The sequence below is a fragment of the Arvicanthis niloticus genome, chromosome 19 (assembly GCF_011762505.2).
Source record: "Arvicanthis niloticus isolate mArvNil1 chromosome 19, mArvNil1.pat.X, whole genome shotgun sequence".
In the NCBI taxonomy this organism is placed as follows: Eukaryota; Metazoa; Chordata; class Mammalia; order Rodentia; family Muridae; genus Arvicanthis; species Arvicanthis niloticus.
Window position 1 is genome coordinate 77,114 of NC_047676.1, and position 53,985 is coordinate 131,098.

General features: G+C 36.2%; 3 pseudogenes; 2 read left to right on the forward strand and 1 right to left on the reverse strand.

Annotated features, from left to right (window-relative positions):
- Positions 1-2,780: 2,780 nt before the first annotated feature.
- On the forward strand, positions 2,781-12,451 carry LOC117723923 (vomeronasal type-2 receptor 116-like; annotated as a pseudogene).
- LOC117723872 (large ribosomal subunit protein eL8 pseudogene) lies at positions 6,082-7,018 on the reverse strand (annotated as a pseudogene).
- Positions 12,452-24,272: 11,821 nt separating the features above from the next.
- Positions 24,273-33,897, forward strand: LOC117723688 (vomeronasal type-2 receptor 116-like; annotated as a pseudogene).
- The last annotated feature ends 20,088 nt before the right edge of the window (positions 33,898-53,985 follow it).

A 53,985-nucleotide genomic window follows, 5' to 3' on the forward strand; every position in this document is an offset into this window, starting at 1 on the left:
TGTTATATAAATGTACTGTGACATTCATTGCATTTCAGGATAATAAAAAATAAAAATGTACCTGACATTTTTAAGTAACACTGGTTATCAGAGGAGTATTTATAGCCATATCTTTTAATGTCCCACATAGCAATCTATGGGTCATTATACATATGATGTATACATGAACTACACACACACACACACACACACACACACAAATACACAACACTATATATATGTTGCCACAGGTTCTCTCCTGCATATGTAGTGTGACATGTACTGCTGGATTCAGGAAAATTCATCAGAAAGAAACAGCAAACTGCTGCTTTGATTGTATCCAGTGCTCAGAAATTGAGGTTTCCAATGAAACAGGTACATGCTTGCATGCAGAAAAAAATTGCTGAATTCAAAACATTCTCATTCCAAACTAGAAATATGATATGGCTTAGATAGAAATGAAAGACCTAAACTCTTGTGTTTCAGAACTTAATGAGTTAAATAATATCAACTTCTTTTGGACTCAGCAAATAATCTGCAATATATTCTATAAACAACACATTTCTTTCACACTATGATGCTTACTTATTTTATATTAAGATCAGATGCTCAGGATAATGGCTAATGTTAAATGAAATATATTTTAAGAGCTTAGATGGCTTAAAGGTAATAAGGAATGAAATAGGTGCTCAAAATCAAATTATGTTTTGATATATCCTATGAATAATACAAATACACAATTATTGCCTACATAATTATGATATCTTATAAGGGTTTATTGTTGTTTATTAGCAGATATGGAACAGTGTGTGAGGTGTCCAGATGATAAGTATGCCAACTTACAGCAAACCCACTGCCTCCAAAGACCTGTGTCCTTTCTGGCATATGAAGATCCATTGGGGATTGCTCTAGCCTTCATGGCCTTGTCCTTCTTGGCCATCACAATTCTAGTACTAGTCATTTTTGTGAAGCACAAGGATACTCCTATTGTGAAGGCCAATAACTGCATTCTCAGCTACATACTGCTCATCTCTCTCATCTTCTGTTTTCTTTGTTCATTGCTCTTCATTGGACATCCCAACCAGGCCACCTGCATTCTGCAGCAAACCACATTTGAAATATTTTTTACAGTGGCTATTTCTACTGTGTTGGCCAAAACAATATCTGTGGTCATGGCTTTCAAGCTCACTACCCCTGGTAGAAGGATGAGAGGGATTATGATAACAGCTGCACCTAAGTTGGTCATACCCATATGTACCCTAATCTAACTTGTTCTTTGTGGAATCTGGTTGGTAACATCTCCTCCCTTTATTGACAGAGATATACAATCTGAACATGGGAAGACTGTCATTATTTGTAACAAAGGCTCTGTTATTGCTTTCCACTTTGTCCTGGGATACTTGGGTTCCTTGGCTCTGGGGAGCTTCATTGTGTCTTTCTTGGCTAGGAACCTTCCTGACAGATTCAATGAAGCCAAGTATAAAATATTACAACAAGACACTCAATTTACACAATCTATAGGTCTGCAAAAGTACTAAAAATATTTGAACTTACAAATTCATAATTCAACCAAAGTATGAAACAAATTCTTATTTATAATAACTAAGATAGCACAATAAACTCCATAGCAAGATTTTACTATAAGCCAGTGACATACTAACCATTACAAAAATGGAGTTAAAAAACTCCACTTAACTCAATGTGGATATTATGGGCAAAAATATAAGGTAGTTCAAAAAACCACATCAATTCAATGCTTCATCTGTGTCACTAATTGTAATCTAAATAAGTTACATAAATGAGCATAGAGACATACTTCTGTGTTGTTGCAATGTAATCTAAGACAGGACTTTATCAAAACAAATACCAACTAGACAAGAATTTTTAAAAAAGGTATATACTAACATTAGCAATAAAATTTTCTCTTATAAATGACACCTAATTTCTTTCATTCCTTTGAGTAAAATGTATGAAATTGTTCTTAAATTTCTTAATGAGGTGTGAACAAACATCTCCCAAAGAAATGTTTCATCAAATGACACTGACTACCTGGGACTGATTATCAAGCAAGACATCAGCATTATAACTCAGTGAATGTCTTTGCAGATACTGATATTGGACAGAATGGGTGGTGAATCTCTATATTTCAAGTTATCATTGGTTTCAGCATGATGACATATTCTAGAGACGACAGGAATTACAGGAGTTTGAGGAGATTTTGTAAACATGACTAGCATACAATAGTATATGAACAAAAGAGTGAATATTCAACTCCTGCCTCAAAGTTGCATGTGAGAGTGCCCTTTCCTATACTAGACAATGGAAGATATAAGGTCCCATGATTAAGCTGAAAGTCTAAATGATATGGAACACTTATGACCTTCTCAACTTTTGTTTTACTATTAAAGTTCTGATTAAATCCATTGTGTTCATGCATGTGGCTGTTGACACATGGTCTGGTCACAGCTGTCCAGGAGAAGATACTCCCTGGAAATATTTATGATTTGGATATGAATGAAATCATGGCACCTGAGGATGGAGAACATGATCTCTCCACAACATATTTTCAGAAATGTCTTGATCAAAACATTTTAGACATCAGATGTAGAGCTTGAGGCAAGAATTTTTCCAATGTATCCAGGGAGCATGACATAGTATGAATGGAAAGGAATTGTTGAATATAATTAAGTAGATCTCCAAACAACAGTAGCCTTAAAAACAGACGCATACATGTAAATGTGTGTGATGATTGTCTGTATAATAAACGAATTAAACGACAGCTTTCTTAGATCGTAGCAGACATGAAGAAGCTGCATAGTTTCACTATTTTCTTTTTGCTTCTGAAGTTTTCTCTCATCTTGTGCTGTTTAACTGAACTCAGTTGCTTTTGGAGGCTAAAGAATAGTGAAGATAATGATGGAGATTTGAGAAGTGACTGTGGTTTTTTGCTTATGGCACTGGAGGAAGCTATTGAAGACAATTATTATAATCAAGCTATTGTTTTTAGGTAAGTTATTAACTTTGTTTCCTGCTTCAATGTCATGAATTAGAAATATTTAACTGTTTACACAAACTGTATGGTTCTGTCCTGTTCTTCACACTGTTACTTTGGGAACTACTGAAAATTAATTATTACATCAATGACTATTTTGATACTGTGAAATGTGTCACAGTTTAGTTTAGCTTTACTATGTTGGCCTCCAGTTCACAATGCAGGACAATGAGAGAGACTGGATTCTGTTAAGTGTTTGTGGATATCTTATGTTGAAAGATGTCTCTTCATCTACTTTGAATTCACAATTCTCACCTTTGGGAAGAGCTCACTATGAAGAGACTACAACACTGCCTATATTCTATTGTCTGCCAATGATTCTTGTATATGCATGCATCTAAATGCCTTCATAAAAAGGTTATCAAATTTTGGTACCCAAAAGTTGAGCATACATTCAGACATTGAAATATTTGTGTATGTTTGGGTATACTAGACCTGATTATTTAAATAACATTATATATATATTGTGATATAATGTAATATAACATTGCATATATACTTTTCCTTTTAAAATAGTCTTTATATGAGTCTCTCCTACCATTCTGGAGTTGATACTGAATGTGAATAAAGATTGCCAGGCTTCATATTCTGTTGTCAGAATAATCTTTTGGTCCAATTTTGCAAATACCCAGTCACATATTAGGCTTATTATCACTGTCAGTTAAATGGTCAATAGATCTATTAATTATCAAATAAATATAACAGAGAAAATCTAGGAAAATAAATGTATTTCTTGTGGAAAAGAACTTGTTCTTAATGTGGCTACATAGTTCTGAGATCACAAGTGTGAGATGTTATCATTTGTGCTTGCTGATCATAAGGGAAGGAGTGTTGAAATCACTCACATTTTAGCTAATCAGTATGCCTGGGACTACTTTTGTGTGTGTGTGTGTGTGTGTGTGTGTGTGTGTGTGTGTGACAGAGGTTTCCTGTGCTTTTCTGTCTTTGACTCTTCATCCCATCTCTTATTCAATTTTCATACCTTTGGGATTTAAAGAATATGTTTCCCAATTGTTAACCACAGCACACTGTGTGCACTTTGATAGTGATGGTGGCTCACGTTATTATACTTCTCTGCTAGGTCAGTAGGAATTTCATTTCTGATGTATTCTGTATCATCTTACACCTCAGTAGAAAAATAGTGGATATTCTCATTGGTGACACTTTTATAAGCCATAATTATGTTTAAAATTATAAATGTGTGAACTGGGCCAATGCACTTTTCAGGTTTTGAAAGAAAAACTTAGCTTCAAACACTCCAATTGAATAATGCAAATTTCATCAAAAGAGGATGTTTGTGGATTTTACTTCTGATGAGAGGTAATTGCTAATAGTAGTAGATAATTTGCCAACTCTCCTGGGCCAGGTGAACACATTTCGTATGGAGAGAAGATTTCTATGTTCAGATATCACTTAAAGGTTCTCAAAGAATTAAGAAGACTGAGGTGTTAAGAGAAATCTGATACATTTTTTATGAAATTGACATAGTAACAACACTCTAAAAGGTAACATTAAGTTGACATGTAAAAGATCATAAAGGTTAATATTTTGTTTATATGGTATATTGTATATGGTATATATATATTGAAATGGATATATCAATTTAAATAAAAATATATATTAAAATAATTATTGTTTATTGAATGTTAACAGTTGAACATATTAACATCATGTTCTACAAACATCATGAAAATATTATTGATAATTTTTCTCACTGTGCATGAAACTAGCATTTTTTAATGTTTAACTACAAAGAGTTTTTGCTATTTTGAAATCTGTAAAGTATTCTTACTGATAAAATAATTTCTTTCCTACAAACACTGATAATCATTTTAAGTTAATTAATTGTTAGATAATGTACACACATATATAATTTGTTTTGAATACTCTCATACTATATTATATATTATTCAGTTCCTTTGAATATCATTTTTAATGATTCCTTTTTAATATTTTATGTTCCTTTACTAAATTTCCAAAGAATATTTTGTATGTTTTGAATCAATTTAGTACTCAAAGTTAGATATAGGATTTTCAGTTATGGATATTATTAAATATGCATTAATGACATTTTTAGGTTATGAAAGGATATGAAAATAAAAGTTGAGCAAATTTTTGATGTATTACTTGATTCTCAAAATACTCAATATTAATATGTTTGATGTATAAATTGCATTTAAATAATAAAAAATTTTAAGGAGAATGTGTTATATATTTCATATGTGGTTTAAGCCATGCTTTTTTACTTATTTATATGTGGAATTACAACTACAAAGTTATTTTATAGCAATCTTACTTAAAGGACAGGAATCTAGTTCAAGGATGACAGAGATAATATAATCTTTATAGATTTTCATGAATACAAAATTTATCATATCATGGTGCCATACATCTACGAATTCTTAAATTGCATGGAGCTCTAAAGATCTCTTATTTATGAGGCTTATTCAAGACATTTAGACAGAAATTTAGCATGTCTCATATTACAAACTTTACTGCAATTTAAATTTTATGTTTTAAACATCTCTCTTAATCACCATTATGTCTTGTTCTAGAATACCAGCAAGAAAATACGAGTTTTTTCTGGTAATGTTTTTTGCTACTGAGGAGATCAACAACAATCCTTATCTTTTACCAAACATGTCTGTGCTGGTCTCCATCGTTGTTGGCCTATGTGAAGATACATTGGGACTTCTGGATGACATCTATTCACAAAAAAACAGTAGTTTGAATTTTATTAATTATATCTGTGGAATAAAGCCAACGTGTGATGTAGACATTATAGGACCATCATGGAAAACATCCTTAAAGCTAGCACTTTATTCTAGAACACCAAAGGTAAGAAGGTATAACACTGAGTTAACAACTTTTAAATTTCATTTGCATGTGCCTACAACAAAATTGGAGAGCATGCATTTATGTGTGTGCTGCTACACACATATTGTGTGTATATATAATATATATATATATATATATATAATAAAGAATTAAATAATCATATCTGAGCAAATAGAGAAAACTGTTTTCTAGGACATTCAGACTTGTCAGACTTAGTCGAGAGTCTAATTGGAATCATACATGACATTTATTGCATAATATTATTATGTTTAACAGGAGTTCTGAAGGTGAATATTTAAGTCCAAGTATCTTAATCATATTTCTCATGTTAATATTTATTTTTGGAGAGGGGATAATTTTGTAATTATATTTATGTACAGAAAACTCAAGTGTACATTTTCAACCCAGTTTAGTGGAGAGTTCTTAACCTTTGCCTTTTCCAGCTTGGCAATGCAAGCCACAGACTTAGGACCCAGGATGTTGCCTCCCCAGTGACAGCGGATCTCGTCATATCTGTCATTGTAATTGGTCCTAATAGCTTCCACCAACTTAGCTAGAGAACCCTTGTCTTCAGAGTTAACCTGTGTGAAGGCAACAGTAGTGCATGTCTACCTGTGGACCAGGCGCCCCAGCCTGGCCTTTCCCTTGATGCACTAAGGCACCCCCATCTTTCGACACAGGGCAGGCAGGAAAACCACCAGCTCAATGGGGTCTACATCATGGGCAATCACCACCAGCTGAACCTTCTTGTTCTCCACAAAGGTGGTGACTGTATTGACTCCTGCTCGGAGGACAGGTGGTCTCTTAGTTGGGATGTCCCCTTTGCCAGCAGCTTTCTTTTCAGCACGGGCCAGTAGCCTTTGCTTCTTCTCTTGCTTTCTGGGCAAGCTTAAGCAGCTGAGTAGCTGTTTGCCTGTCCAGGGCCTGGGTGAACTGGTTAATGACAGGAGGTAATTTGAGCCACTTATAGAGGATGGCTCTTAGCCTCTGCAGCCTGATGTATCGGGGCCATTTAACGAAGATTGTTAACTCTCTTTTGGGCTGGATGTCCTGCCCAATGCCAAAGTTCTTAGGCCTTTTCTCTAACAATGGATTGACCACCTTTTTGGCCTCCTGTTTCTTGACAACGTCCTTCTTTCCTTTGGGCATCTTGTTCGGCTGGAGGAAAGAGCCTCATGTGGATATTTCATTCTTTCTTCTGCATCCTTTAGGTTTTCTTCGGACCTTTTAATCCTAACCTAAGTGACCATGACCAGTTGCCCTATGTCCATCAGGTAGCCACCAAAGACACATTTGTCCCATGGCATGGTCTCCTTGATGCTTCATTTTAGATGGACTTGGATTGGACTGGTCATCTCAGATGATGACCAGGGTATTCAGTTTCTCTCAGACATGAGAGAAGAAATGCAAAGGAATGGGATCTGTTTAGCTTTTGTGAATGTGATCCCAGAAAACATGCAGGTATACATGACAAATGCTAAGATATATGATGATCAAATTACAACATCAACAGCAAGGGTTGTTATCATTTATGGTGAAATGAACTCTACTTTAGAAATCAGCTTTAGAAGATGGGGATATTTATGTGCTCAGAGAATATGGATCACAACCTCACAATGGGATGTCATCACAAATAAAAAAGATTTCACCCTTGATTTCTTCCATGGGACTGTTACTTTTGGATACCACAAAGGTGAGACTGCTAAACTTAGGAATTTTATGCAAACAATGAACACTGACAAATACCCAGTAACCATTTCTAACTTTGTCCTGGGGTGGAATTATTTTAATTGTTCATTCTCTAAGAACAGTAATAAAATAGATCCTTTTATATTCATCAACACATTGGAATGGACAATACTGCACAAATATGATATGGTCCTGAGTGATGAAGGTTACAATTTGTATAATGCAATTTATGCTGTTGCCCACACCTACCATGAACTCATTCTTCAACAAGTAGAGTCTCAGAAAATGGCAGAACCCAAGGGAGTATTCACTGACTGTCTGCAGGTAAAGTTTCTTACATTTCATTATGTTTAGATAACTCAGTGTGATCTTTTAAATGGACCCTGAGAAACAACTGTACATTTGTTAGAGATTATTCTCTCTGTCGAAAGATTTCTACACTGCAAAACTCCCTAATGAATCTTAAATGGATAAGTATCGTACACAAGAATAAGATTTAAATGGAGACAATACATTTTTATGAATATCAGGGAGTTTTGTGAAAACATATCTCAACATTTCACTAAATGAATTTAAAATATAAAATAGGAGCCAAGAGTTTTATCATAAAAGCCTTAAGTGATGAGGCTAGAATATTTTTCTGAAGAATAATTTCTCAAGAAAAGGTACATGAACTGGGCAATGGTGGCACACACCTTTAATCCCAGCACTTGGGAGGCAGAGGCAGGCAGATTTCTGAGTCTACAGAGTGAGATCCAGGACAACCAGGACTATACAGAGAAACCCTGTCTCGAAAAACCAAAGAGAGAGAGAGAGAGAGAGAGAGAGAGAGAGAGAGAGAGAGAGAGAGAGAGAGAGAGAGAGAGAATTGGTACATGAGCTGGGATTAATAGTTATTCATTTAAATTACAAATGTATATATGAAAGACCCAGAATCATTCTTAATTTTCACAACTTGCAGACATTCACACTTCCCCTTCATTCAGACATACAGGGCTTTCATTTTTTACAAAGAATTTTTGACAAACATGCACACCACACACACACACACACACAGAAACACACATACAAACACATACACCATGCTACTTGATATCTGGTAATAATTTTTCTAACACATATTATCATCGAACATTAGTATTAAGTATATTAATTTTAATTATCTATAAGGTATATTTTAGTTTACTACCCAGGATTATGCTATACTTTATTATACTTTTTTCTGAAAGTCTTTAAAAAATTAGAGGAAATTCTTCATTTGGCATTTTCTTTATGGGTATGCACATGTAAGCATCTAATGATTCATCTCATTTAGGTGGCTTCCTTGTTGAAAACCAGGGTATTTACTAACCCTGTTGGAGAACTGGTGAACATGAACCACAGAGAAAAGCAGTGTCAAGAGTATGACATTTTCATCATTTGGAATTTTCCACAAGGCTTTGGATTAAAAGTGAAAATAGGAAGCTATTTTTCTTGTTTCCCACAGAGTCAACAACTTCACATATCTGAAGACTTGGAGTGGGCCACAGGAGGAACATCAGTGGGTACAACACAATTTTTACATTTTTCAGGATATCTAAATTTTAAAATATGAGGCACTGAAGTAATAGGTCTGTGGTTAAGACCAATTGCTACTTTTGGCAAAAAACCATCCTCAGTTCCAATCACCAAAATTTGATAACACTCAACTTCATGTAAATCTGGTCATAGGTATCAAAGGCCTCTGGATTCCTTGTTCAGTTGCACCCACATGCCTATTCAACCATACAATACAGGAATATATTTACTAAATGTATAGTTTTATATATATACATATATATATATATTATATTTTAATTTTAATTTTAATATATATGTGTCTATATATAATTAAAATTTTGTAACTATATATAAATCACGGAATTTTCTGATTCTGTGTGAACATATTAATACTTTAATTAAGTGCAGCACATACTTATTAACAGAAAATTTTCTCCAGATTTAAGGTTTTTTTAAATTTATATATTTTATTGGTTATTTTATTTATTTACATTTTAAATATCATCAGCATTTCTGGTTTCCCCTCTTCTGTGGAGGAGTCCCTTATCTGGCATGAGTAGGAGAGGAGGCCCTTGTTCCTGTGGAGGCTTGGTGCCCCAGCATAGGATAAGGCCAGGGTAATGAGGCAGGAGTGGGAGGGTGGGTAGGGTGACTCCCTCATAGAAGTAGGGGGTCGATGGGATAGGGGGTTCAAGGGTTTTTTTATACTTAGGGAAACTTTATTAATTTTATGAGAGTATTATATAACATATTATGTACATACTCATCAAACAACTCGTCCTTGATTTACCATAAAACTCAGTGTTCTTATTTTTTTTATTTATAAATCATTATAGAGAAACTGGTGCTAAATAAACATTCCTTTTGGATCAATCAGTTTAGGTAGGAAAAATTTTAAACTGCTATAAACTGAATGTTGAATATATAGTATTGCATGATATATAAATGTATTGGGACATTCAGTGCATTGCAGGATAATACAAAATAAAAATGTCCCTGAAATTTTTAAGTAATATTGGTTATCAAAGGAATATTTATAGCCATATGTTTAATATCCCATATAGCAATCTATGGGTCATTACACATATGATGTATACATGAACTACACACACACACATGCACACACACACACTATATGTATATATATATATATATATACATATACATATACATATGTGTATATATACACACATACACACACATACACACACATACACACACATACACACACATACACACACACACATACACACACACACACACACACACACACACACACATATATATATATATATATATATATATATATATATATATATACACACATATATATTGCCTCAGGTTCCCTCCTCCATGTGTAGTGTGACATGCACTGCTGGATTCAGAAAAATTCATCAGAAAGAAACAACAGACTGCTGCTTTGATTGTGTCCAGTGCCCAGAAAATGAGGTTTCCAATGAAACAGGTACATACTTGCATGCAAAAGAGAAATTGCTGAATTTGAATACCTTGTCATCCCAGACTAGAAATATGATATGGCCTAGATGGAAACTGAAGACCTAAACTCTCCTGTTTAGAACTTAATCAGTTAAATAATATCAACTTCTTTTGGACTCAGCAAATAATCTCCAATATATTCTACAAATAACACATTTCTTTCACAATATGATGGTTATTAATTTTATATTAAGACCATATGCTCAGGGTAACAGTTATTCTTTAATGACATATATTTTAAGAGCTTAGATGGCTTTAAGGATTAAGCATTTTTTGTCAAAGAATTAAAACAAGAGTGAAGATTTCAAGAATGCAGCAAGAGAGGGGATAGTGCTAATCATCAATCACAGCCTAGCCAAGGAAAGAGGGATGAATGTAATTATCCATAATCTTCACGCCATACATCTTTGAATGTGTAGTTGGGAAAAAGGAGATCTTACCACAATGATAGGGACATGCATTTGTCTATGAGGCATACAGTTTCAAGAATGAAAATATTACTTTATGCAAACAGTATTTGAATGAAATATTGTGTGCTCTGGTGCCTATGTGTAGATATAGACAAAGAGCACAACTCTCAAAGCAAACAAAGTACATAATGTATTTCATCAACTGGCATCAATAACTATGTCTGCATACTACTCTTATCTGTGAGTAGTGAATTTACAGTTTGAGGAATTTCATAATCTGAGATGATGCATATTATTCATCATCATATTTTTCCTTGTTTTGTTTCATAAATAATGTTTCTTTTCTGTTCGATTCCCTATGATGGTGTTTTGTTCCATCACAAAGCATATGTTAATAGAGAGCAATCTTAAGTCAGTGGTCCTATGGCAGTAAAGAATGAAATAGATGTTCAAACCAAATTATATGTTGATATATCCTATGAATAATGCAAATAAACAATTATTGCTTACATAATTATGAAATTTTATAAGGGTTTATCGTTGTTCACTAGCAGATATGGAACAGTGTGTGAGGTGTCCAGATGATAAGTATGCCAACTTACAGCAAACCCACTGCCTCCAAAGAGCTGTGTCCTTTCTGGCATATGAAGATCCAGTGGGGATGGCTCTAGCCTTCATGGCCCTGTCCTTCTCAGCCATCACAATTCTAGTACTAGTCATTTTTGTGAAGTACAAGGATACTCCTATTGTGAAGGCCAATAACTGCATTCTCAGCTACATTCTGCTCATTTCCCTCATCTTCTGTTTTCTTTGTTCATTACTCTTCATTGGACAGCCCTACCAGGCTACCTGCATCCTGCAGCAGACCATGTTTGGAGTGTTTTTCACAGTGGCTATTTCTACCGTGTTGGCTAAAACAATAACTGTGATCCTGGCTTTCAAGCTTACTACCCCTGGTAGAAGGATGAGAGGGATTATGATAACAGCTGCACCTAAGTTGGTCATACCCATTTGTACCCTTATCCAACTTGTTCTCTGTGGATTCTGGTTGGTAACATCTCCTCCCTTTATTGACAGAGATATACAATCTGAACATGGGAAGACTGTCATTATTTGTAACAAAGGCTCTGTTATTGCTTTCCACTTTGTCCTGGGATACTTGGGTTCCTTGGCTCTGGGGAGCTTCATTGTGTCTTTCTTGGCTAGGAACCTTCCTGACAGATTCAATGAAGCCAAGTTCCTAACTTTCAGCATGCTGGTGTTCTGTAGTGTGTGGATCACCTTCTTCCCTGTCTACCACAGCACCAGGGGAAAGTTCATGTTAGTTGTGGAGGTCTTCTCCATCTTGGCTTCTAGTGCTGGGTTGCTAGGGTGTATTTTTGTCCCAAAATGTTATGTTATTTTAGTGAGACGAGATTCAAATTCTCTTCAGAAGTACAAAGATTGAAATTTCATTAGTTTTAAAATGTTAGATGGTACTCAATTTATCTTTCTGCTTTGTCTTAACAAAGGTACTACTAAGTCATACAAAAATTTTAAGTAATATACTACAACAGCAGAATACTACAGCTTAATGAAATACCCATGACTAAGGGTTGGTGGAAAATGTTTTCATTCTTGAGTACACAAACCTCATCTTTGAGTATAGGTAATCTCAACTGAGGCATAACTGCCATCATTTTGATGTGTGTATGTGTATAAGCAATGCTCTTAATTAATGATTAATAAAAGGTGACCCAGTTTTTTGTGAACAGTGTCACCTCCAGGCATGTTGTTCTGGGAATTATAAGAAAGGATTTGAGACAACATGGACATGACAGCAGTAATGAGCATAATTGCATGGACTCTAATTGGGCTCCTGCATCCATGTTCTTGTCTTGGTGTCATTCAATTAACTGTGACAAAGGTACACAGGGAAATCAATACTTTTTTCATATGTTCCTTTTGACCATGATGTTTTGTTACAGCAATAGAAACTATGACATTAACAAAATGGTAAATTGTCTCATTAATGATTTAGAATATTACAGATTACAGATTACTGATGCAATCAAAAAACCAATTGGAAAAGAGAAACAAGAGTGAGTGTTAGTAGACTGTGGAGCATAATGGCAGCATTGCATATTGTTGATGGCAATCACAGAGGAGCAGGTTTTTGAGTAGCTTTACTATCAAGTGTTAAGAATATCAGGTAACATATTAAGAAGAGTACAGTACATGAAAAGAAATATGGTGTTTAGACTGTGTCTGCTATATAAGACTCTTGTACTTTTATGAAAACATACCATTTAAACATGAAATGAACGTGTTCCATTCAGTGGGAAATATCAGTAGTGAAAATAATATCATACACAATACCTTTATCACAATAAGGTCAGTGAGTTCTGTGAACATATAATTCACACTAGATGAAATGTCTCATTATGAACTTTTCAGAATAAGAGTTACTAAATATTTCTTTCCAATTTTTTGGTTATTATATTTATTTAGATTTCAAATGTTATCACGTTTTTTGGTTTCCCCTCTGGAAATTCCCTATGCAATCCTCCCTTCTGCTTCTATGAGAGTGCTTTCTCACCTGTCCACCCACTCCCACTGCCTCCCTACCCTCGAATTCCCCTACACTGAAGCATCAAGCCTTCACAGGACCAAGGGCCACTCTTCCCATTGATGTCTAACAAGGCCATCCTCTGCTACATATACAGCTGGAGTCATGGGATATTATATGTGTACTCTTTGGTTGGTGGTTTAGTTCCTCAGAGTTCTGCTGGTCTGGTTGGTTGATATTGTTGTTCTTCCTATGGGATGCAAACCCCTTCAACTCCTTCAGTCTTTTCTTTAACTCTTCCATTGGAGATCCCATGCCCAGTCCAATAATAAAAACTTGTCAGAATTTGAAGCTGTCCAAGAAAGAGAAAGAAATCAGTTCCAGTTGGTTTTTATCCCCTCTTGTCTTTTCCGTTGGAAGCACAAAGAGTACTTTCTGGCACCATGCATGTTACTCAGTATAGGTACAACTTCCATTTGGACACCAGACTGATATTTTCAGATTTAATGACTTAAGTAAGTGTTGTCCACAGGAAAAAATGCCTTAAATCCAGGATGTATACAACAAAGACAACACTCAAATCTAGAGATCTGTGTGGAAAAGTGCATGGAAATATTATAAGAACTGCACAGGTTCAATAATATAATACATAGAAAGGAATGTGAACTCAAAGTCCCACTTCTACACAAGATATTATTGGCAATTTAGAGTTGTTGCAAAAGATTTAATGTTTTCTATAACATAGTGTCACTGATTGTAGCAGCACCCTCCAGGGAAAGACCATGACTTATAATTTAGGTGCCCAACATGAAAGAAAATTTAAAATTGTTTTCTTGGTGTGTGTGTGTGTGTGTGTGTGTGTGTGTGTGTGTGTGTATGTGTGTTGTCAGACTTCTTGGTAATTTTATTTTATTTTGAGCATTGTATTGTCATAATGTCTTTCTCTTAGTTTTGTTTGACATTTTACACTTTGCTTAAAGAGAGAGAGAAACATGAAATTTGTTGCACAGTTAATTGAGAGGATTGGTGGAAGTTTGCCAAACAGAAAATATGATCAAATGTACATTATTTGAAAAATATTTAATTACAAATAAAATTACAATTGCCTATATAAATGTTTAAATGTGTGTATATTAACATAAAATTATTCAAAGAATTTGTATAACTTGGGTTAATAAGAATAACCCAAGATACACAGACAATCTAATATGAATTTTAGTATTATGTATGAGAAACCATGTTTATAGCCATTGTTCAGTGTAATTAAAAATACTATGACAACTATGTTATGGCCAATCATCTTAGTTGCCTACCAGAAGTTAAAGCTATGCATTATTACTGACTGCACCCTACACGTCTGTACAGGACATGGTAGTATTGAGCTGAAACTGACCAGGAAAATTCTTTCCTGAGGGCAATCATTCAGCATAACTGAGGGAGTTATGAAAGATTCCAAGAGAGAAAAGCAAATCTAATTTCTACCCAGATGTAAAACTGGAGAACCACCACAAAGCCTAGAATGAATACATATATTCTACTATGGAACTGTGGCAAGTACAACTAGGCATAACCAACACCTGTGTAATTGTCCTTAATGCACTCAACAGAAACAAAAATGTTTGTGACTATAAACCTAAATGGTACCATTATCTGTTGAGGTCTTGGAGCCTAAAAGGAAAATCCAATAATGCTATTTCTCTAAACCAGACTAATTTTTAATGTCTACCCTTATAGCCATAAATAAGCATGCTCCTGTTTACTCATGCTACAGCTTATTTTTAATAGACTTTGTACCATTGCACAAAACCTTAATTTGTTAACATGTAAAAACAAGTAACTGTGGGGTTTCCAACCCCAAGTGATATATTCACAACATGACCACCCACGGATCAGGGAATATCATGTAAAGGGACTGGAACATGGTTACACCTGGAGGAATAGGGTGCCTGTTAAGAGACAATTTCTTGTCTGTAATAGTGGAGCTGCACCTATGATAACTTTAAAACAGAGTCACCTAAGTAAGACATACAAAATGGCATCTTGCCTCAGACTACTAATTGATCTGGTTACTGTCATATACCACCATATCTGACTTGACAAGTATGTTTTCATTAAAAAGAAAAAAAATTAAGAAAACACTTCAATCCTATTGTTTTGTGTTTCAGATGCAGTACTTGATTTGCACCAAATTTGGCAAATGTTCTAGTTTGATTTTTTGCTGTGCTAAAACACTGACCAAAGCAACTTGGGGAATAATATGGTTCATTGTGCTTCCTAGTTATAGTCTGGGATGGAAAAAACCTAGGCAGAAACTGAAGAAGACCATGGAGGAATAAAAATCACTGGTTTTCTCAGCCTGCTTTTCTATCTGGCCAGGCTTGTATAGTTAGGGATACCACTGTCCACACTGGGTTGGGTCCCGCCACATTGATCAATAATCAAGAAGATGCCCTAAAGTCATGTTCAAATTCCTTCCTCCCAAGTGACTCTAATTTGCTCAAGATGACAAAACTAACCACCACAATGATTTACATATCTTTATCAAACTGAATTGTGAGATACATGATATGAAATTCACAAATGATAAGCAAAGGGGTAAAAAATAAATTAAATGAAATGGAAAAAAAAGAACATTGGTAAGAAAGATATCTGAGGAAGAAGCATGTGGATAGATCTCAACACACGATCAACAGATTTGAAAATACTAGTGTCCCATGTAAATGCTCTTCACAGGGCGACCTTGGCTGTGGATGTGCTCATTAATCAAGAGAATAGGATGACCTGTTTTGTGTATTGTCATCCTGTTTCAGAAACCATCCCTGTCATTGCCCACTTGCCCATAAAAAAGTGTTCATAATGGAAAACATGGAGGTTATACAAGGCTTCCCTGCCAACAGTTGCTGCTGAGTGTCAAATCTATCTATCAACAGGAATGACCAACACTGAGCCACAGATGTGTCATCATTCCCCAGGGTTACCTGATAACAACCTGGTTGCCAGTTGACTATATTGGACCACTTCCTCTCTAAAATCATAATGCTTTCTTACTGGAGCAGATACTATTTTGGCTGTGGAGTTTATGTTTTCTGTGTGTAATGCTTCTCTCAAAACCACAATATTACAGAATGCCTTACATGCAATTGGAGAATGCTTTAATCACCACCATGCTATACAACACAATACTGCTTCTGAACAAGAAACTTACTTCAATGTCAGGGAAGTAAAACCCTGGGCCCACAAAGTATCTTACATATTTTATGTCTGGAGTGCAGGAGATCCTTTAAGATATCTCTTGGTGCTACCAAGTCTTTCATTAAAGTAAACTGTAAAATGCAATAACCTAATCTAGACAGAATGATAACGGGCACAGGTACATCAGAAATATATGTATGGATCACTGTTCTAGGAAAGGGTTCATAACTTGCTGAGGTGCTAGTAGAGGAGGATGAAGGAACTACAAATGAGTACTCAGGAGAGGTAGTTATAAATACCAGATAGGGCAGCATGGCCATTTGCACAAAACAGGATTCCAACATGAATTTTATTTTTATTTTGTTAAGAATGCATTTATGTGGATATTTTTGTTTTGTATTCTCAATTTCTTTTTCAAAAGATGTAACACCAATATAGAAAACATGTATGATAATAATAATGAAGTTCAACATAACAGGGCAGAAGAATGTTCTTTAACAAGAACCACCAACTCTTCTTAATAAATAATGTGTTTTCAGTAATTGATCGTGCCTCCTTCTTAGTAGTGGGATACTATATGAATTGAACATGAGTAGTTCTTATGAATAATGAGAAATTATCTGTGAGTTCATTTGATCATCAGTCCTTTTGTATTTATGATAGTATTTCCATGATGTCACCCAACACCTCTGTTTCTTGTATTAATTGGCATGCTTTCCCACACAGATCCATGAGTCTTGAGTGGTATTGTTGCTCTATACAAACTGGTAGTAAGGAGATACTCCTCAAGACAACCCTGACTTATTTCATCAGATATAGAGGAGTTAAGTTGGTCCCCAACAAGAAGCTTAACTTATCATGCCTAGAATTCAAGTTGCTATAAATTTCACCACATGCTACTAGAGGAAAAGGTAAAGGGGATAAAGACCAAGTGGGACCCACATCAGAATAATTCCTCCAATATTACATGTACACTTAAAACCAAGAATGTACCCTCTTATAAAATTTTCCCTCATCCAATGCTCAGGGAAAATTGAAGAAGATCTTGAGACTGAAAGATGGCTGTGAAGATATATCTCCTAGGAATGGCATAGGTAGACCATGATGTCTTATTAATACTACCCTCAATATATGATCTAAAGAGGGAACACAACAGTGAGAATAGCAAACATGATGGAAGAAAGTTTCCAAACTTTTATCCTACACAGGCATTTTCAGGAACCTGTAAATCAGGGAATGAAAGAGATTTTCTTTCTTTCTTTCTTTTTTTTTTTTTGATGTGTATATTGCTTACATTTTATATTTTTTATTTTTTTATTAGATATTTTATTTACACTTCAGATGCCATCCCCTTTCCCCATTCCCCCCTTAGAAAACCCCTATCACATGCCCCCTTTTTCTTTTTGCACATATACATTTTTTTAAAATGTTAATCATAGGCTTTATAAGTTTGGTATTGCTCAATCAGATGTGTAACCCACTACCCAACCTAGATATATCAACTATCTTTGACTGGTGGAGATACATGAACATCTGCCTCCCTGTCTCTCCCCCTCTTTCTCTCTTTCGTCACCCAGCTTTTCCTCTCCTTCTTCTCCTCCTCTTCTTACTCCTTCTCTTCCTCTCAGTACTCCTCCCACCTTAGCTCCTCCTACATATCACCCTTCCTGTTAAAATGAAAATTTTCTCTCAAAATACAATTAGAGCATAATTATGCCAATTTGTACCAGTGAGGTACAAGATAGTCCTCATACCCAGTCCAACATTTTGTTGACTAACCAGAACCTCTGTCGTCTCTCCTAACTAAAACACTTAGTTCTGAACCTGGCTTTTTCCTTGGCTTTATGATGAATGTCAGCTGACGACCATCCACTCAAATCTTTTCTCTCAAGGTAAATAGCCAGAATTGGCTAAGAGGCTATAAGTTTTCAACCCCGTCAGAAATCCAGAATGACTGAGTTAACTATAATTGTGGGAAGCACAAAGCATAGCTTCTAAAACTTAGCGAATTTATAGAGACCTCTGAAAACCTGGACACTCCCTCTACTACATAACGTTGGAGCATCTGTTCTTCCGCCTTCTGGCCCAGGATCATCTGACAGACCTTAATGCTGCAGAATTATTAAGGGCTGATTACTCTGTCTAGGCAGATATAATCAGTCAACTATTCTGCAAGTGTGTCCTTTTCTGGACAGTAATTTGTCTGTAGAAGGAAGGTGGCAATTCTTGCCTAGTGGCTGTCTCACCACAACTGGAGTAACTCCAAGGATGCTCAATTTCTTCTTAGAATTCAATATAGGAAGCTGTCCAGAGCAGACAGGTCTCTAATGAAAATGAACATTAATACTGAAATGTTTGTCATGTCAATTCTAAGGATTTCTGATGTTTTGAAAACCAGCTATCCATGTAAGGTAATCTGGACTGTTGCCTGTTAACTCCACTCAGCTATTTCTACATGAAACATAGAGAACACCCTTATAGTAAACTCCAACTCATGAATTTGCTATAGTCCCTTAACTCACAGGCTGACCATCTCAAATCAGTTAAAAAAAGTTAAAGAAGGACTGGGTCTAAGCTTTGTATTCATAAATGGGTTATACTGGTACAATGCCTATGAGAGTAACAATATTCGTCTCACTCATATCACTAAGAAGCTCATGCCACTGAAAACCTTAAAATTTGTAATCAAAGTAAATTGGTGCCATTTAAGAATTTATATCTTCATCTTGATATTAATTATACAGATTTCTACTAATAGGTTATGGCTATGCAATAAACCCTAGCTAATCCTCTCTATTCTGACAAAACCACTACTTTTCCCTAGAGAGACAGCCCAACATTTACCACCTTAGTCCCCTAGCCCAGGGAATAGGGGCGCTGACTCTTCATTAGCTTCTTCAAGCTGATTATGAGCGTTGAGATATTAGAAGAGGAGTGGGGGGGAGAGCAAATTGACAATCCTCTGATGCTGTCTCTTCGCTGCCTCCAGATGGAATTCCCGGACCTCAGAGGTTTGAGCAGGTCTGCCCAGCTTGCTTGTTGAGTAGATACACCAAGGCTGATCATTCTAATGCTGGCTGTGGGATCTGTGGAGCCTCCAGAATGTCTCAGTCAGAATCTGGGGTCCACTCAACAGCAGACCCTGCAGAGGTCTGGTCCAGGCCTCAGATCCGGGAGAGGCTCCAAATTCATTTTTAAAGGACCCTTATAGATATATACAATAATAGTTGATGATTTTAATACCACACAGTCATCTTTCGATAGGACAAGCCAATAAAAGCAGACAGATACTCCTGAGATGAATTATACTATATGTCAAATCGGTTTAACAAATACCTATGGAGTTTCTATCCAATAAATATAGAGTATATATTCTTTTTTTTTTTTAATTTGAAATCAAAGTAAATTTTGTACCATTTAAGAAATTATAACTTCATCTTGATAATAATTATACAGATTTCTACCAATAGGTTATGGCTATGCAATAAGTCCTAGCTAATCCCCCCTGTTCCAAAAAACCCACTACTTTTCCCTAGAAAGACAGACCATTATTAACCACATTAGTCCCCAAGCCCAGGGAATAGGGGCGCTGACTCTTCTTTAACTTCTTCAAGCTGATTACGGGCGTTGAGATATTAGAAGAGGGGTGGGGGGAAGAGTAAGTTGATAAGCCTCTGATGCTGTGTCTTCACTGAATCCAGATGGAATTCCAGGACATCGGAGGATTGGGCAGGTCTACTCAGTATGCTTGATGAGTAGATACACCAAGGCTGTGTATTCTGCAATATACAATTCTCAGAAAAAGTTTTAGTATCAAGAAAAAAAAAATTCCCACCCCCAGGGGGCTGACATTTTTTTTAAAGATGTTGGTTCTAACAACTTTTCTTTTTTTCTCCCTTTTAAAAATTGGTTGTAATATTTACATTTCAGATTTTATCCCCTAACCCCACTTCCTCCCACCACCCAGAAACCTCCTATCCCATCCCCCTCCTCCTGCTTCTATGAGGCAGTGACCACACCCCCCCCCACTATCCCCTCCCCACCCTCACATTCCCCTCCACTCTGTGTTTATTTTTTTATGGGACCAAGAAACTCCTCTTCCACCTATGCCCGACAAGGCCGCCTTCCCCTACATATACTGCTGGAGTCTTGGGTCCCTCCCTATGTGTTCCCAGGCTGGTGGTTTAGACCCTGTGGGGGCTCTGGTTGTTTGGTGTTGTTGCTTTCCTCCTGGGGTCACACACCCTTTCTGCTCCTTCAGTACTCTCTCTAAGTTCTCCATTAGGAAACCCCTGATTATATCAGTGGTTAACTGTGAGCATTGTCCTCTGAGTGTGTTAGTCTTTGGCAGACCTCTAAAAAGACAGCTATATTATGTTCCTCAGATTATGCACTTCCAGCCATCCACAACCGTGGATGTACAGCTTAGGTGGCTGTACATGGGGTGAATACTCAGGTGAAATGGTCTCCTGATAGCCCCTCCTTCAGTTTCTGTTCCATGTTTTGTTTCCGTATTTGCTCCCTTGAGCATTTTTGTTTCTCATTCTAAGTAGAACTGAGGCATCCCCTCTTGGTCTTTCTTCTTCATGAGCTTCATGTGGTCTGCGGGTTGAGTCTTCACTAATCCTAGCTTTTGGGCTAACATCCGCTTAACAGTGAGTAAATACCCTGTGTGTTCTTTTGGGATTGGGTTAACTCACTCAAGATGATAATTTCTAGATCCATCCATTTACCTAAAAAATTCTCAAATTCATTATTTTTAATAGCTGAGTAATACTCCATTGTGTAGATGTACCACATTTTTTGAATCCATTCCTCTGTTGAGGGACATCTTGGTTCTTTCCAGCTTCTGGCTATTATAAATAAGGCTGCTATGAACATAGTGGAGCATTTGTCTTTATTATATGTTGGAGCATCTTCTGGGTATATGCCCAGGAGTGCTATAGCTGGATCCTCAGGTAATGCTATGTCCAGCTTTCTGAGGAACAGCCAGACTGATTTCCAGAGTGGTTGTACCAGCTTGCAATCCCACCAACAATGGAGGAGTGTTCCTCTTTCTCCACATCCTCGCCAACATCTACTATCACCTGAGTTTTTGATCTTATCCATTCTGATTGGTGTGAGGTGGTATCTCAGGGTTGTTTTGATTTGCATTTCCCTGATGACTAAGGATGTGGAGCATTTCTTAAGGTGTTTCTCAGCCATTCGAGTTTCCTCTGTTGAGAATTCTTTGTTTAGCTCTGTACCCCATTTTTAATAGGGTTATATGGTTGTCTGGAGTATAATTTCTTGAGTTCTTTGTATATCTTGGATATTAGCCCTCTATCGGATGTAGGATTGGTTAGGATCTTTTCCCAATCTGTTGGTTGCCGATTTGTCTTATTGACAATGTCCTTTGCCTTACAGAAACTTTGCAATTTGATCAGGTCCCATTTGTCAATTCTTGATCTTAGAGCATAAGCCATTGGTGCTCTGTTTAGGAACTTTCCCCCTGTGCCTAGGTATTCAAGGGTCTTTCCCACCTTCTCTTCTATTAGTTTCAGTGTATCTGGTTTTAAGTGAAGGTCTTTTATCCACTTGGATTTGAGCTTTGTACAAGGAGATATGAATGGATCGATGTGCATCCTTTTACATGTTGACCTCCAGTCGAACCAACACTATTTGCTGAAAATGCTGTCCATTTTCCACTGGATGGTTTTAGCTCCTTTGTCAAAGATCAAGTGACCATAGGTATGTGGGCTCATTTCTGGATTTTCAGTTCTATTCCATTGATCTTCATGCCTGTCTCTGTACCAATACCATGCAGTTTTTATTACTATTGCCCTGTAGTATAGGTTGAGGTCAGGGATGCTGATTCCCCCAGTTCTTTTGTTGTTGAGAATAGTTCTCGCTATCCTGGGTTTTTTGTTGTTCCAAATAAATTTGCAAATTGCTCTTTCTATCTCTGTGAAGAATTGACTTGGAATTTTGATGGGGATTGCATTGAATCTATACATTGCTTTTGGCAAGATGGCCATTTTTACTATATTAATCCTGCCAATCCAGGAGCATGGGAGATCTTTCCATCTTCTGAGATCTTCTTCGATTTCTTCCTTCAGAGACTTGAAGTTCTTGTCATACAGATCTTTCACTTGCTTAGTTAGATTCACTCCAAGATACTTTATAATATTTGTAACTATTGTGAAGGGTGTTATTTCCATAATTTCTTTCTCAGCCTGTTTATCTTTTGAGTATAGGAAGGCTACTGATTTGTTTGAGTTGATTTTATATCCAGCCACTTTACTGAAGTTGTTTATCAGGTTTAGGAGTTCCCTGGTGGAAGTTTTGGGGTCACATAAGTATACTGTCATATCATCTGCAAATAGTGATATTTTTAACTTCTTCTTTTCCAATTTGTATCTTTTTGACCTCCTTTTGTTGTCTAATTGCTCTGGCTAAGTCTTCAAGTACTATACTGAATAGGTAGGAAGAGAGTGGGCAGCCTTGTCTAGTCACTGATTTTAGTGGGCTTGTTTCAAGTTTCTCTCCATTTAGTTTGATGTTGGCCACTGGTTTGCTGTATAGTGTGTTTTCTATGTTTACGTATAGGCCTTTAATTTCTGATCTTTCCAAGACTTTTATCATGAACGGTGTTGAACTTTGTCAAATGCATTCTCAGCATCTAGTGAGATGATCTTGTGTTTTTTTATATTGTTTATATAGTGGATTTTGTTGATGGATTTCCATATTTTGAACCATCCCTGCATTCCTTGGATAAAACCTACTTGCCATGTTTGTACCAACTCCTGACTGCATTGCCTTGTTTGTCCTCAGTGGGAGTGGACATGCAAAGCCCTACAGAGTTTTGATATGCCAGAGTGATAGGAAACACAGAGAACACTCTACCCTCTCATAGAATAAGGGTTGAAGTGGGGATGGAATATATGAGAATAGAACTCCAAAAGGGGCAGTGAATTGGATGTAAAGTGAAGAAATAAATACATTAATTAATTAACTAGTTAATTAATGAAAAAAGCAAACAATCTCTCCATTCCTGAGCACAGAATCTCTGAAAATATTTGAAATCACTTAAAAGAAGTATATGATAATAAATATTAAAAAAATTCTAGGAACACACAGCCCAGATTCACTCTCATTTTTGTCACATGGTCTAATAGTCTATCTACATTGCATCCAAAAATTCTAATTACATTTCTCCTAAGTATATCTTTTAAGGGAGCTTAAGCTATGTAGTATTGACAGGACTCTCATGGAGAACAATATGGCTCAAATTCTACAGTTTAGAACATTATTACAGGTCATTTTGCTTTATATTTGATTGATTTTTGATTGATTGATTGATTAATATTTCTTCATATAAATGGCATACTCATAAAAGTATGTGAAACACATGTAGTTTTGATGCCAAGGATAGATGAGAGTGTCAGATAACATAGAAGACTGAATCTCCATCTCTCAGCATCAGTAGAATGTATGTAGTTCTCCACTTAGGTGTGTGAATATATGAAAATTCCCCCCTTCCTATGACATGCCAACTGGTAATGTCATTTTGTAGATCTTACTTAGGTGACCCACTTGTTAAGTTATCACAGGTGCAGCTTCAGTATTACAGAAAAGACATTGTGTCTCAGCAGGCACCCAAGTCCTCCAGGTTTCACTATCTTCCAGTCCCTTTATATAATGTTTCCTGAGATGTTGGTGGAGGGGTTGTGTTGTGTATATATCACATGGGTTGAGCACCCTCAGTGAGTTGTTCTTAGATGTTAACAAGTTGTGATTTTCTGTAATGCTACAAGTCTATTAAAAAATAATCCATATTGTGAGTAAACCAGACTATGCTGATTTAGAGATATAAGAATAGGCATTAAGAACTAGAAAAAAAAAGGAAGAAAATGCCTTACAGGTGAATATTATGTAGGCATTTTCACAATTAAATTGTTTCAGATAACTCTATTTTATGTTGAAATGAAACAAACAACAAACAAAACAAATCTACCAAGCATATGTATTTGAATTAGAAATTAGGAGATGGTCTTTCACTCTAGGGCTTTCAGGTGTGCTGTTAAGTTGCTAGTGTAGGATCTCTCCAACTTCTTTATGAAGACACTCAGTGCTATGGATTTTCCTCTTAGCATTGCTTTCTTTATTTATCGTAAGTTTGGGTATGTTGTGTCATTATTTTCATGAATTTTATAAAAGCCTTATTTCTTTCTTTATTTTTTCCCCGACAAAGTTGTTATTAAGTAGAGAGTGGTTCAGGTTCTATGGGTATGTGTGTTTTCTGTTGTTTTTGTTGTTACTGAAGTCTAAATTTAGTCTGTGGTGATCTGATAGGATACATGAGATTATTTTAATCTTCTTATATCTGTTGAGTATGTGGTCAATTTTGTAGAAGGCACCACGATGTGATGAGAAGAAAGCATATACTTTTGCTTTAGGATAAAATGTTGTGTATATATCTGTTAAGAACATTTGGTTCATAAGTTCTAAACTGACAAATTCATAATTCAACCAAAGTATGAAACAAATTCTCATTCATAGTAACTAAGATTTATCACAATAAACTCCACAGCAAAATTTTACTTTAAGCCAGTGACATACTAACCACTATAAAAATGGAGTTAAAGACTCCACTTAACTCTGTGTGGATATTGTGGGCAAAAATATAAGGTAGTTCCAAAAAACACATCAATTCAATGCTCCATCTGTGTCGCTAATTGCAATCTAAGTCACATAAATGAGCACAAGCTACATGCATCTGTCTTGTTGCAATGTAATCCAAGACAGGACTGTGTCAAAACAAATACCAACTAGACAAGAATGAAAAATATAAGAGATATACTAACATTAGCAATAAAATTCTCTCTCATGAATGACATCTAATTTCTTTCATTCCTTTGAGTAAAATGTATGAATTTTTTCTGAAATTTCTGAAATGACTTATGAACAAACATCAACCAAAGAAATGTTTCATCAAATGTCACTGACTGCCAGGGACTGATTATCAAGCAAGACATCAGCACTATAACTCAGTGAATGTCTTTGCAGGTACAGATACTGTACAAGATGGATGATGAGTCTCTATAATTCAAGTCATTATTGGATTCAGCATGATGACATATTCTAGAGATTACAGGAATTACAGGAGTTTGAGGATATTTTTTAAACATGACTAGCATACAATTGTATGTGAATAACAGAGTGAATGTTCAACTCCTGCCTCAATGTTGCATGTGAGAATGCCAATCTCTACTCTAGACAATGGAAGATATATTGTCCCATGATTAAACTCAAAGTCTAAATGTTAATGAACACTTATGACCTTCTCAACTTTTGTCTTACTGTGGAAGTTCTGATGAAATTCATTGTATTCATACTTATGGCTGTTGACACATGGTCTGGTTCAAGCTGTCCAGAAGACAATACTCCCTGAAAATATTTATGCCATGGATATGAATGAAATCATGGCACCTGAGGATGGACAACATGATCTTTACAACATGTTTTCAGAAATGTTTTGATCAAAACTTTTCAGACCTCAGATGTACAGCTTGAGGCAAGAATTTTCCCAATGTATCCAGGGATCATGACATAAGATGAATGGAAAGGAATTGTTGAATATAATTAAGTAGTTCTCCAAACAGCAGTAGCCTTAAAAACAGACACAGAGGCATAAATGTGTGTGTGTGCGTGCACGTGTGTGTGTGATGTTTGTCTGCATAAGGGACAGATTAAACAACTGCTCTGTCTTAGATCATAGCAGACATAAGAAGCTACATGGTTTCACTATTTCCTTTTTTCTCCTGATGTTTTCTCTCATCTTGTGCTGTTCGACTGAACTCAGTTGCTTTTGGAGGATAAAGAATAGTGAAGATAATGAAAGAGATTTGAGAAGTGACTGTGGTTTTACTCTTTTCACATTCGAGGGAGCTATTGATGAGAATCATTATAATGAACTTATTCTTTTTAGGTAAGTCATTAACTATGTTTTCTGCTTCAGTGTCATGAATTAGAAATATTTAGCTGTATACACAAACTGTAGGGTTCTGTCCTGTTCTTCACACTGTTACTTTGGGAATTACTGAAAATTAATTATTACATCAATGACTATTTTAATACTTTGAAATGTGTCACAGTTAAGTTTAGCTTTACAATGTTGGCCTCCTGTTCACAATGCTGGACAATGAGAGAGACTGGATTCTGTTGAGTGTTTGTAGATATCTTATCTTAAAAGATGTCTCTTTATCTACCTTGAATTCACAATTATCTCCTTTGGGAAGAGCTCAATATGAAGAGACTACAACACTGCCTATATTCTATTGTCTGCCAACGAGTCTTATATGCACATGCACCTAAATGCCTTCATAAAAAGGTTATCAAATTGTGGTCTCCAAAAGTTAGGCATACATTCAGCCATTAAAATATTTGTGTATATGTGGTTCTACTATACATGATTACATGAATAACAGTACTGGTGATATAACTTGTGATATAATGTAATGTAACATTATACATATACTTTTCTTTTTAAAATAGTCTTTAAATGCATCCCTCCTGCCATTGTGGAGTTGATGCTTAATGTGGATAAAGACTGTCAGGCTTCATATACTGTTACCAGAGTAATCTTTTGGTCCAATTATGCAAATACCCAGTCACATATTAGGCTTATTATCACTATCAGGTAGATGGTCAATATATCTATTAATTATCAAATAAATATAATGTTAGAGAAGATCTAGGAGAAAAAATATATTTCTTGTAGATAAGAACCTGTTTTTAATGTGGCTACATAGTTCTGAGACCTCAAGACTTGTATGTCTTGAAACAATTTAGTACTCAATGTTAGATATAAGATTCTTAGTTATGGATATTATTAAATATTCATTAATAATATTTTTAGGTTATGAACGAATATGAATATAAAAGTTGAACAAATTTTTGATATATTACCTGATTCTCAAAATACTCAATATTAATTTGTTTGATGTATAAATTGCATTTAAATAATAAAAATCTTAAGGAGAATGTGGTATATCTTTTATATGTGGTTAAGCCTTGCTTTTTTATTTATTTATTTATGGAATTACAACTCCAAAGTTACTTTATAGTAGTCTTGCTCAATAGGACAAGAATCTAGTTTAAAGATGACAGAAATAAAAATAATGTTTATTGATTTTCACAAATACAAAATTTATCATATCATAGTGCTTTACATCTATGAATTTGTAAATTGCATGGAGCTCTAAAGACGTCTAATTTATGAAACTTATTCAAGAAATTTAGACAGAAATTTGGCATGTCTCATATAAGAAACTTTATTGCAACTTGAATTTTATGTTTCAGACATCTCCCTTAATCATTATTATGCCTTGTTCTAGAATACAAGAAAGAAAATATGAGTTTCTTCTGGTAATGATTTTTGCTACTGAGGAGATCAACAAGAATCCTTATCTTTTACCCAACATGTCTTTGATATTTGACATCATTGTTGGCCTATGTGGAGATACATTGGGACTTCTGGATAAAGTATATTTACAACAAAAGAGTACTTTGGATTTTCTTAATTATTTCTGTGGATTTGAGCAAATGTGTGTTGCAAATATTATGGGACCATCATGGAAATCATCCTTAAGACTAGCACTTTATTTTAGGACACCAACAGTAAGAAGGCATAACACTGGAATAGTTAACAACTTTTAAATTTCATTTGCATGTGTCTACAACAAAGCTTGGAGAGTATGCATTTATGTGTGTGCTGCTACACACATATACACACACATACTGTGTGTGTGTGTGTGTGTGTATACACATATATATTATACACACACACATATATAGCTCATATATATATATATATATATATATATATATATATATATATATGAGTTAAATAATCATACCTGAGAAAACAGAGAAAACTGTTTTATAGGACATTCAGACTTGTCAGAAATAGTCTAGAATCTAATAGGAATAGATATTTATAGCATAATCTTATTATCCTTAACAGGAGTTCTGAAGGTGAGTATCATTACCTGTATGTAAGTCCAAGTATCCTAACAATCATATTACTCATGTGGATGTTTCATCTTCTCTTCTGCATCCTTTAGGTTTTCTTTGGACCTTCTAATCCTAACCTAAAGGACTATGACCAGTTGCCCTATGTCTATCAGGTAGCCACGAAGGACACCCATTTGTCCCATGGCATGGTCTCCTTGATGCTTCATTTTAGATGGACTTGGATAGGACTGGTCATCTCAGATGATGACCAGGGTATTCAGTTTCTCTCAGACATGAGAGAAGAAATGCAAAGGAATGGCATCTGTTTAGCTTTTGTGAATGTGATCCCAGAAAACACGCACATATACATGTCAAGGGCTAAGATATATGATGAACAAATTATGACATCAACAGCAAGGGTTGTTATCATTTATGGTGAAATGAACTCTACTTTAGAAATCAGCTTTAGAAGATGGGGATATTTAGGTATTCAGAGAATCTGGATCACAACCTCACAATGGGATGTTATCACAAATAAAAAAGATTTCACCTTGATTTCTTCCATGGGACTGTCACTTTTGCACACCACAAAGGTGAGAGTGCTAAACTTAGGAATTTTATGCAAACAATGAACACTGACAAATACCCAGTAAGCATTTCTGACTCTCTCCTGGGGTGGAATTATTTTAATTGTTCAATCTCTAAGAACAGCAATAAAATGATTTCTTTTACATTCATCAACACATTGGAATGGACAACACTGCACAAATATGACATGGTCCTGAGTGATGAAGGTTACAATTTGTATAATGTGATTTATGCTGTGGCCTACACCTACCATGAACTCATTCTTCAACAAGTAGAGTCTCAGAAAATGGCAGAACCCAAGGGAGTATTCATGGACTGTCTGCAGGTAAAGTTTCTTATATTTCATTGTGTTTCAATAAAGCAATGTGATTTTTAAAAAATGGACCCTGAGAAACAACTGTACATTTGTTAGAGATTATTTTCTCAGTGGAAAGATTTCTACACTACAAAACTCCCTAGTAAATCTTTAAATGGATAAATATCATACACAAGGATAAGATTTAAATGGAAACAATACATTTTTTATGAATATTAGGGAATTTTGTGAAAATGTGTCTCAACATTTCACCAAATGAATTCAAAATTTAAAATAGGAGCCAAGAGTTTTATCATAAAAGCCTTAAGTGATGACTAGGTTATAGTATTTTTATAAAGAATAATTTCTCAAGAATAGGTACATGAGTTGGGCAGTGGTGGCACACTCCTTTAATCCCAGCACTTGGGAGGCAGACACAGGTGGATTTCTGAGTTAGAGGCCAGCCTAGTCTACAGAGTGAGTTCCAGGAAAACCATGGCTACACAGAGAAACGTGTCTCAAAAAACAAAAACAAAAACAAACAAACAAAAAAAACCAAAAAACAAAAAAACAAAAACAACAACAACAACAAAACCTCAAAAGAATAGGTACATGAGCTGGGATTAAATGTTATTCATTTAAATTAGCAATTATTTATAAAATCATAAATCATTAGGACTGCACATTTTATTAAGTTTGTGCTTTTTTCATACATGCATAATATATGTGTATGAAAGACCCAGAATCATTCTTAATTTTCACAACTTGCAGACATTCAGAATTCCCCTTCATTTGCACATACATGGCTTCCATTGATTACAAAGTATTTTTGACAAACTTGCACAGCACACACACACACACACACACACACTACACACACACACACAAACACAGCATGTTACTTGATATCTGGTAATAATTTTTCTAGCACATTTTATCATCGAACATTAGTATTAAGTATATTAATTTTTAATTATCCATAAGATATACTTATTTTACTACACAGGATTACTTTAATACAGCTGTCTTTTCTGAAAGTCTTTAAAAAATTAGAGAAAATTCTGAATTTGGCATTTTCTTTATTGATATGCCCATGTAAGCATCTAATGATTCACCTCATTTAGGTGGCTTCCTTGCTGAAAACCAGGGTATTTACTAACCCTGTTGGAGAAATGGTGAACATGAGCCATAGGGAAAATTGGTGTGCAGACTATGACATTTTCATCAGTTGGAATTTTCCTTGGCCTTGGATTAAAAGTGAAATTAGGAAGCTATTTTTCTTGTTTCCCACATAGTCAATAACTTCACATATCTGAAGACCTGGAGTGGGCCACAGGAGGAACATCAGTGGGTATACCACAGTTTTTATTTTTTCAGGATATCTAAATTTTAAAATATGAGGCACTGAAGTTAAGTCCAATTGCTACTCTTGCAAAAGACCATCCTCAGTTCCAATCACCAAAATTTTATACCTTTCATCTTCATCTAAGTCAGGTCACAGGGATCAAAGGCCTCTGGATTCCATGTTTAGTTGCATCCACATGCCTATTCAACCACACAACACAGGAATATATTTACTAAACATATAATAATATATATGTATGCATATATACAAATATATGTGTATATATAATTAAAATTTTCTAACTATATATAAATCACAGAATTTTTTGATTCTGTGTAAACATATTTATAGTTTAATTAAGTACAGCACATATTTGTTAACAGAAAAATTTCTCCAGATTCAAGGCTTTTTTAATTTATACATTTTTAGTGGTTATTTTATTTATTTACATTTTAAATAGCATCAGCATTCCTGGTTTCCCTTCTTCTATGGAGGATTCTCTTATCTGGCATCAGTAGGAGGGGAGGCCCTTGTTCCTGTGGAGGCTTGATGCCCCAGCATAGGGAAAGAACAGGGTGATGAGACAGGAGTGGGTGGGTGGGTAGGGGAGCTCCCTCATAGAAGAAGGAGGTCGATGGGATAGGGGTTTCAAAGTTTTCTTTTAAACTTAGGAAAAATTCATTAATTTTATGAGAGTCTTATATAACATATTTTGTTCATACTCATCAAACAACTTGTTTTTGATTTACCATACAAATCAGTGTTCTTACATTTATTTTATTTATAATTAGTTATAGAGAAACTGATGCCAAATAAATATTCCTTTTCAATTAATCAGTTTAGAAAAAAATTTTAAACTGCTACAAACTAAATATTGCATATATAGTATTACATGATATATAAATGTACTGTGACAGTCAGTGTATATCAGAGTAATACAAAATAAAAATGTCCCTGATATTTTTAAGTAATACTGGTTATCAGAGGAATATTTACAGCCATATCTTTTAATGTCCCACATAGCAATCTATGGATCATTATACATATGATGTATACATGAACTACACACACACACATACACACACACACACACACACCACTATATATAATGTTTCCTCAGGTTCCCTCCTCCATGTGTAGTGTGACATGTACTGCTGGATTCAGGAAAATTCATCAGAAAGAAACAGCAGACTGCTGCTTTGATTGTGTCCAGTGCCCAGAAATTGAGGTTCCAATGAAACAGGTACATGCTTGCATGAAGAATAGAAATTGATGAATTCAAATACCTTTTCATTCCAGACTAGAAATAAGATATGGTCTAGATGGAAACTGAAGACCTAAACTCTTGTGTTTCAGAACTTAAATAATATCAACTTCTTTTGGACTCAGCAAATAATCTGCAATATATTCTGTAAACAACACATTTCTTTCACAGTATGATGGTTACTGATTTTATATTAAGACCACAGGCTCAGGGTAACAGTTATTGTTTAATGAAAGGTATTTTGAGAGCCTAGATGGCTTAAGGGATTAAGCATTTATTGTCAAAGAATTAAAACAAGACTGAAGATTTCAAAAATGCAGCAAGAGAGGGGATAGTGCTTATCATCAATCACAGCCTACCTAAGGAAAGAGGAATGAATGTAAATATCCATAAACTTCATGCCATATAACTTTGAATGTGAAGTTGGGAAGAAAGAGATCTTACCACAATGACAGGAACATGCATTTGTCTGTGAGGCATACAGTTTCAAGAATGAAAATATTACTTTATGCAAGCAATATTTGCATGAGGAATTATATGCTCTGTTGCCTATGTGTAGATATAGATAAAGAGAACAACTCTCAAAGCAAACAAAGTACATAATATATTTCATCAACTGGCATCAATAACTATGTCTGCACACTACTCTTGTGTGTTAGTAGTGAATTTTTGGTTTGAGGAATTTAATAATCTGAGATGATGCATATTAGTTATCATCCTATTTTTTCTTATTTTGTTTCATAAATGACTTTTTCTGTTCCATTCTTTATGATAGTGCTTTGTTCCATCACAAAGCATAGGTTAATAGAAAGCAATCTTAAGTCAGTGGTCCCTATGGCAATAAGGAATGAAATAGATGCTCAAAATCAAATTATGTGTTCATATATCCTATGAATAATACAAATACACAATTATTGCCTACATAATTATGATATCTTATAAGGGTTTATTGTTGTTCACTAGCAGATATGGAACAGTGTGTGAGGTGTCCAGATGATAAGTATGCCAACTTACAGCAAACCCACTGCCTCCAAAGAGCTGTGTCATTTCTTGCTTATGAAGATCCCTTGGGGATGGCTCTAGCTTTCATGGCCCTGTCCTTCTCTGCCTTAACAGTACTAGTACTAGTCATTTTTGTGAAGCACAAGGATACTCCTGTTGTGAAGGCCAATAACCGAATTCTCAGCTACATACTGCTCATCTCACTCATCTTCTCTTTTCTTTGTTCCTTGTTCTTCATTGGACACCCCAACCAGGCCACCTGCAATCTGCAGCAAACCATGTTTGAAGTATTTTTTACAGTGGCTGTTTCTACCGTGTTGGCCAAAACAGTAACTGTGGTCATGGCATTCAAGCTCATTACCCCAGGGAGAAGGATGAGAGGTATTATGATAACAGCAGCACCTAAGTTGATCATCCTCATTTGTACCCTAATCCAACTTGTTTTCTATGGATTCTGGTTGGTAACATCTCCTACCTTTATTGACAGAGATATACAATCTGAACATGGGAAGACCATCATTATTTGTTCGTGGATCTGTGTGGGAAAGCATGTCAATGAATACAAAGGGCAGAGACGTTGGGTGACTTCATGGAAATACTATCATGAACACAAAAGGACTGATGATCAAATGAACTCACAGATAATTTCTCATTATTCATAAGAACTGTACATGTTCAATTCATATAGTATCCCACTACTAAGAAGGAGGCACGATCAATTACTGAAAACACATTATTTATTAAGAATAGTTGGTGGTACCTGTCAAAGAACATTCTTCTGCCATATTATGTTGAACTTCAGTATGATTGCTATACATGTTCTCTATGTTGGGGTTACATCACTTGACAAAGTAATTAAGGATACAAAACAAATTAGTCACATAAATGCATTCTTAACAAAACAAAAAAAAATCATTCGTGATGGAATCCTGTTTTGTGCAAATTGCCATGCAGCCCTATCTACTATTTATAACTACCTCCCCCTAATCCTCATTTGTAGTTCCTCCATCCTCCTCTACTAGCACCTCAGCAAGTTATGATCCCTTTCCTAGAACAGTGACCCATACATATATTTCTGATGTATCTGTGCCCTTTGTCATTCTGTCTAGATTACATTGTTGAATTATAAAGTTTACTTTAATGAAAAACTTGGTAGCTCCAAGAGATATCCTAAAGGATCTCCTCCACTCCAGACATAAAATATGTAACAAACTTTGTGGGCACAGTGTTTTACTTCCCTGACTTTAAAGTAAGTTTCTTGTTCAGAAGCAGTATTGTGTTGTATATCATGGTGGTGATTAAAGCATTTTCCAATTTTATGTGAGGCATTCTGTAATATTGTGGTTTGGGAGAAGCATTACATGCAGGAAAAATAACTCCACAGCCAAAAACACTATTTGCTCCAGTAAGGAAGCATTATGATTTTAGAGAGGAAGTGGTCCAATATAGTCAACTGGCAACCAGGTTGTTATCAGGTAACCCTGGGGAATGATGACACATCTGTGGCTCAGTGTTGGTCATTCCTGTTGATAGACTTGGCACTCAGCAGCAACTGTTCCAGGGAAGCCTTGTATAACCTCCATGTTTTCCATTATGAACACTTTTTTATGGGCAAGTGGGCAATGACAGGGATGGTTTGAGAAACAGGATGACAATACACAGAACAGGTCATCCTATTCTCTTGATTAATGAGCACATCCACAGCCAAGGTCGCCCTGTGAAGAGCATTTACATGGGACACTAGTAATTGCAAATTTTTTGAACATGTGTTGAGATCTATCCACATGCTTCTTCCTCAGATATCTTTCTTACTAATGTTCTTTTTTTCATTTAATTTTATTTATTTTTTTAACTCTTTAGCTTATTATTTTTGAATTTCATATCATGTATATCACAAGTCAGTTTGATAAAGATATGTAAAACATTGTGGTGATTAGTTTTTTCATCTTGAGCAAATTAGAGTCACTTGGGAGGAGGGAATTTGAACATGACTAGGGCATCTCCTTGATTAATGATCAGTGTGGCGGGACCCAACCCAGTGTCAGCAGTGGTATCCCTAACTATACAAGCCTAGCCAGAACAGAAAAGCAAGCTGAGAAAACCAGTAATTTGTATTCCTTCATGGTCTTCTTCAGTTTCTGCCTAGGTTTTCTCCATGCCAGACTATAACTAGGAAGCACAATGAACCATCAAACTAGAACATGTTGCCAAATTTGTTGCAAATCAGGTACTGCATCTTAAACACAAAACAATAGGATTGAAGTGTTTTCTTAATTTTTTTTCTTTTTAATGAAAATATACTTGTCAAGTCAGGCATGGTGGTATATGACAGTAACCAGATCAATTAGTAGTCTGAGGCAAGATGTCATTTTGTATGTCTTACTTAGGTGACTCTATTTTAAAGTTATCATAGGTGCAGCTTCACTATTACAGACAAAAAATGTCTCTTAACAGGCACCCTATTCCTCCAGGTGTCACCATGTTCCAGTACCTTTACATGATATTCTTTGATCCATGGGTGGTCATGTTGTGATTGGGATTGGACACCCCACAGTTAGTTGTTTTTACATGTTGACAAGTTGAGGTTTTGTGCAATGCTACAAAGTCTAACAAGAATCTGTAGCATGAGTAAACAGGAGAATGCGTAGTTATGGCTCTAAGAGTAGACATTAAGAAATAGTCTGGTTTAGAGAAATAGCATTATTGGATTTTTATTTAGGCTCAAGACCGCAACAGGTAATGGTACTTTTTAGATTTATAGTCACAAACATTTTTGTTTTTGATGAGTGCATTAAGGACAATTACACAAGTGTTCGTTATTCCTAGTTGTACTTGCCATAGTTCCATAATAGAATATATGTATTCATTCTACACTTTGTGGTGGTTCTCCATTTTTACATCTGGGTAGAATTTAGATTTGCTTTTCTCTCTTGGAATCTTTCATAACTCCCCCAGTTATGCTGAATGATTGTCCTCAGAAAGGAATTTTCCTGGTCAGTTTCAGCTCAATACTTCCATGTCCTGTAGCAGACGTGTAGGGTGCATTCAGTAATAATGCATAGCTTTAATTTAGGAACTAAGATGAATGGCCATAACATAGTTGTCACAGTATTTTTAATTCCCCTGAACAATGGCTATAAACATGGTTTCTCATACATAATACTGAAATTCATATTAGATTGTCTGTGTGTCTTGGGTGATTCTTAATAATCCAAGTTACACAATTTCTTTGAATAATAGTATGTTAATATATACACACTTAAACATTTATAGAAATAATTGTAATATTATTTTAACTAAATATTTTTCAAATAATATATGCTTGATTATATTTTCTCTTTTGCAAACTTCTACCAATCCTCTCAATTAATTGTGCAACAAATTTCATGTTTCTTTCTCTAAGCAAAGCATAAAATGTCAAACAAAATTAAGAGGAAGCCATTATGACAATACAATGCTCAAAATAAAATAAACAAGAAGTCTGACAACAACACACACACACAATTTTAATTTTTTTTCATGTTGGTCACCTAGATTACAAGTCATGGTCTTTCCCTGGCATGTGGTGCTACAATCAGTGACACTGTGTTATAGAAAATGTTAAATCTTTTGTAACAACTATAAATTGCCAATAATATCTTGTGTAGAAGTGGGACTTTGAGTTCACATCCCCTTCTATGTATTACATGATTTGAACCTGTGCAGGTCTTATAATATTTCCATGCACTTTTTCACACAGATCTCTGAGATTTGAGTGATGTCTTTGTTGTATACATCCTGGATTTAAGGCATTTTTTTCCTGTGGACAACACTTACTTAAGTCATTAAATCTGAAAATGTCAGTTTGGTGCTTAACTGGAAGTTGTACCTATACTGAGTAACATTCATGGTGCCAGAAAGTACTCTTTGTGGTTCCAACAGAAAAGGCAAAAGGGGATAAAGACAAACTGGAACTAATTTCTTTCTCTTTTTGACAGCTTCAAATTCTGACAAGTTTTCTTATGAACACAAAACAAGGAGGGTAAATGAGCATGAAAGAAAATCAATGTTGATAAAAGGATACTAATGTTACAAAACCTGGAATAAAACTGTTAATACTTGTAAACAAGTCCTTTAATGTAGTTGTACTCCTGAATGATTTTCACTTTTGCAGAGATGTAAGCTTAGTTACAGGAGGTAACACTGAATCTAAACACACATCATCATAGTCATGACTCAGAGGCCAACCTACATAAAGGCAGCTGTGTTCATTCTTGTTAATGAGCTGTACAAGGCTTAAAACAGGAAAAGGTAATTCATGCGATATTTTCTGTTATGCCACTATTACACAAAATGTAGATAATGATCATAAGTAAAGGTAGAATTGCTCAGAGTATTTCATATGTCAAGATTACAGAACAATACAAAGAATCCTTTATACTAAATCTAACACACTTGATTGCAAAATGTAATTTTCATTACAGAAACACATACATTATTTAGAAATTTCACTAGACAGAAAATAAACTGTCAGATATATTTCTTTGCAACACTGCATCTAATTTGTTTTAAAGCATTAACTCTATACTTAAAAATAAATATTCAGTAATTCAGGTAAGAACTCATTTGATTTTCCATGTAATTTGCCAGATTTCTAACACATATTGAGACTAATGCTGTTTGCAAACAGCAATAATAGAGACTATGTATTTAATTTTTGGATCTTTTTGGGGGATAGGGAGTCATGAAGCCCAAACTGGCCTCAAACTCATTTATGTAGCTGTGTATGACTTTGAACACTTGATCCTCCTGTCTCTACCTCTCAAGTGCTGAGATCGTAGATATGAATCACCACACACAGCAATAGTAGATATGTTAAAAGAAAAGATACACTAAAATATAAATTAGAAAGTAGTTATTAGCTTTAAAAAGTTTTTACATATACAGAGTAGTAGCATGTTGCAGCCCAAGCTGCCCCACATTGGAGGAATGGAGACCTGTCAGAGTGTGATTCAATCCCATTTATTCTTCAGTCTCTCTTCTCCTCTCCAAGTCCCAAGTCTTGAGTTTCTAGTCCCTAGTTCCTAGTCTCTAGTGCCTCCCAGTTCCAAACTTCTTTCCAAGCTCCCTTCCAAGTGCCCTTTCCAAGTGTCTAATCCTTAATAATCATTTCTTCTGTCTGCCTCTCATCTTTTATATGTCTCACTTCTTCTTTTTTGTTTTTTTGTGTGTTTTGTGGTTTTGTTTTTTAGAGTTTTTTTTTATTGGATATTTTATTTATATTTCAAATTCCATCCCCTTTCCCCATTTCCCCTCCCTAGAAAACCTTTATTCCATGGCCCCTTTTCCTTTTTGCTTTTATACAATTTTTTTTAAACGTTAATCAAAGGCTTTATAAGTTTGGTAATGCTCAATCAGAAGTGTAATGCAATACCCCACCTAGATATATCAAATATCTTTGACTGGTAGAGACATGTGAACATCTGCCTCCATGTCCCCCCCCCCATCACCTAGCTTCTCCTCTCCTTCTCCTTTCCTTACTCCTTCTCTTCCTCTCGGTACTCCTCCCACCTTAGGTCCTCCTAAATATCACCCTTCCTGTTAAAATAAAACTTTTCTCTTAAAATTCAATTAGAGCATAATTATGCCAATTTGTACCAGTGAGGTACAAGATAGTCCTAATACCCAGTCCATCATTTTGTTGACTAACCAGAACCTCTGTCATCTCTCCTAACTAAAACACTAGGTTTTGAACCTGGTTTTTTTTCTTGGTTTTAGAATGAATGTCAGCTGAAAACCATCCACTCAAATCTTTTCTCTCAAAGTAAATAGCCAGGGTTGGCTATGAGACTACAGGTCTTCAACCCCGTCAGAAATCCAGAATGACTGAGTTAACTGAAGTTATGGGAAGCACTAAACATAGCTTCTAAAAGTTAGCCAATTTATAGAGACTGCTGAACACCTGGAAAGCCCCTATACTACTGAACGTTGGAGCATCAAATCTTCAGCCTTCTCTCCCAGAATCATCTGACAGACCTTGGTGATGCAGAATTATTAAGGGCTGATTGCTCTGTCTAGGCAGATATAATCAGTCAACTATTCTGCAAGTGTGTCCTTTTCTGGACAGTAATTTATCTGCAGATGGAAAGAGGCAATTCTTGCCTAGTGGCTGTCACCGCACAACTGGAGTAACTCCAAGGATGTTCAATTTCTTCTTAGAATCCACAACAGGAAGCTGAAATTTACTTTGATTTCAAATTTAAGGTTTTCATTGGTACGAGCTTCTTATTGATATAAAAGTGAGATGAATATTGATACTCTCATGGGCATTGTGCCTGTATAACACATTTAGGAATACAAGGCTTAGACCCAGTCCTTCTTTAACTTTTTTAACTGATTTGGATGGCTAGCCTATGAGTAAAGGGACTATAGCAAATTCATGGCTTTGAGTTTATTGTTAGGGTATTTTCCATATTTTATTTAGAAATATCTGAGAGGAGTTAACAGAAAACAGTCCAGGTTACCGTATATGTCTCACTTCTAAGCCATGCCTCTGAGTCACACCTTTAAGTCATGCCCTTAGGCCTTATCTCTAAATCTGATCTCTAAGTCAAGCCCTTAAGTCTCAGCTCTAAATCACACCTTTAAGTCTCACACCCAAGGGAAGATCCTAGGTATCTAAAACAAGATGTTATCAGAGTGTGCTCAGCTGTTGTAGGCTATTGTAATCAAATCTCTTATCAGGGTGTCCGACTCAAGATGGCTGCAAGGATGATAGCCACCTTCTGTTGGCTCCCAACAGTAGCACATGTCCAATAAATATTCATGCATTAAAAATAAATTTACTAAAATATCAGTTTACATAGAACTGTTAAAAACCCAACTGAAAAAAAATTCAATTTTTATATAAAAAGAGACTGACAGCTTTCTTCCTTAGTACATGATTTAAAGCTTTCCCTGCTGTATTATCTCAAATCTCACCCTATAATATTGATCTTTATTTGAATATTTTCCAAGGTCAGTGTTTACTTCAAAAACAATTTTTAATTACATACTTAATGTGATTTAGTTGTATAATACAAGAGAAAACTCTCCCTTAAGTTTTTAAAAGCTGTAAATTTTTTACAATTAAAAATAATTAAATGTTAGTTAAAAATCCATGACATTTAAACCAAAATGGAAATAACATAAAGGAAAGTGATTGTTTTTATAGTACTGTTTCTGTCTTCTTCTGCTTAAGTGAGCAAGCACATTCGTAGTGAAACATAGAACAAATTCATGCATTTAATTGTTTCACGACTATTACGTAATTGCCTTTTCTCATTTATGCCCACTAAGTTGATAACAATTTAATCATGCTAAAAGTAGCTCGTGTTAGATACATATGCACATATGCAAATGAACATTTAAATAATTTTATAGTTGTTTTGGATGTGGAGCATAAAATCTAACCACATTTTCTGTAGACATATTAACACTATCACAATAATAATGTGCGCACTAACATGTGCATCAATTTCTGGAGGCCTGTGCAGATGCTTTTAAATATAAGAGCAAACTGAGAGTTAAATGGAAGAGTACTTTTAAGTACTATACTGTATTAATACTTACAAAATGTACACTACTGTCCAAGGTAACACCTATCACTAAGTTGTGATGTAGATGGAATCTATTTATTTGTGTCTTTTTCTTCTTGTGGTGATTGTTTACTGTTGGAGATACTGTTTGTATTTCCAATATTAGCTGTGCTACTTGATTTGTGTCAGTTTTACACAACCAAGCTACATTGAGAATAGGAATCTCAGCTGAGCAATAACCTCCATCATCTTGACCTGTAGGCATATCTATAAGGATTATTCTAAAGAATGATTCATGTTTTATTCATGTATGAACAAATTCATACATTTTACTCAAAGGAATGAAAGAAATTAGATGTCATTTATGAGAGAGAATTTTATTGCTAATGTTAGTATATACCTCATATTTTTCATTCTTGTCTAGTTGGTATTTGTTTTGATACAGTCCTGTCTTGGATTACATTGCAGCAACACAGATGTATGTCTCTTATGCTCATTCATGTAACTTGGTTAGATTACAATTAGTGACATAGATGGAGCATTGAATTAATGTGTTTTTTGACTTTCTTATATTTTTGCCCATAATAGCCACACTGAGTTAAGTGGAGTCTTTAACTTCATTTTTGTAATGGTTAGTATGTCACTGGCTTATAGTGAAATCTTGCTATGGAGTTTATAGTGCTATCTTAGTTACTATGAATGAGAATTTGTTTCATACTTTGGTTGAATTATGAAATTTGTCAGTTTAAATATTTTAATACATTTGCAGTTTAAATATTTTAATACAATTTAATACAATTACAATTGTGTAAATTGAGTGTCTTATTGTGATATTCTATACTTTTTGTATACTGAGTGGTAATGCTGTGTCAAAAAAACTGGAAATGTGGATGGAGGCTGACTCTTCACTCCAGTGTGCTCAGTTCAATACTTGGATGCAAGCATTTGCATATGTATTGGGAAGGGTCTGGCATAGCCTCTCAAGAGACTGTTATATAAGGCTCTTGTCAGCAAGCACGTCTTGGCATCATCTATAGTGTCTGGGTTTGCTGGCTGCATATGGAATGGATCCCCAAGGTGAGGAAGTCTCTGGATTTACCTTAGCCAGGAGCAATTATGAGTTAGTTTTTTTGAGATGGGTGTGGGGCCCTTTGCCTTAACCAGGTGCAGAGCCTAACCTCTGTCTCTACGGGTTCTTTCTCTACTTTTTTGGTTATTTCAGCTAATGTCATCCCCATTGGGTCCTGGGATCCTCTTTCTTTCCTGGCATTTAGGACTTTCTGGTAGCTACCCCCAGTTTTCCATCACCAATTGCTATACATCTCTGTTCATATTCCTGACCCTCTGTTCATTCCCCCTGTGTCCTACCACACCTGATGCTGCCCCCTTTTCTCCTCCCCTTCTCTTCCTCCAAATTCCCCCCTACCCTCTAACTTCAGTGAGTATTTTGTTCACCCTCTAAGTAGTACTGAAGAACATACACTTTGGTCTTTCTCTTTTCTTGAGCTTAATGTGTTCTCTGAGTTGTGTCATGGGTATTCTGAGATCTTTTTCCTACTATCTACTTATCAGTGAGTACATACTGTGTGTGTTGTTTTGTGACTGGGTTACCTCACACAGCATGATATTTTTTTTTTTTTTAAGGAAGCTTCATTTTTATTTTTTAGCACACATAGCATTACAAAATGGCACAAGTGGTCAAACAAATTCAGAGGACAACTGAATCTGGAGTTATCAAATACAATTGATACACAGCCCCTATAGCTAAGACTCTGAGAACATCTAGTAAAAGGCGGTAAAAAGATTGGAAGCGCCTGAGACCAGCATGATATTTTCTAGTTCTATCCATTTGCTTAAGAATTTCATGGCTCCTCCGGTCTGAGGCCTGCGGGTGAGTGCACCCCAGATTCCACCAGACACATTCTGGGGGATCCATAGAACCCATAGCCAGTGCTAGCACGCCCCTTCCGCCACTCGCCCCTCCTCAGTATGAGGCCTGCGGGGGAGTGCACCCCGGATTCCGCCAGACACATTCTGGGGAATCCATAGAACCCATAGCCAGTGCTAGCACGCCCCTTCTGCCGCTCGCCCCTCCTCCGGTCTGAGGCCTGCGGGTGAGTGCACCCCGGATTCCGCCAGACACATTCTGGGGGATCCACAGATCCCACAACCAGCTTTAGGTAGGAAAACCCACATACTACCCTGAGCTCATAGCTGGGTACCCTGAGTGCTCAGAATCCAGCAGATACCCCTCCCCACCCCCCCCCGCACCCCTGCCGGCTAATACCCCCCTTCTGCCCATCTCCCGGGTCTGAGGTCTGGACTAGACCTCTACCAGGTCTGCAGTTGTGTGGACCCCGGATCCCGCCTGAGACATACTGGAAGGTCCACTCAACCCAGAGCCTCAGAGGAACAACTGAACTCAGAGTGTCAGACAACATATCTTGAGATATCCAAGAGGAGACACTGCACCCAGAACAGCAGACATCTAGCTGGACTGCTACCTTGGAGGCACCATATCCTGAGGCATCCTAGAGATACCACTGTAATCAGGGCAGCTGGAGAAAATCACAAAGACATCTGGACTCCTAGAAGACCAAACACAAGCGAGACAACTGGAAAGGCAGGCTTCAATCAGAGACAGAAGTACAGGTAGCACTAGATTTAACCAGATGGCAAAAGGCAAGAGCAAGAACGTAAGCAACAGAAACCAAAGTTACATGGCATCATCAGAACCCAGTTCCCCCATCATAGCAAGCCCTGAACACCCCATCACACCAGAAAAACAGGATTCAGAATTAAAATCACTTCTCATGATGATTATAGAGGACTTTAAGAAAGACATAAATAACACTCTCAAAGAACAGATAGAAACCCTTAAAAAGGAAACACAAAAATCCCTTAAGGAATTGCAAGAAAATGCAACCAAACGGGAGAAGGAATTAAACAAAACCATGCAGGATCTAAAAATGGAAGTAGAAACAATAAAGAAATCACAAAGGGAGAACACCCTGGAGATAGAAAACTTAAAAAAACGATCAGGAGTCATCGACACAAGTATTACCAACAGAATACAAGAGATGGAAGAGAGAATCTCATGTGCAGAAGATACCATGGAAAACATTGACACAACTGTCAAAGAAAATGCAAAATACAAAAAGCTACTAACCCAAAATATACAAGAAATCCAAGACACAATGAGAAGGCCAAACCTAAGGATAATAGGAATAGATGAGGGGGAAGACTCCCAACTTAAAGGACCAGTAAATATCCTCAACAAAATTATAGAGGAAAACTTTCCTAACCAAAAGAAAGAGCTGTCCATAAATATACAAGAAGCCTACAGAACTTCAAATAGTTTAGACCAGAAAAGAAATACTTCCCGCCACATAATAGTCAAAACATCAAATGTACAAAACAAAGAAAAATACTAAAAGCAGTAAGGGAAAAATGCAAAGTAACATATAAAGGCAGACCTATAAGAATTACACCAGACTTCTCACCAGAGACCATGAAAGCCAGAAGATCCTGGACCGATATCATACAGACCCTAAAAGAACATAAATGTCAGCCCAGACTACTATACCCAGCAAAACTGTCAATCATTATTGATGGAGAAACCAAAATATTCCATGACAAATCCAAATTTACACAGTATCTCAACACAAACCCAGCACTTCAAAGGATAATTGGTGGAAAACTCCATCACAAGGAGGGAAACTACAACCTAGAAAAAGCAAGAAAGTAACCTTCCAAAAACCATAAAAGAAGGTAGCTACACAAACATATCTCCACTGCCAATAACAAAAACAACAGGAAACAACACTCATTTTTCCTTAATATCTCTCAATATCAACGGACTCAATTCTCCAGTAAAAAGACATAGACTATCAGACTGGATACATAAACAGGACCCAACATTTTGCTGCATTCAGGAAACGCACCTCTGTGGAAAGGACAGACACTACCTCAGAGTAAAAGGTTGGAAAACAATCTTACTACCTCAGAGTAAAAGGTTGGAAAACAATCTTCCAAGTAAATGGTCCCAAGAAACAAGCTGGAGTAGCGATTCTAATATCAAATAAAATCAGTTTTCAACCAGAAATAATCAAAAAAGATAAAGAAAGACACTTCATATTCATGAAAGGAAAAATGTACCAAGAGGAACTTGCAATTCTCAACATCTATGCCCCAAATGTAAGGGCACCCACATACATAAAAGACACTTTACTAAAACTTAAAGCATACATTGCACCCTACACAATAATAGTGGGAGATTTCAACACCCCACTCTCAGCTATGGACAGATCATGGAAACAGAAACTAAATCGAGACATAATGAAACTAACAGAAGTTATGAACCAATTGGACTTAACTGACATCTATAGAACATTTCACCCTAAAACAAAAGAATATACCTTCTTCTCAGCACCTCATGGTACCTTCTCCAAAATAGACCATATAATTGGTCACAAAACAAGCCTCAACAGATACAAAAAGATTGAAATAATCCCAGTACCTTATCAGACCACCATGGATTACACTTGGCAACTGAACAATGCTCTACTCAATGATAACTTGGTCAAGGAAGAAATTAAGAAAGAAATTAAAGACTTCTTAGATTTAAATGAAAATGAGGACACATCATATCAAAACATGTGGGACTCATTGAAAGCAGTACTAAGAGGAAAAATCATAGCTCTAAGTGCTCACAAAAAGAAAGTGGAAATAGCATACATTAACAACTTGACAGCAAACCTGAAAGCATTAGAACAAAAAGAAGCTAGTATACCCAAGAGGAGTAGACGGCAGGAAATAATCAAACTCAGGGCTGAAATCAACCAAGTCGAAACAAAAAGAACTATACAAAATATCAACAAAACCAGGAGCTGGTTCTTTGAGAAAATCAACAAGATAGACAAACCCTTAGCCAGAGTAACCAAAGGGCGCAGAGACAGCATTCAAATTAATAAAATCAGAACTGAAAAGGGAGACATAACAACAGAAACAGAGGAAATTAAAAAAATTATCAGATCCTACTACAAAGGCCTATACTCAACAAAATTGGAAAATCTGGAGGAAATGGACAATTTTCTAGATAGATACCAGATGCCAAAGTTAAACGAGGAGCAGATAAACCATCTAAACAGTCCCATAAAGCCTAAAGAAATAGACACAGTCATTAAAAATCTTCCCACCAAAAAATGTCCGGGGCCAGATGGTTTCAGTGCAGAATTCTTTCAGACCTTCAAGGAAGACCTAATACCAATCCTCTTCAAGCTATTCCATCAAATAGAAACAGAAGGAACACTACCCAATTCATTCTATGAAGCTACCATTACACTCATACCTAAACCACAGAAAGACCCAACAAAGAAAGAGAACTACAGACCAATCTCTCTTATGAATATTGATGCAAAAATACTCAATAAAATTCTCGCAAACTGAATCCAACAACACATCAAAACAATTATCCATCAAGATCAAGTAGGCTTTATCCCAGGAATGCAGGGATGGTTCAATATTCGGAAATCCATCAATGTAATCCACTACATAAATAAACTCAAAGAGAAAAACCACATGGTCATCTCACTAGATGCTGAGAAAGCATTTGACAAAATTCAACATCCCTTCATGTTAAAAGTCTTGGAAAGATCAGGAATACAAGGCCCATAGCTAAACATAGTAAAAGCAATATACAGCAAGCCAGTAGCCAACATCAAACTAAATGGAGAGAAACTTGAAGCAATCCCACTAAGATCAGGGACTAGGCAAGGCTGCCCACTCTCACCTTACCTATTCAATATAGTACTGGAAGTCTTAGCTAGAGCAATTAGACAACAAAAGGAAGTCAAAGGGATACAGATAGGAAAGGAAGAAGTCAAAATTTCACTATTTGCAGATGATTATGATAGTATACTTAAGTGAACCTAAAACTTCCACCAGAGAACTCCTAAACCTGATAAACAACTTTAGCAATGTGGCTGGATATAAAATCAACTCAAACAAATCAGTAGCCTTCCTCTATTCAAAGGATAAACAGGCAGAGAAAGAAATCAGGGAAATGACACCCTTCACAATAGCCACGAATAAAATAAATTATCTTGGAGTGAATCTAACCAAGCAAGTGAAAGATCTGTATGACAAGAACTTCAAGTCTCTGAAGAAAGAAATTGAAGAAGATCTCAGAAGATGGAAAGACCTCCCATGCTCCTGGATTGGCAGGATTAACTTAGTAAAATAGCTATCTTGCCAAAAGCAATCTACAGATTCAATGCAATACCCATCAAAATCCCAAATCAATTCTTCATAGAGATAGAAAGAACAATTTACAAATTCATTTGGAATAACAAAAAACCTAGGATAGCGAGAACTATTCTCAACAATAAAAGAACCTCTGGGGGAATCATCATTCCGGACCTCAAACTGTACTACAGAGCAGTAGTGATAAAAACTGCTTGTTATTGGTACAGAGACAGACAGGACGATCAATGGAACAGAATTGAAGACCCAGAAATGAACCCGCACACCTATGGTCACTTGATCTTTGACAAGGGAGCTAAATTCATCCAGTGGAAAAAGGACAGCATTTTCAACAAGTGGTGCTGTCTCAACTGGAGGTCAACATGTAGAAGAATGCAAATTAATCCATTCTTATCCCCTTGCACAAAGCTCAACTCCAAGTGGATAAAGGACCTTCACATAAAGCTAGGTACACTGAAACTATTAGAAGAGAAGTTGGGGAAGACCCTCGAATACCTAGGCACAGGGGAAAAGTTCCTGAACAGAACACCAATGGCTTATGCTCTAAGATCAAGATGGGACCTCATCAAATTACAAAGCTTCTGTAAGGCAAAGGACACTGTCAACAAGACAAAACGGCAACCAACAGATTGGGAAAAGATCATTACCAATCCTACATCCGATAGGGGGCTAATATCGAATATTTACAAAGAACTCAAGAAATTAGACGCCAAACAACAAAATAACCCCATTAAAAAATGGGGTACAGAGCTAAACAAAGAATTCTCAACTGAGGAAACTCGAATGGCCGGGAAGCACCTTAAGAAATGCTCAACATCCTTAGTCATCAGGGAAATGCAAATCAAAACAACACTGAGATATCACCTCACACCAGTCAGAATGGCTAAGGTCAAAATCTCAGGTGATAGTAGATGCTGGAGAGGATGTGAAGAAAGAGGAACACTCCTGCATTGTTGGTGGGGTTGCAAGCTGGTACAACCACTTTGGAAGTCAGTCTGGCGGTTCCTCAGAAAATTGGACATAGCACTACCTGAGGACCCAGCTATACCACTTCTGGGCATATACCCAGAAAATGCCCCAACAAATAACAAAGACATATGCTCCACTATGTTCATAGCCGCCCTATTTATAAGAGCCAGAAGCTGGAAAGAACCCAGATGCCCTTCAACAGAGGAATGGATACAAAAATGTGGTACATTTACACAATGGAATATTACTCAGTTATTAAAAATAATGAATTCGAGAAATTCTTAGGTAAATGGATGGAACTAGAAAATATCATCCTGAGTGAGGTAACCCAATCACAAAAGAACACACATGGTATTTACTATCTGATAAGCGGAGATTAGCCCAAAAATTTGAAACAACAAAGATTCAACTACCAGACGACATGAAGCTCATGAAGAAGAAAGAACAAGTGAGGATGCCTAGGTCTTTCCTAGAAGGAGTAACTAAATACCCAAGGGAGCAAATATGGAGACAAAGTATGGGTCAGAATCTGAAGGGGGGGTTGTAGGGAGACCATTCCGTCTGGGTATTCATTCCATGGGCAGTCACCAAAAATAGACGCTGATAGGGATGTCAGGATGGGAAAGCTGACAGCAGCCTGATAAGGCTGTCTCCTTAGAGGTCTCCCAGAGTTGGACATACCCAGAGACAGATACCCACAGCTATCCATTAATCCAATCAAAGGTTCCCAATGGAGGAGTTAGAGAGTAAATTGAAGGAACCTTAAGGGCTAGTGGCCTGGTGAGGAGAGCAATAATACCAACCAGCCAGAGCTCCCCAGGGTCTAAACCACCAGCCTAGGAGCACATATAGAAAGACACATGACTCCAGCAGTATATGTAGGGGAGGATGGCCTTGTTGGGCATAGGTGGGAGACAAGGTCAATGGTACCCTGAAGACTGAGCACTGAAGGGGGGGGAATCGGAGGGTGGGGAGGGGGGCTGGGGGTAGGTGGATAAACACCTTCGTAGAAGCAGGAGGAGGGGGGATGGGATAAGGGGTTCCTGGGTGGTGGGGGAAATATGGTAAGGGGATAAAATTTGAAATGTAAATATTATATCCAATAAAAGAGGGGAAAAATAGAAAAGCGAGTAGAACCAACAATCTTAATAAAATGTCAGCCCTCTTAAAAAAAAACTATCTTGATACTAAAATTTGTTTTGAGAATTGTATATTGCAGAATGATCAGCCTTGGTGTATCTACTCAACAAGCAAGCTGGGCAGACCTGCTCAAACCTCTGAGGTCCGGGAATTCCATCTGGAGGCAGCGAAGACACAGCATCAGAGGATTGTCAATTTGCTCTCCCCCCCCACTCCTCTTCTAATATCTCAACGCCCATAATCAGCTTGAAGAAGCTAATGAAGAGTGAGCGCCCCTATTCCCTGGGCTAGGGGACTAAGGTGGTAAATGTTGGGCTGTCTCTCTAGGGAAAAGTAGTGGTTTTGTCAGAATAGAGAGGATTAGCTAGGGTTTATTGCATAGCCATAACCTATTAGTAGAAATCTGTATAATTAATATCAAGATGAAGATATAAATTCTTAAATGGCACCAATTTACTTTGATTACAAATTTTAAGGTTTTCATTGGCATGAGCTTCTTAGTGATATGAGTGAGACGAATATTGTTACTCTCATAGGCATTGTACCAGTATAACACATTTATGAATACAAAGCTTAGACCCAGTCCTTCTTTAACTTTTTTTAACTGATTTGAGATGGTCAGCCTGTGAGTTAAGGGACTATAGCAAATTCATGAGTTGGAGTTTACTATAAGGGTGTTCTCTATGTTTCATGTAGAAATAGCTGAGTGGAGTTAACAGGCAACAGTCCAGATTACCTTACATGGATAGCTGGTTTTCAAAACATCAGAAATCCTTAGAATTGACATGACAAACATTTCAGTATTAATGTTCATTTTCATTAGAGACCTGTCTGCTCCGGACAGCTTCCTATTTTGAATTCTAAGAAGAAATTGAGCATCCTTGGAGTTACTCCAGTTGTGGTGAGACAGCCACTAGGCAAGAATTGCCACCTTCCTTCTACAGACAAATTACTGTCCAGAAAAGGACACACTTGCAGAATAGTCGACTGATTATATCTGCCTAGACAGAGTAATCAGCCCTTAATAATTCTGCAGCACTAAGGTCTGTCAGAAGATCCTGGGCCAGAAGGCGGAAGAACAGATGCTCCAACGTTTTGAAGTAGAGCGAGTGTCCAGGTGGTGATGTGTAGGAGGAGCTAAGGTAGGAGGAGTATTGAGAGGAAGAAAAGGAGTAAGAAGAGGAGGAGAAGAAGGAGAGGACATCTGAGGCACTTTCAGGTAAAGATCCATAGTGATGTCACATGACTGCTATGGGAATCCTGATTCAGAATCTAGAACACAGGAAACAAAGACAATATTCTGAATCTGTACATAATGTTTGTATAGAGCAATGTGCTGTGTCCTCAGCAGCTTTGCTCACCAATGTCATTCATTTCTTCCCCTAATTATTGGTAACTGCCTTGTTTACATTGTGCATGTAGCAAAGATATTTGGGAATGGATATTGACAGCATTGTCTGTGTGCTGGAGTTTTATGTCATACTTTGTTTTCACTTCTTTAATGTCATTAGTGATCACCTCATTTCCTGCTGTCAAAACTTATATTTCCATCTTTGCATCCTGAAACTTTATAATCAAGACAAATGTTGTTGTGGTTTGCAGCCCACCTTTCTCCCAAGGATTTAGGAATGAATTTTCTGGAATGATTGAGAATCATATCTATCTGTTTGGGGAGATTCATCCACAGGTAGGAGCTTCCTAGCACCAGTAAGTTTTCTGTGTCTCTACAAAAAGTAATCATTTGGGGGCATGAAAACAACATGGAATAAACAATAAATAATAAATAAATAAATAAATCCTTGCTCTCTTTCAAATGCATGAGTTATAAAATTCATATGGACTATTTAGATTTCTATTTTGTTGTATTCCATATTAGTATTGGTCAAAACATGGATTGATCAAGCTTGGAAAGGAATATAGAACTCATCAAAGAAAGCTGAGTTTAATGGTTTGAAGGATCTATGGGACAACCTGGAAGGATTTTTCTCAGCAAACTGCTTAGATCTATACTTTGAGTGTTACTGAAGTATCATACCATGCTAACTGTGACTCATTGTGTGAAAAGTTCTGTGTGTAATCAAGTAATAACCAGTCAGATTTTGTTTAAATAAATTAAGTGGGCTTTTTATTTCCTACTGTCACAATGAATAGTCCACCTCCTTAATTACAATGGACAGAGATGTTCATGAATTTTAATGAAGAAATTGAAGTTATGGTTTGGGTACATGGACATACAATGATCATCAGTTTGCCTTCCAAGTATCTCAGTCATGGAAAAGGAAATATTTCCATCCATGTAGAGTGATGATGGCATATATCATAACTACTTCAGTGCTTTGAATAAATTGTATCCCTGTGCTGTACTTAAAATGTTTCACCAATACTTCTAATATTATTCTATAAAATAAAAATTGTATAGAGACTTTCCCATGTACCATATATTGTATATCTGATACCAACAAGAAATAAAGACACAACAAACCAGAAGAAAACTATGGAATAAAATCTGTTAAACACAAAAGCAAAATTTTATTTTAAATATTCATCAAATATTGTAGTGAATATCTTAAGATTGCCTGCCAACAGAATACACTACATGAGAAAAGGAAACCTAAGCTTTTCCTTCATAATCATGAAGGATCCTGTAGTGTGTGGTGTGTATTCTGTTCACCATGTCAAGTCAATAATAAAATTTTTAGGCAAAAAAGATAAAGTTCAAAAAACACTATTCGTGTCCCAAGCAAAATGGAGAATGTCTCTGTAGAAAACAACTTGGAGCGTTCATCTCTCAATCTTGACAAAAGCAAACTCAACATTATTGTAAACCTGAATATTTGACCTGTAGGCTTGATGTAATGAGTACTTTATGTATCCTTGTTAAATGCTCTAGTACAACAAATGATTTTCCAAAAGAAAGCCACAGCTCAGGATGGCATTTGATTATCTTGTCACAATATAGTGAAGAGTCAGCCTCCACAATAGAAGCCATATTAACAATTCATTTGAAATAGCATTAATATTAAGAATACAAAATGGATACAAAATCACAAACATCAAGACATGCAATTCAACCAATCAGTAATATGCAAAAGTAATAAAAATATTTAACCTGAGAAGATATAGGTCAACCAAAGTATAAAACAAATTCTAACTCATAGTAACTAAGAAAGTACAATAAACTCCATAGCAAGATGCTGTTATAACTCAGTAAAGTACCAACAATCCAAAAAATGTATCCTGTGATGATGGCTAGATGGGCTTAAAGATCCTACTTCCTTTTTAGTGGGACTGGAATTCACTGTGTCCAATATGGACATAATGATTAGGGAAATCAAAAATTATTAATGTGTTCCATCTGTGTAACTCATTGTAATCTAACCAATTTAAGTAACTTGATATATTGAATATACATCTGTGTTGTTGCACTGTAATTCAAGATAGTTCTGTATCAAAACCACTAACTAAAGGTGAAGAAAAAATATAAGGTATATACTAAAATTAGCATTAAAATTCTCTCACAAATGGCAATGAAATTCAATTCTCTAATTTTATTTGAGTGAAATATATGAATTAATCATTATAATGATTAATCTTTTTATTTTATATTTTATTTACATTTCAGATGCCATCCCATTTCCCCTCCCTAGAAAACCCCTATCCCATGCCCCCCTTTTCCTTTTTGCTTTTATACAATTTTTTAAATGTTAGCCAAAGGCTTATAAGTTTGGAAATGCTCAATCAGAAGTGTAACCCAATACCCAACCTAGATATATAAACTATCTTTGACTGGTGGAGACATGTGAAGATCTGCCTCCATGCCCCCCCCCTCTTTCTTTCTCTCTTCACCTTGCTTCTCCTCTCCTTCATCTTCTCCTCTCCTTACTCCATCTCTTCCTCTTGGTACTCCTTCCACCTTAACTCCTCCTACATAACACCCTTCCTGTTAAAATAACACTTTTCTCTCAAAGTACAATTAGAGCATAATTATTCCTATTTGTACCAGTGAGGCACAAGATAGTCCTAATACCCAGTCCATCATTTTGTTGGCTAACCAGAACCTCTATCGTCTCTTCTAGCTAAAACACTTAGTTCTGAACGTGGCTTTTTTCTTGGTTTAGAATAAATGTCAGCTGAAAACCATCCAATCAGATCTTTTCTCTCAAAGTAAATAGCCAGGATTGGCTATGAGACTATAGGTCTTCAACCCCATCAGAAATCCAGAATGACTGAGTTAACTAAAATTATGGAAAACACAAAGCATAGCTTCTAAAACTTAGCCAATTTATAGAGAGTGCTGATCACCTGGACATTCCCTATACTACAAAACGTTGGAGCATCTGATCTTTAGCCTTCTGGCCCAGGATAATCTGACAGTCCTTAGCGATGCAGAATTATTAAGGGCTGATTACTCTGTCTAGGCAGATATAATGAGTCGACTATTCTGCAAGTGTGTCCATTTCTGGATAGTAATTTGCCTATAGATAGAAAGAGGCAATTCAGCGAACCGGCGGTGGCACAGCCCGTAAGGCATCCGCGTGCAGAGGGCTCGGTCCCTCAGAGCTCTCTCTCTCTCTCTCTGTGCGTGTTCGAATACTGCTTGCTCCCGCCCGCCTCCTCCCACGTCTTCGTGGGGGGAAAAAAAAGAAAGAAAGAGGCAATTCTTGCTTGGTGGCTGTCTCACCACAACTGAAGTAGCTCCAAAGATGCTCAATTTCTTCTTAGGATCCAAGACAGGAAGCTGTCAGGAGCAGACAGGTCTCTAATCACAATGAACATTAATATAGAAATGTTTGTAACGTCAATTCTGTGGACTTCTGACGT